The sequence below is a fragment of the Rhipicephalus microplus genome, chromosome 7, assembly GCF_043290135.1.
Source record: "Rhipicephalus microplus isolate Deutch F79 chromosome 7, USDA_Rmic, whole genome shotgun sequence".
In the NCBI taxonomy this organism is placed as follows: Eukaryota; Metazoa; Arthropoda; class Arachnida; order Ixodida; family Ixodidae; genus Rhipicephalus; species Rhipicephalus microplus.
The window spans coordinates 159,646,087-159,718,175 of record NC_134706.1 but is presented as its reverse complement, the minus strand read 5'-3'; positions in this window follow the sequence as shown (position 1 = coordinate 159,718,175).

Genomic DNA, 72,089 nt, shown 5'->3' with positions numbered 1-72,089 from the left:
TCTCCGCAGCTGTATGTTTTAATACAACATGAAACATTTTTCAAGTGAGGTGAGTTGCAACACAAAAAACAGCTGCAACGCAACTTAGCCAAAGAGACTAAACTGCAGAGAATCAATCCCGTCTTACATGTAAATGAGGCTGCCGCGCTCTAAACTCATGCAGAGCGTCATTCAGTCAAGCCCTGGCGATACTTGAGGTGCCAGTTTTCGATACCTGCGGCAGTGCGCCCCGCTATATTTTCGATTTTATTTCGTTGGTAAAGGAAAAGTCAGTGAGAGAGGCCCCAATGGAAAAGTTTCGTGCGCGCACGTTGGGGGAATTGAAGTTAAGTGCCTGACCAGATACTTTTCTGTTCCAAAGTGGACATAGCTCTTATCTTCCGAATGACTATTTTATTGCTGCGCGGTGACCGTACTTGCGGACACAACGGAGCTTGAACGCGGACAAGCAACCGAGCTACCTTTCTAGGATGCGTGTACGGCATGTTACTCGCAATAGCGGAAGCTCTGCACGTCACTGTGCGCAATCACCTTCAAAAATAACATTTCTGCGTCGTCTACCTACATGGTGTAATCTTGTCACAAAAAATCCCTTCCTAATAGTTATGTTCTGTCACACTAGTTACCCCACCAGCAGTGGCGGACTCTCTATTCGACTGCAGGGAATCACTGGGGCTCTTCGATTTACCATCTCAGACTCACCGCGGATAGTCCATGGGTGATCCGAGGCTTCCCCGAAGTCATAAGAAAATTTGAATGCGGCACAGCTTCTCACCGCGCGTTCGAGACAGTAAATCGAAGAGCACCTTTGTCTTGTAGAGGCCCGACGTAGCGAAATGACCTAGCCGCAAAGCTGGCAAACCTATAAGAACACGGCCTGTCCGCGTAACACAGAAAAAATGATTAGTCCTGCATTGCTCTCGTGCAGCCTGCGCACCGCGGAGATATACATGCATCCTAGACTGTGCCCATAAAGCCTGTGCACGCCATACCCTGTTTTGCGTTTCGCTGAAAAATGATCGCTGAAAAATCGTAATTCATGCCACATACCTTGCTTCCATCGCTGTCTGTGAATCCGCGCTGCTTGCACAGCGGCACACAGCAGTGTACTGGAAATTCACCAGCAAAAAAATCCCACTGCGACAGTAGAAGCGTTGAAACGCGTACGTTCGCATGTGGGTCGCCCGCGCGTAGTGTTCAAGCCTCGCCAGCATCAAAATGGTGGATATGGTACCTGCTGCGTTCACTACATGGCGCTGGTAATTTCGCATATTACCTATTCCCCTCATCCCCTAATTGGTCAAAGGCTACGCATATCAAAGAGTATCTCGCGACACAGCGTGCACCCTTTACACGATGGCAATGCCAGTCGCCATCTTCGAGGAGACCCGCAGCCATTGGGCCACGTTTTGAGCTGACGGCCCGGCAACGCTCCCCGAGCCCTCGTCAAGAAAACTGAAGGCAGAGCCTTCGGGGGCAAGGTCACTGGGACTCAAAGTGCGGAAGACCTCCTATCGACGCTTGCACGCAACGCCGAAGGCATTTTGTCAGAGATTGATCGCAGTACCGAGGAAACGCCGACATCCACATCTGAACACAGTGACCGCGTGTCACTCGACATGCCTGTGCTGATTGATGGTTTTGAGGTCGATGCCTTGGTAGATACTGGTGCAGACTATTCGATTATCAGTAGCAGGCTAGCAAAATATCTCAGGAAAGCGATTACGCCGTGCAATGGAACGCGAATTCGAACAGCTGGAGGACACGTTGTAACACCGCTCGGTCGCTGTACCCTAAGAGTTAAAATTTGTGCGTCAATGTTTGTACTCAGCTCCCTCCTTCTTCGTGACTGTTCACGTCAGTTGATTACCGGCATGGACTTCCTTCTGTCATACGGTGCCATCATAAATCACCGTGAACGTATCGTGTCCTTCTCTACTCAAGGTGCAACAGATCGAGACGCTCATAACTGCTGCAGACCTGCACTGCGTATTGCTGACGACATTGTGTCGCTGTCACCTCGAGTGACTGTTCAAATCAAAGACACTTTTGAAGAGCTCCGAGACGTTGACGTAGTTGCTGAAAGCAACCTATCACTTCTACCGCTCCAAGGTGTATGTGCTGCCCAAAGTGTTGTGCGTGTTCATGACGAACAGTCACAGATACTAGTTACGAACTTCAACTACGAGCACCGGCATCTTTCCGTGGAACCACCATAGCCTATGGAGACCCAGTTGCCGACGTCACTGAGTGCTTCGCGTCCCAGGAATGCGTGAGGATGAGAAATTTCTAGACAACGCTGATATTAGTTCGACGCTGTCGGATGAGAGAAAGGCTGCATTTCATAACCTTTCAAGGGAGATTCAATCTTGCTTCGCTTCTTCTTTTAAAGTCTGTCAAACACACCTCACGAAGCATTGAGCTATTACCGAGATGACGTCCGCCCCATTTGGCAGCAGCCTTATCGCGTTTCTGCGAAAAAACGCGAGGCTATTCAGACACAACTAAAAGAGATGCTCGATGACGTGATTATTCAACCATCCAACAGCCCTTGGTCATCGCCAGTCGTTCTAATGAAAAAAAGACGGAACGCTGCGATTCTGTATTGACTACAGGAAGCTTAATAGCATCACGAGAAAAGACGTCTACCTGCTTCCGCGGGTCGATGACTCTCTCGACAGGTTGCGACGCGCGAAGTATTTTTCGTCCAACAATCTAAAGAGTGGCTAATGGCAAATTGAAGTGGCTTAACGAGACCGAGGAAAAACCACGTTTGTGACTCCAGACTGACTTTACGAATTCCGAGTTCTTTCCTTCGGCCTCTGTTCTGCCCCAGCCACCTTTCAGAGGATGATGGACACTGTTTTCGCGGGCTTGAAGTGGCAAAGCTGCCTTGTCTACCTCGATGATGTGGTCATCTTTTCCGAGAGCTTCGAAGAACAACTGAAGCGCCTGAGAAAGATTCTGGAAGCCATTCGCACAGCTTGACTCACGCTGAAGCCCCAAAAATGCCATTTCGGCTATGAAGAGCTGAAATTTCTGGGACATGAAATTATTGTGAATGGAGTGCGACCTGATCCAGACAAAACTGCTGCTGTCGCCACCTTACCTGTTCCATCAGATAAAAGAGCAGTACGCCGTTTCCTAGGGTTGTGGGCGTATTATCGCCGATTTATCACCAACTTCTTGAAGATAGCTGAACCTCTTACGCGACTCACCCGAGATGACGTACCCTTTACTTGGAGCGCAGGACAACATACAACATTCACAGAGCTACTAAAGAGAATGCAAACAGCCCCTGTTCTTGCCCGTTTTGATGAGAATGCTTCTACAGAAATCCATACAGATGTCAGCAACGTCGGACTTGCCACTGTCCTTTTAAAAGACATGGCGGCGTTGAGCATGTAATAGCTTACGCCAGTCGTACTCTTCTTTGAGTCGAGACCAACTATTCTACATGAGAAAAGAATGCCTCGCAGTCGTGTGGGCGACGACTAAATTTCGTCCTTACCTCTACGGTCGTCCCTTCAAAGTGGTGACTGACCACCACTCGTTCTGCTGGCTGGCCAACATCAGAGATCCATCCGGCTGTCTCGCTCGGTGGAGTTTGCGTTTGCAGGAGTTCAATATCACAATTGTGTACAGGTCAAGGCGCAAACACGAAGATGCCGACGCGCTTTCTCGAGCGCCTGTGAGACATGCTGTCAGGGGCCCCGAGGATGAAGATGGCTTTCTCGGAAACGTTAGTGATTGGGAATTCATGTCAAAACAGCGGGAAGACGAAGAATTACGCTCAACTAATAATACCCTGGAAGGCCGGAACTCTCAGGTCCCTCAACACATTGCTCGCGAGCTGTCCTCTTTTTGTCTAAGAAGAGGCATTCTTTACAAGAAAAACGCCCGTGATAGCGACAAAGCCTTCCTACTCGTTGTTCCTACCGACATGCGTGCTGAGATCTTCCTTGCGTGCCACGACGAGTCCACGTCAGGACATTTAGAATATTCGCGAGCTCTCGCCAGAGTACGCTAACAGTATTACTGGCCGTGAATATCAACTAGTGTACACCGCTATGTGAAAAGCTACCGCGAGCGCCAGCGCCGCAAGACTCTGCCTGTGAGACCCGCGGGCCTGCTCCAGCCGATCGCACCACCACGGACGCCGTTTGACCTCGTGGGAATGGACCTTCTCGGACCCTTTTCTTTATCGTCCTCTGGGAACAAGTTGATTATAGTTGTGACAGATTACCTTACTCGTTATGCTGAAACAAAAGCGTTACCCCGAGGCACGGCCTCTGAAGTTGTGCAGTTCTTCGTGCTTCAAATCGTCCTACGGCATGGTGCCCCGTCATGCATGATTACGGACAGAGGGACGTCGTTTACAGCACGAATGATGGAGCAGATTTTTAAATTGAGCTGCACAAGTCATCGAAAAACGACGGTTTACCACCCGCAATCCAATGGATTGACAGAGATGCTTAACAAGACCATAGCAGACATACTGTCAATGTACGTGGACGTACAACACAAAACCTGCGACGAGACTCTTTCATACATCACGTTTGCATACAATATGGCAACGCAAGAAACAACGCGATTTCCACCTTTCCGACTTGTTTACGGACGCAACGTGTGAACCATGCTCGATGCTATGCTTCCGTGCGACCAAAGCAATGAACTTGCTCTGGACGCTCAGCAATACACTCAATACGCCGGAGAAGCTCGTCAGCTAGCTTGCATAAACACCAGTCACCAACAAGATGCGGACGCACGGCGTTACAACCTCCGCAATCGAAACGTCACCTACCACCCTGGTGACCGAGTGTGGTTATGGATCCCTGTCCGGTGACCATGCCTATCCTAAAAACTCCTAAGCCGTTATTTTGGATCGTCCAAGGTTCTTGGACGTGTCACAGATCTTACCTACGAGGTATATCTGGATGGCGCAGCGTCTTCTCGTCGACAGCTTCGGCCCGAAACCGCGCACGTGGTTTGGCTGAAGCCCTACTTCGCCTGAAGCCCTACTATGTGTTACGACAGGCCGTGCCATTTTCTTGCTGCTGCTGTTTATGTTCTGTGTTTCTAAGCCTTTTATTTTTGCGCTGTGTTTGCGAAACATTCTTATTTGCACTGCGAGTACTGGCACTCATTCTCTTTGGGTTCTGTAGATCAGCCTGTGTATGCCTTCACTTTTTTTTCTTTCTTTACGAGCATCGAGTCGATGCTTTCAAGGGGGGGGGGAATGAACTAGTGCCACATGGTCTGCTTAGGTGATATCCATGAGTGAAAGAGAACAAAGACGATTTATCTAAGCTGCTCCTTGGCTTGTCGACTCAACGAGCCCATTATATCAAGTTTGTCGTGTGAAATGTGACAATATACTCGCAGGCGCGCTGCGTTACTTTGACGCATGCGCGTTTCAGCGTGGCCGACGTCCCACCGTCACGAAAAGAGGGAGACGCAGTGTTGCCTGGGGAATGAATCGGCACGCAACCCCAGGTCACATTTCGCGCTGGTTGTCGTCGGGCCGCACCAACGGACGCTGGTCACGCAGGTCGCGCCTGGCGTCACACTCTAGAGTGCTAACTTAGCGTCGCTGCGCCCAGCGTGGCCGTGCGTCAACGCTAGATTGGAGTATATTGGGCCCTTCATGATACGCTCGTGGCAGTTTTGCTAGCTCCACATATACCGAACTTGGTGTTACGTGACGTCAATGAATGACGAAATACATGACTGGTGCAAACTTGATAATCCTGACAGGCATGTCATGTAAAAACATGACAACATACTACACTCATAGCGTGCTCGGTGGCATTTCGCTACCTCCACATATACTAAATTTGGTATCACGTGGCGTAGATGTATGACAAAGGTAAACGACACACCTAAACATGATAATCATGACATGGAAGTCACAGTACGGCATCAATTATGTCCACCTCGTAACGCCGTGCTTATTAGGAAGTTACATATCAACCTTTCTCATTCGTGTTTCTTACATCATTGATTCCCGCAGTATGTGGGATCTGCCCATTTTTATTGAAATAAAAAATAAACGAACGAGTTTTTGTCACCGTTACTTGGCGATGGCTACTCTTTTCCACTTGATTGCTACAAATAATGAAAAAGAAGAAAATAGCATAAATACATATATACAGTCCTACATACGTGAGAGCAAAAGTTCTGCTATGGCCAGAACAAACACTTAGTCGCCGCGCTCACTTTAACTTTTGTCTGCTCAGTAATGGTCACAAATCTTCGTTTCTTCAGTGTTGCAGCACCTTCATTGCTTTGCCATTTATCTTAGATGGCCATGGACCTGGAAACGAGGAGGTGAGATAGCATTTTGTATTAAAATGACTTGCATTTCGAAACTGTGACAGAGTTTTCAGTGGTAAACCCACACTACGAATGCCTCATGATGAAGTGCCACCACACTGTAATTGTGCTAGTTTACAGACCACCCTCTGGTGCAATAGATGCCTTTTTTAACTTTTGAGAACGTATGCTGGGTTTTCGTTCGGGCCTTGGTCTGGCTATTGTTATTACGGGCGATTTCAACATAAATATGCTGTCTCTAGAACGCAACAAACAAGTTCTTCTTGATCTATGTCTCTCTCATGGCCTTGACAATGTAATTGATTTACCGACAAGAGTAGCAGGTGTCTCCAAAACTCTTATTGACTTATGCTTTATCCCACGAACAAATGTCATAGAAGCTGGTGTTTTGCTATCTGATGTAAGCGATCACATGCCAATTTTTGTCTTTTTCAACCCTCATTCAAAAACACATAGATTGCATGCCAACAAAGCTTTTAAACTTAGAAAGATTAACAAAAGCAATATTGCTGCTGTTCAAACGTATGTTAGTAAAACCTCGTGGTCCCATCTGTATCAATTAACGGATCCTGTCATTGCTTACAATAATTTTATAAATCACGCTAAGAAACTATACGATGAATCATTTCCTGTAACAACCTTGACGCAAAACAAGAAATGTAAGAAACCTTGGATTACTACGCTGCTTCTAAAAAATGAAGGAACGGGACAAACTTTTTAGTCAATTCATTAAAACTAGACAACCTCATCTACTAACTGGTTATAAAAAAATTAGAAAAAAAACTAGGCCGTGAGATCAAAAAAGCAAGAAACTGTTATTACGAAAGAAAGTTTGAAAACATTCTCAAAGACCCCAAACGTGTGTGGAAAACATTAAAAAGCCTACTGCCACAAAAAGAACAAATCAGCGTCTCTGAAATTGTACAAAGCGATACAAGTTATACCGGTATATCTTTAGCTAATAGGTTTAATGAACACTTTCTAAAATGTGGAGCATTGATACGTGATAATTGAGACAGGCATAACTACAGGTCATGCATTGCGCATAATTCTTTAACGTCTTTTTTATGGAGCTAACCACAGAATATGAAATTAGTCCCAAATATTAAAGTTAAAGAATGCATCTGCATGTGGTGAAGACGAGATAAAAGCCGAGCCAATAACAGCAGTCGTCGGCAGTATCAGCAATCCTCTATCACACATGTGCAACCTCATTTTGGCTACAGACATGTTTCCTGATAAACTAAAATTCGCTAGAGTAACAGTTATCTATAAGGGAAGCGACAGAAATGACATGAACAACTACAGGCCAATCTCGGTATTACCATTATTTTCAAAAGTTTTTGAACAAATGAATAATGTAAGAAGTATAAATTTCTGCACTAAAAATGACGTACTCAAAGGCAATCAGTACGGCTTTCAGAAAAAGAACTCAAGCGCAATGGCTCTTTTAAGTATTAAAAAAATACTTCAAAATTTCGAAGACAAAAAGTATACTCTAGAGATATTTCTTGATTTTAAAAAGGCATTTGACTCTATTATTCATAGTATCTTAATAAAAAAGTTAAGCGATTATGGCGTTAGGGGACCTACTCTCAACCTTATGCGTAGTTATTTGACAAACCGCTACCAGTACAGACACTAATCATTCAAAATCAGTTCTGGGGAAAAATAAATACGGGGTTTCTCAGTGTTCAATCCTTGGACCACTTCTTTTCTTATTATATATAAATGATATAGTGAATATTGCGTTGACGCCAGACATCATTCTTTACGCCGATGACACAAATGTATTTTTTTCAGGAGAGCATCTCCATATGCTTCAATTGCAGGCTAGTAAATGGCTCAACAATTTGGCTGAGTAGCTAAATGTAAATAAACTTGAACTAAATACCAAAAAAACTAAATATATAATTTTTCGCTTCTTTCGCTCCATAATTACGACTATCGGGAATGACGTACGCTTGAAATTTTGTGGCGAGAACATCGAGCGTGTAAGAATACATAAATTTCTCGGTGTTCTTTTCAAAGAAAACCTCAGCTGGTCTCCTCATGTCGATAACCTCACAAGACTCATCTCACGTTCAATAGGTATTATAAGTAGAGCAAACCAACTTTTGCCCCGGTGGTTAAAAATTCAGCTATATTACGCACTAATTGATTCTGAAATACATTACTGCCTTCTTGTGTGCGGAACAACAACAAAAAGTAATATTGTCACGGGCTAAGTAGATGCCTGAGGATGACGACGACGAAGTGCTGAACGGGAACGTGCTCGGACTGCAGCATCGTCGTACGCATTAGCTCGCCAGTATATTTGCCAGTACGCATTTGCTCATCAGTGTATACTTTATTCCCCGTAACATCATTGGTAGAAGGTGCGGGGTACCACTCGCTACACAGCCCAACGAGCTGGATCTTCGCAGCGGACGGCGCATTGCAGCTACCACGATGACTGACCAGGCTACTCAATGTCAACAAGATCCGTCAGCCCCGCAGCCGATAGTTGTGGTGCAACCTCGTGACCCAGGTCCATTCAACGGCACAAGTGGCATAGACGTCGCTGACTGGCTGGTTCAATATGAGCGCGTCAGCAGCAGCAACCATTGGGGTCCGATGCTTATGTTGGCGAACATCATCTTCTACTTGCATGGCACGGCAAAACTCTGGTACGAGACACACCAAGAATAGTTGACTAGCTGGGACGTCTGTAAGCAGAAATTGCGCTATCTATTTGGGAAACCCATCGGACGTCAAGCGGCCGCAAAGAAAGAGCTTGCGACTCGTGCCCAGACATCCACAGAGCCGTACATCGCGTACATCCAGGACGTGTTGGCTTTGTGCCGCAAGGTCGACAAGGACATGCTTGACGAGGACAAAGTCAGACACATCCTGAAAGGAATCGCGGATGACGCCTTCAATTTTCTCCTGTGCAAGGACTGCTCGACGGTGGAGTCGGTCATCGAAGCATGTCGTCGCTTCGAACAGGCAAAAAGTAGGCGCATAGTTCACCGATTTGACCACCTTCCCAGCACGGCGGCTACGTCCTCTTGCGAAGATTTGCCCACACTACATCAACCACCAGCGCCAGAAAACGTCACCAGAATAGTCCGTCGGGAACTCGAGGCTATGGCTACCGCTATGTCTAGCGTCAGCGCCCCAGGACACAACCTCGATGCTGTTTCAATGATACAGGCAATGGTTCGCCAAGAGATCGCGAATTTGGGCATTTAGCCACCTCGTCAAAATGCCCCTGCTACTTCCAGCTCGGCTCCAGTCGTTGCGGCTGCCACTCCGAACCGCACGTTCGCACCACGACGAAACCCAGCTGAATGGCGCACTCATGATGATCGGCCCATATGTTTCACGTGCCATCGGATAGGACACATCGCTCGCCATTGCCGCAGCCGTTGGACCTCATCACCTCGACCGAGCTTCTATGATTGGCGGCCTCGCTCTGAACGTGCACCTTATGCCCCGTCCTACCGTGCTGAGACAGGTGCAGAGCATAATCCTGAACGTCGGACCAGCCGCTCGCCATCGCCCGTGCGTCGTGAGTCCCGCTCGCCCCAACCCCGCCGTTCTCGATCTCCCTACGATCATCGCTTGGAAAACTAGCCGGTGCAGCCCCCGGAGGTAACGCTGCCTGACTCGGACTGAAAATCCTCTGATTACTCCCGACCAGCGGTGAAACCTTCTTAGAATTCTCGTTGATAGTTTACCTGTAACTGCTCTTATTGATACCGGTGCACAAATATCTGTGATGAGCTCAGACCTCCGCCGCCGCCTCCAAAAAGTTCTGACGCCTGCGATTGCACCTACCGTTTGTACAGCGGATGGGAGTACTCCTGCTGTGCTTGGAATGTGCACTGCGCGATTAACAATTTCTGAGCATCAAACTTCAGTTCTGTTCGCTGTACTGGAAAATTGCCCTCATGACCTCATCCTTGGACTCGACTTTCTGACTTCACACGCTGCGCTCATTGACTATTCTAAAGGTCTTCTTCGGCTCGAACTACCATCCTTTTCGGAGACCGTCTCTACCAGCCCACCTCGTCTACGCTCTGTCGATTTCCTCAGACTTCCGCTGCAAGCCACAGTCCAAGTCCAACTCTCGCCATATCCTGCAGTACCCGATGGTGATTATGTTGCTGGCCCAATTTCTGACGTCGCCATGACACGCAATGTTGCACTCCCCAACACGGTGGTTACCATTAAGGACAACCGAACTTCGTTTCTCGTCCTCAATTTCGGCCTCTCAGCGCAAGTTATTCCTCGCGGCATGTCACTTGCGCATCTTACACCACTGGTTCACCACACGGTTTCCGCTCCAACCACTGATTCGCCACCCGATTTTTCATCAACGTCGTTCTCATCATGTTCCTGTTCCGGCCTTTTCAAGCCAATGCTATCTGACAAGCTCAACTCTGAACAAGTCTCTGCTTTCTGCCGTGTGCTTGCTTCTTATCAGGACATCTTTGACTTCGGCGACCGCAATTTGGGCCAGACATCTGTGGTAACCCATCGCATCGACACCGGTGACGCTCGACCCGTTCGCCGACGACCCTACCGTGTGTCAGCCCCGGAGCGTGCTATTATACAGCGAGAAGTCGATAAAATGCTTGATGAGGGCACAATCGAACCCTCATCTAGTCCCTGGTCATCACCCGTTGTACTTGTTAAAAAGAAGGACAATAGCTGGAGATTCTGTGTTGATTACCGCCATCTCAACCATATTACCAAGAAAGATGTCTATCCCCTACCGCGCATAGATGATGCACTCGATTGCTTGCATGGTGCCAAATATTTCTCTTCAATAGACCTTCGCTCAGGCTACTGGCAAATCGCTATGGACGACAAAGACAGAGAGAAGACGGCCTTCGTGACTCCTGATGGACTTTATCAGTTCAAGATGATGCCTTTTGGATTATGCAATGCCCCCGCGACATTTGAGCGCATGATGGACTCTCTCCTTCGAGGCATGAAGTGGACCATCTGCCTCTGCTATCTTGACGATGTTATTGTTTTTTCGACTACTTTCGACGACCATCTTACCCGTCTGTCCGCAGTGCTTGAAGTTTTTCGACGTGCCACCTTGAAACTTAACTCGTCCAAATGCCGTTTTGGGCAACGCCAAATCTCCGTACTCGGCCATCTTGTTAACGCTGCGGGCGTTCAACCAGACCCTGCGAAAGTCCGAGCAGTTCGCGACTTCCCCACACTCCGCTCAGCCAAGGACATCCGAAGTTTTCTGGGACTGTGCTCCTATTTCCGTCGTTTTGTCGAGAAGTTTGCTGAAGTAGCCCGTCCTCTAACCTGCCTCCTCAAAACGGATGTCGCATTCACCTGGGGCCAACAGCAAGCAAACGCCTTCTCCTCGCTCGTTGATATTTTCACCAATCCACCAGTCCTAGCACACTTCGACCCATCTGCCGCCACGGAGCTTCGTACTGACGCCAGTGGCCACGGCATAGGCGCAGTGCTCGCACAGCGGCAAGAAGGCATGCACCGCGTCGTCACCTATGCAAACCGACTGTTGTCACGCTCGGAACAAAATAATTCCATCACAGAACGCGAGTGCTCAGCTCTCGTCTGGGCTATTGCGAAATTCCGACCGTACCTGTATGGCCGACCATTCTCAGTTGTTACCGACCACCATGCGCTTTGCTTGCTCTCCTCACTCAAGGACCCTACGGAATGCCTTGGTCGCTGGGCGCTGCGCTTACAAAAGTACACCTTTTCCGTATCCTATAAACCTGGACAACTTCACAAGGATGCCGACTGCTTGTCCCGTTACCCAGTCGATCCCCCTGACACGAGGGAAGATGAGCAAGAGGCCCTCGTTCTTTCAATTACCGACTTCACCTACATAGCTGCTGAACAACGCCGCGACCCCTCTTTGCGTGCTATTATCTCTTCATAACGACATCTTGCACCGCTACAACACCTGCCCTGATGGTGCTGAGCTTTTACTCGTTGTTCCTGTGCATCTTCGCTCAGACGTTTTGGCCCAGCTGCATGATGCCCCCTCCGCTGGACACCTAGGGGTGTCACGCACGTATGACCGCATTCGCCGCCGATTATTTTGGCCTAGCCTCTAACGTTCTGTGCGACAGTACGTTGCGGCATGCGACCTCTGCCAGCGCCACAAGACACCTGCTCTGAGACCTGCTGGTACCCTCCAGCCCATTGAAGTACCAGATGAGCCATTTTTCCGAGTCGGCCTCGATCTTCTAGGACCCTTTCCCGTGTCCGCCACCGGTAATAAGTGGATTGCTATTGCTACCGACTACGCAACGCGGTATGCCGTTACACGCGCCCTCCCCACCAGCTGCGCTACTGGTGTAGCCGGTTTCCTTCTTCATGACATCATTCTGCGTCATGGTGCTCCTCGTCAGTTGATCACCGACCGCGGCAGCTGTTTTCTATCTAAAGTAGTCGACGAGCTCCTGCGATCCTGCTCTACCCACCACAAGTTCACTACAGCGTACTATCCGCAAACCAACGGTCTCACAGAACGCCTCAACCGTACCTTGACGAATATGTTAGCGATGTACGTCTCCAAGGATCACAAAGATTGGGACATCTACTTACTTTTCGTTACCTTCGCATACAACAGTTCACGTCGTGATACAGCTGGATTTTCCCCTTTTTACCTACTGTTCGGTTATGACCCGCTTTTGCCCATGGACACCATGCTCCAATCTGACGCCCCCTCATCGACTGCTTATGCTCGTGATGCCCTGGCCCGAGCTGACATCGCCCGCCAAGTCGCCCGGGATCGTTTATGTGCCTCGCAGCTTGACCAAAAGAGTGCTTACGATCGCCGGCACCGTGGCGTACAGTGCTCTCCGGGGTCACTCGTCTTGCTGTGGTTACCATCACGTCGTGTTGGTCTCAGCGAAAAACTAATGTCACGTTACGTTGGCCCCTACCGCGTCATACGCAAGTTCACCAGCGTGCACTATGAGATAGCTCCTCTCCATACAACGTCAGTACAAGCTTCAGTCCCGACCGATATAGTGCACGTCTCACGGCTTAAACCATACTTCTCACGCCTCGAGAATTGATCGCACCGGGACGGTGCTTCTGCCGCCGGCGGGTAATGTCACGGGCTAAGTAGATGCCTGAGGATGACGACGACGAAGTGCTGAACGGGAACGTGCTCGGACTGCAGCAGCATCGTACGCATTAGCTCGCCAGTATATTCGCCAGTACGCATTTGCTCACCAGTGTATTATTTATTCCCCGTAACAATATTAAAAAGCTGCAGATTCTACAAAAACGTACTTTGCGAGTTATTGAAAATGTGCCATAGATAACTCACTTCTCTCTACTTTTTAAAGCAAAGACCATATTAACAATGAAACACATACTGGAAAAGAAGCTAGGCATTACAATATTTCAGAAAACAAAGTCATGTCAGGACAGCTTATATCGACATATCCTGGGAAAGGGACAGGCTTACAAAACTAGAAAAATTATATATGATAAAGGTTTCATGCGAACAAACTATGGCATGCAAAAATAATCTTATGCTATTGCAGATTTCTTGAATCATCATCCTGCCATCATAAACTTAGTACAAGAAACAATGCACATGAAATGCTTCAAAAAAGGTTAACCTCATACTTCAGTTCAATACAAGAATAATTCTGTTTTTTCACCTCGCTGCAGTCTATACTGTACATACACTTAGAAAATTTATCCGTTTTATGAGCATATGGAACAATGTATATAGTTATAGAATCCTCCATATGTTTTGCCTAACGATGTGTAGTATATGTAATCTTTTGTATGTGTTTTTGATTATCTAACTGTCACGGATGTTTGAGTTATGTGTCTCTAGGAAGGGATGTGACACTCAGTCAGGCACTTGTGCCTTTTCGTCACACCTCCCAGACAAGACAAATGGACACATTATTTGTCTTTGTCGTTGTCTGAAATAAAACCTTTCAACCTTTCAAACCTTTCAACCTAGTATTTTATTCAACGAAACTGGCCGCTCGGGATCTAACTTATGGAGTTTCAGTTCTAGTCACCTTCGGTGTATGTCGTGTTTCTAACAGTCGAGCAAGAGGTTACAGATATCCTCGTTGTCAAGGCCACATTAACATGCTGATAATGTTGCAAACTGAATACGAAGTAGGAAGTGCTTTGTATAAGCAGTTCCGAGTCTAAGGCGACGTGTGAGAGTGTCGATACGTCTTGTGAGGTCACGGTTTAATCGGTATTAAAGATTAGGATCAACAGCTTATAGAAGCGATTCTTTTGTTTTAGCTGTGAATCAGGTAGAAAGGCATAATTGACGTTTTTTTGTTATAAAAATTCTATTTACATGATATTTGGATACTAGCATGAGGCATGTTTGCGTATAATGATGAGTGGTTTTCGCCAACTCATCTGCCACTTCATTTTCCTTGCTTCCGCAGTGACTGGGAACCCACTGAAATGCCACTCGATGATTCGGCTTCGTAGCTTCTGAAAGATCTTTTAGTATAGCGTATACTATACGCACATCAATGTCTCTTCAAGTGGCATTTTCCACACACGCGAGTGCTGCCAGAGTCTGTACTCACCCATTTTCTTGATGTCGTTGACAATTCATTAAAGATTATGGCCACCAAAATTGCTACGAACTTCGACGTTATTAAACAGGAGAGATCACCCTACCGGCATGCATGTCCTTCGTGCAATTCTGGAATTATAAATGATGTTGCTCTCTCTTTGGCCACGGAGCCGTCAGTGCACACTTGAGTGTATCCTTGGCCTGTCAAACAGATGATGTGATGCCAACTGCTGTGCGGCAACAATTGGCACATGTTTGCTGCAAAGTCCTTCTATTGACATTTCAATAGCTGGTAGCTCAAGCAGCTCTGGTGGGTAGTTTTGCTCTAGTGGCGAACGTGTCGACACAGGAAACCGGGAATGGTACTCTTGGTACACCTTGTGTATTTGTGCTCTAGCACAGTACACGATGTTGGATATGCGCGAATGTGAAGGGTGTTGGGTAACTAGTCAAAAGAGGTGGTGTCAAGTCTCAAAATTTCTAAATACTGTATAGTTGGGTTCTCTTGCCTCTGCCAGTGTCAGAGAACTTGATGTTGCCTGTGGAACCCCAAGACAATGCTTCGTGCTTGTAACAGCTGAAGTCGGTGTAGAGACGTCTTAGAGGTGCGGAGAACTGGCGCTGAGTAGGAAATTTTCTGTCGAATTAGGGCACACTGTACGTGAAGTAGTGACGCCGATGTACCGCCCCAGTTTGTTTTCGCGATGCGGCGCATAACACTGATGGTGCAGTCCACTTGATTTTCTAGATGCACAATATGCTGACTCCATAAGAGCTGGTTGTCTAAGGCAACACCAAGGAAGCGATGCTTTTGTGCGATTTCGATTATCTGGCGATCCACAAAAAGTTTCATGTTTTCCGCTATTTTTCTCATGAATGGCAGAACTACCATTTGGCGTGAGAAATCCACATGCCTCGCTCTTTGGGGTAATTACTTATTGCGTTTAGTCCTTGCTGAAGCCGATGTTCGATAACTTCCAGTGATTTGTGGGCCGTCCATACGTATATTTTTGTCACATTTTTGCTAGGACCAAGAAGTTTCCAAATTCGCCATTATCATTATGCATAATCGAGTGGAATTCTCTTCCACCCAACATCACAGAAACAACAAATCCTTCCATATGTACCTCCATGCTTCAGGGCTATTTGCATAGTGAAAAACATGGCTGACCTCTGTCTGATTGCCCTTGTTTCGTCTGCTGTTTTTGCTCCCGATACTTATTCAGTGTTATTCCATGTAATTTTCGTAGGTGTTTTCATTATTATTGTACTAATGAATATGTATTCGATTAATGTTGGTGAACGTATTTGACTTGATGCTGTGATTCGGTTTACTCGCTGTTTCCTTTTATTGTTTACTTTTTGGTATTCTGTTTTCTGTTCATATTGCTTGAAATGTATGTATTTACTTAAATCCCATATTTATGCCCAATTGGGCCTTCAGGGTATTGAAAAAAATAAATATGTCTTCTGCATACATGGATATGTTCAAGGCTTCAAATAGCACTTCTGGAAGAACTGCCATTGCAGCATTGAAAAGAAGCGTACTTAGAACGCTTCCTTGGGGTACACCTCTGCTCATGAAGCAATCGCTGTCTCTGTTATTGTTTGAAATGTATATTTGTCTGCTACGCAAAAAGTTGGCGATGTATTGAAGGATACGACTATGAACCCCTATTGAGGAAAGCCCATACAGCACAAAAAGGGGGCTCACAGAGTCGAACATCTCTTTAATATATATGAATGCTGCAACAGCCATGTTTCCAAATTTCGTGTCATGTTCTAAAAATGTAACGAGGTCTAGGATGCAGTCCATGGAGCATTGCCGTAATCTGAAGCCAGCCATAAGTTCTGGAAAAGAGTTGTTAGCTTCAATGCACCAGTGCAATTTTCTGTCAACAATTTTTGCATGACTTTAAATACACAGCTGGTGAGGCTGAATTGTCAAAATTAGTCAAGCGAAAGCGCGGAGATTTACCGGGGCTTACGCCGTGGGACGATTCTCGTGACCTTCCAACACATTCGAACGTACTCCTTCGTCCATATATTGTCACGATGAGTCACAAGTACTGGGAGATATATTGAACAACCGGGTAGCTAGCTCTAGGACGATGCGTCAGTCGTGGCTGGCTCTCGAGCCGAGAAGAGACACGCAAGTCTTCTTCCTTTCCTCCAGATGGTAGAGCCGCTCTTGCAGTCGACGCACTACGTGTGGGTGGCATTATCCCCCCTTTCTAAAAGAAAAAAAAAGTCCCAAAAGGGGGAAAGAAAAGTACATAGCACCACCACGATGTTACGACATAGGCACGTGGAAAAAAAGAAATTGGAAATTCGGATAAAGTAAAAATAGAAATGAACGAGCGTGCCAATATAGGAAAAATCAGTGAACGAAGAAGCAAGTTCACAAAAATAAATAAATAACACAAAGAACGCTGTACGGCAAGAAAAAAGTTATGAACAACGCGCCATAAATGGTTTCATGCGCAACACATGAACGACATCCGACCTCGGTCGTGTCCTACTCCGTGCCTGCGATGTTGAGTCCGGAACCACTTCATAGTTCACGTCACTGACGCGACGTAACACTTTATAAGGGCCAAAGTACCGGCTCAGTAACTTTTCACTAAGGCCACGGCGGCGGACGGGCGTCCACACCCAAACTTGGTCTCCGGGGTTGTAAAATACTTCACTGTGGCGGATGTTATAGCGCCGTGCGTCTGCCTGCTGTTGCTGGCCGATGTGTAGTCGCGCGAGCTGCCGGGCTTCCTCAGCACGCTCTGCGAATTCATCGGCGTCAGTTGTCAACTCTTCTTCGTCTTGACACGGTAGCATAGAGTCCAGCATGGTCTGCACTTCGCGGCCGTAGAGAAGCCGAAATGGCGTGAATCGCGTGGTCTCTTGCACGGCGGTATTATACGCGAAGGTCACGTAAGGTAAGATCCGGTCCCATGTTTTGTGCTGTACGTCGATGTACATTGAGATCATGTCTGCAATGGTCTTATTCAGTCGCTCGGTAAGTCCGTTGGTTTGCGGGTGGTACGCAGTTGTCTTCCGGTGTCTGGTGTTGCTCAGTTTGAAAACCTCGTCCATAAGCTGCGCCGTGAATGCCGTCCCTCTGTCCGTTATTATAGTGGAAGGAGCACCGTGTCGTAACACGATGTGGCGCATGAAAAATTGTGCTACCTCAGAAGCCGTGGCTCGTGGGATCGCCTGCGTCTCAGCGTAGCGTGTCAGATAGTCGGTCGCGACGATCACCCATTTGTTGCTGTCCGCAGATAGGGGGAATGGCCCGAGAATGTCCATGCCGACTTGGTCGAACGGCGTGCAGGGTGCTTCAATGGGCTGAAGCAAACCAGCTGGCTTAACAGATGGTTGCTTTCGACGCTGACATTCCCGACAGCTCTTGACGTACTTCTTGACGCTTGCCGAAAGTCCTGGCCAATAGTACCTCTCACTCACTCTGGCAAGTGTCCGTGAGTAGCCCAGATGACCGGATGTGGGTTCGTCATGGCAAGCGAAAAGGACGTCGTCTCGCATGTCTCGAGGAACCACCAGGAGGTAGGTACGGTTGTTCGAACGAGCGTTCTTCTTGTACAGCACACCCTCTCGAAGGCAGAATGACGCAACGAGCGGGATAAATGACGTGGTATGATTGTGTCCTGGCCCTCTAAATGATCGATGATCGGACGAATCTCTGCGTCATCTCGCTGCAGTTTACTCAAGTCTGATGAGCTAATGGCGCCCAGGAAGCCTTCGTCTTCCTCTGCTTCCTGACTGACGACATGAAGGGGTGCGCGTGACAGTGTGTCAGCGTCTTCATGCTTACGGCCGGACTTATGGACGATGGTGACGTCAAATTCCTGCAGCCGCAAGCTCCACCGTGCTAGCCGTCCTGAAGGGTCGCGCAGGCTTGCCAACCAGCAGAGGGCATGGTGGTCCGTCACTACCTTGAAGGGACGACCATAAAGGTACGGGCGAAACTTGGTGATTGCCCACACGACTGCGAGGCACTCTTTCTCCGTAGTGGAATAATTCGCCTCGGCACGGGATAGAGAGCGGCTGGCGTAGGCTATCACCCTTTCGATGTCGTCTTGACGCTGAACGAGCACTGCACCAAGCCCAACGTTACTAGCGTAAGTATGGAACTCCGTGTCAGCATCATCGTCAAAATGAGCGAGAACGGGTGCTGATTGCATGCGTTGTCGCAGTTCATCAAAAGCTGCTTGTTGCTCGTTTTCCCAGACAAACGGCGTGTCGTCCCTTGTGAGACGAGTCAGAGGTTCTGCTATCTGTGAAAAGCCATGAATGAACCGGCGATAGTAGGCGCACAAACCAAGGAAGCGCTGGACGGCTTTCTTATCGACAGGAGCTGGTAATTCGGCAACAGCGGCAAGCTTGTCTGGATCGGGCCGGACTCCTTCAGCGCTAACTACATGTCCAAGAAATTTCAGTTCTTCATAGCCGAAGTGGCACTTCTGTGGCTATAGAGTGAGGTCCGCCGATCGGATAGCCTCCAGCACGCTGCGCAGGCGCTGTAGGTGCTGCTCGAACGTGGCAGAGAAGACCACCACATCATCAAGGTAGACAAGACAAGTCTGCCACTTGAGCCCTGTGAGGACAGTGTCCATCATTCGCTGGAAAGTTGCCGGCGCTGAACACAAGCCGAAATGGAGTACTCGAAATTGGTATAGGCCGTCTGGAGTCACGAAGGCTGTCTTTTCGCGGTCTCGCTGATCTACCTCGATTTGCCAGTACCCGCTTTTGAGGTCGAGAGAAGTGAAATAATGGGCACGACGAAGTCTATCCAGCGAATCGTCGATACGCGGTAGCGGGTACACATCCTTTTTGGTCACGTTGTTGAGCTTTCGGTAATCGACGCAGAAGCGTAGTGATCCGTCTTTCTTTTTAACAAGCACGACTGGAGATGACCACGGGCTGTTGGATGGTTCGATAACGCCATCGTCAAGCATCTCGCGAACTTGCGTACGTATCGCTTCACGTTCTTTAGCCGACACGCGGTAGGGGTGCTGGTGTATTGGGCGTGCGTCCTCGTACGTGATGATCCTGTGCTGAGTGATGGACGTCTGGCGGATCTTTGAGCAACTTGCGAAGCAAGACCTGTACTCGAACAAGAGCGCTCGCAGCACAGTCTGGTTATCGGTGGACAGATCAGGATTGATGTCAATGTTGCTCATTGATGTGTCTGCGTTATCCACTATTTCTGACGTGAGACAGTTGGTTACGTTCGCTACTTCGTGGGCAAACGCTATAGAAGTGCCACGGAAAAGGTGTCGATGCTCGTTGCTAAAGTTGGTAACGAGCAATTCAGATCGGCCGTCACGAACGTGTATTACACTTCTCGCTACACATATGCCTTGCTGCAGGAGGTGTTCTAAATTTGTCTCGCCACGACATCGCCATCGCTCAAACCACAGCATGTTACGTCGACTAGAACACTGGCTCGGGGAGGAAGCGTCACGCTCTGTTCAGAAATACGGAGTACGTCGACACGCATTCCGTCATCCTGCACGTTGATTGCTCGCTGGGCTGAAAACGTGACGCGGCGCTCTTGCAGATCAATGATAGCTCCATTTTCCTGTAGAAAATCAACTCCCAGAATGACGTCACGGGAGCATTCACGTAGAACAAGGCAGCTTGCTACGAATGTGTACCCTTGACTCTGTACTCTAGTTGTGCAGGCGCCCAGTGGAGTAACGACATGGCCACCAGCTGTCCGAATCTGCGAGTTATGCCACGGCGTGATTACTTTCTTCAGCTGCGTTGTCAGTTTCCCGCTCAGTATGGAATAGTCTGCGCCGGTGTCCACTAACGCATTAACTACACAACCATCAATTGTTACTGCTATGTCGAGTGAAAGCCGGCTATCCTTTGCAGCAGCAGGTGATGTCGGACCAGTTTCTGTACGGTTCTGCGTCAATAGGAGGTCTTCAGCGCTTCGACGTTCAGCGACCCCGCCCCCAGAGGTCGCTTCGGCTAGCTTTCCCGGCGGGGGCTGGGAGATCGTGCGGTAGAATACCGCTGGGGCATTGATGAAAATCGCCTCGGTGATGGCGAGCGCGACTGGCGCCCGACAGACGGTGGTTCATGCTGCTGGGAGAGGTAGTTTTGGATGTCGCGTGGTCTCTGACCGTAACGGGGGGGCGGCGAGTACGCAGAGAAGCCGCGAAGCCCAAGACGGCGATAAGGACACTGGCGGTACAAGTGATCAGCTTCTCCGCAATGAAAGCATAGAGGCCGGTGATCGGGTGTGCGCCAGACATCAGACTTCCGAGGATACGAGTGCCGATCGTCGATGTACTGGACCGGTTGTACCGAACGATGGGCAACAGAAGCACCACGGCCAAAGGGCAGGGGCGGTGGCGTGTACGTGCCTTCGTAGTATGGCATGTGCTGCGCTGACTCGAGTGAAACTGCAGGGACAGGATGAACGAACAAGGGCGGCGATGCAGCAGGGCGTTTCAGGGCTTCCGCGTAGGTTGTCTTACGGTGGTATTCAGCAGGAGCTGGCGCAGCTGTGTCAGGAGGCAAGGTGTCCCGGAGGGCCTGGTGCAGCTCATCTTTGATGACGGTTGCAATAGAGCTAACCGTAGGATTAGGTGTTACACCAGCCTTTTGCAACTCCTCACGTACGATATTACGGATGAGTTCACGTAAGGAGTCATTGCTGGTCCCAGCGGCGGCGAAAATGTCAGCAGAGGACATGCCTCTGACTTGCCTGTCGTATTGGTTTGATCGCTGCTGTTGCATTTTTTCCATTGTCACGGCTTCAGACAAGAACTCCGCGACCGTCTTCGGAGCGCTTCGCACGAGGCCGGCGAAAAGCTGGTCCTTGACACCACGCATCAAGTGACGCAACTTCTTGTCCTCCGTCATTCTTGAATCTGCCCGTCGGAAGAGACGCGTCATGTCTTCGACGTACGCGGTCACAGTTTCGTTTGGCGACTGGACGCGGGCGAGAATAGCTCGTTCAGCTCTTTCTTGGCGGTCAGCACTGGCATATGTCTGCAGAAGTCTACGAGAGAATTCTGGCCACGTCGTCAGCTGCTCCTCTCGATTTTGATACCACGCGCGAGCCCCGTCTTCGAGATAGAAGTAGACACGACCCAGTTTCGCCGCGTTGTCCCACTGATTCAAGTTGGCTACGCGCTCGAAGTCCGCCAACCAGTCCTCAACGTCTTCGCTCTCCGTACCATGGAACGTCGTCGGTGCCCGTGGGCTTTCCAACGTATATCGCTTCGACGACGTGCTTCCCGTGCCGGTTGGCAAGGTTTGTACAGAAGTGCTGGTCATGTTTGTTGACGTGGTGGTAGCAGTATCGTTGACTTCCGGAGGCAATCCCCTGATTCGGCGGCTCGTCCGATGCACGGGAGTATTGACTGGCACTGGACTCGTATTACGGCTTCCTGGGGGGATCTGCAGCATCCGTGAGACTACCCAGCACCTTCCACCAGTTTGTCACGATGAGTCACAAGTACTGGGAGATATATTGAACAACCGGGTAGCTAGCTCTAGGACGATGCGTCAGTCGTGGCTGGCTCTCGAGCCGAGAAGAGACACGCAAATCTTCTTCCTTTCCTCCAGATGGTAGAGCCGCTCTTGCAGCCGACCCACTACGTGTGGGTGACAATATAGTTATATATCTGTAGAATAACTGGCATGCCGTTGGGTCCTATATTTTTCTAGAACACTGTATAATACCTTGTCGGGATCGGTTGCTGTTCTAACGCTTTTTTCCTTACACTTTTTTTCTTCAATCATAACGAGGGTCTCGTTCTGCCGCACTTGAAGCGTTCGGGTAGTATACGAGCGAATATTGGTAAGCTGCCAGCTCGTGATATGTACGCTTGCTACGTGACAGCAACAGGCAAATAAAAGTGTTCTACATTCAGCGTAATGGCTAGTGCCCGTGCTGACCGACGCTCTTAAGTTTAATTGCGCATATATACCAAGCCATTGCACAATAGTATGACCACCACCTCTGTGCTCTCTGCTAGAACATCGGACGAGTTATTCGAAGGCCGCGTGTTGGAATCCTGTCGGTTACAAGTTATCTTTTCGTTTACTTGTATTAGATGCAAAGCAGCTCTTTGACTAGCCCGTGTAACTCCGTCCCTCCATATGAGTGACGTCACGCTCCCCTCTCACTGCGTGCTGACGTCACTCTCTTCTCATCTGCCGCGCACTCGCTCCGCCACCGCGACTACCACTCGCTACCTCGCCGACCATGAATTTGTTGTTGAAGCATGCCTATACGTGTCCTCTCTCTCTCGCTTCATGCTCTCCACCGTTCGCTACGCTTGACTGTTGAGTGGTTTTCAAGACGAGGAAAAAGGCACCTAAATTCTCTCTGTTTCTTAGGTGACACGGCGCAAGGTCGTATAGTCGAGGGGGAAGAAGGGGTAAAAAAAGTTGGGGGAAGGTATAAAAAAGGAATAGGACAGGCAAGCAACCGAAAAGCTAGGCGGTAGGAAAGTTGGGATCCAGTCGAAAAAGTCGGAGGACGATACACCAGTCGGCGAAAGTTGCACGGCGTCAGGAGGTCATGGAGGGCGAACCAGATAGCGCGAGCTACGCGGGCGTCTGATGTCGCGGGAGGCACAACCGTTGAGCTTGCAATCCTCCGAGCTGCCCCCTCGAATGCACATTGAGCGGTAAGACACTTTCGGCTAATTTACCTTGGACGAAGAGGACACCGGGAATGGCGCTCCTTCACACGCTGAAACTTCTGCTGACGCGGTTACGCCTAACATGGCCTAACATTCACAGATGGAGACGTTGTTAACTAGAGTAAACGCCACAACGTGTTTCACTTCAAACCGTTCTTCCAGCCACCACGACGAATCCCGTTTCAACTGGGTCAACGCCCTGCGCACTGCTGCCGCGTAACATCCCACCCGCGTCCCTTCGGGGATATGGTCGAAGTTTTTTAAAGACAATAGTCTTTCTTGGAGATCTTCGACGCAAAAATTTCGGTCTGTCTGTCTGTCAGTCTGTCTGTCTGTCTCAACATTTGTCTGTTTGTCCACTCTTCATGGCACCGGTACATAAAACAGCTGACCCCATCCGCAGCGCCCACCAATGTTGCTCAAGGTTTAGCATGCATACTTGTGAAATTGTCAATTAAAAAGCAATTATTGCGCATGTCTGGGGCATCATAACAACACGTATATAATCTGCATAAGCGTCGTTTACTAGAAAAGGCATACTTAAGTAATTTCAAGGACCATAGCGCTTATCACGCTTGGCTGACTATGCAACGCTGGCACGAAAAGGCGAGTGTTTCCAACGTTTTGCTAAGACGAGATGATGGTGGCACCTACCCGTCGCCTTGCGTTCTACACCTTATCACCTCTGAGGCGGGCGCGCACACCCGTCTCCGAGCCACGCGCTTTGTTTTCCAAGAAAACTGCCAAATGGCGCTCATGCCTCACGTGGGGCGTGACTTGATGCGCTCGTTCGCCTCCACTGCACGCTCGAGGCATGCACTCTAACGCAGCGTCTCCAGAATAATATTCACCAATTTTCTTGCGCAGAACATCAAATAAATGTTTTGTTTATTCTGTATACAAGAAATACTATCGTTTTTTAAGGAAATTTGTAGTATAACATGCAGATACGGGGCCAATTTTTTCTTCACATTTACACTACAAGTACTTCTAGTAACATCCCATATACTTTATTTGGCATCATTGCCTCAGTTCTTATTAAGAAGCCACAGCTTTGCCACCAAGGCAAAGCAAAGAACACAATAACAACAAATTAAAAGGTGATGCAAAAGATGGCAAAGTGACCGATACATGCGCCGTGATTCTCACGCACAAATGACGCACGAAATGCTATCACAGGTAGAGATGAACACGAATAAGCGCCTCAGTTTTTACTGTGTTGTGTCTGAAAAAAGTGCCTTTTTCGCAAACAGAGACTGTGCAACGAGGGCAGTGTCCATTGCGCACCAGTAACTAAGTCAGAATTGTTCCGGTGAAAGCCCAAGGCGTACGATTGTCCCCACCATGAGATAAAGTGAGTGAACGCACGCGGAGTGTCCTCTCTCACCGGGGGAGAGTAAGCGTGGGAGATGAAAGCGCGCGTCACTGCGTCGTGAGAATCTGGAGGCGCCAAGGAGCCTCCATGACAGCCTGTTTTAGGTGGTGCCAGCCTTTTACCCACTAAATGCTGCCAATGCTCCTCTGCCCGCCATAACGCATTGTTGTCAGACAACAATGTCATGCTATCGCTCCACAATCTAACCCACAATGCGTTTATACCTGCCTCCACTTCATCATCAAGAATACGGCCTGGGGTCGGCGTCAACACGAAGCAGTGGATACATCAGGTGTGAAATGTGTCTGTTGGTGTCGTTGAGCGTTGGAGTCAACATGAAACAGTAGATGCGTAAGCGTGAATTGTAACCGTCAGTGTCGTACAGCATCGAAATCAACAGAAAACAGTAGAAGCTTCAGACATAAAATGTATCTTTCGGTGGCGTCCAGCGTTGGCGTCCACAGCAGATGCGTCAAGCGTGAAATGTAACTGTCGGTGGCGTCCAGCGTCAGCGTCAACACGAATCATTAGATACATCAAAGTCCCAGGTAGCACGAAAAATCACACTATATCCCCAAGGTGAAAGTTGAGTGGGGCAAATCGGACAGACGGATGGATGGGCGCACGGAAGAAACGCACGTACGAATTGACGAACGAACGCACGGGTGCATGGCCAGACGCATGGGAAGTCTGACGGACGCACGGACGGTTGGTTACCTTTCAAGCTTGATGCATGTAACGTGTTGATGCCGACGCTGGATGACGCCACCGAGGGTTATGTTTTGGGCTTTGTATGTAACGCGTTGACATCAATGCTTGACGACATTGACGGTTACATTTGGCAATTGATACACCTCAGTGTTACTGTTGACGCTGACGCAAGACGATGGTTTTGTTTCACGCGTAATGCACGTAACGTGTTGACGCTGACGCTGGACGATGCTACCGACTGTTACGTTTGAAGCTTGATGCATGTAACGTGTTGACTCCGACGCTGGACGACGCCACCGACTGTTACGTTTCGAGCTTGATACATGTAACGTGTTGACGCCGATGCTGGACACCGCTTACGGTAGCGTTTCGAGCTTGATGTATGTAATGGGAGGCATTTGTAACGTTTTGACACCAACGCTGGACGCCACCGGTCTTGCACGCCTGATATGTATCAAAGGCTTCTGCCTTAATAAAATTTCGGCCTGAAAAAGGGCCCTAAAAACACCCTGGAAGTCACTAATAATCTTGCAGATCAAGAGTAGCTAGAGGGGAAAGGGGGGTACCGCTGGCCCCGGAATGGCGGTGCACAAAACATCATGCTAAATTTCGCGGAAACTGGAAACATCATGCCTCTTTGGCCGCTGATTTTGACTGAGATTTTAGGGCACTTTTTAGGTGTTTCCACCCAAAAATGGTCATGTAGGCTTCCTAGAGAGGCCAAGGTCCCTAGATCAAACAGGTTTCAAAGGTAGCTTCACTAATTGTTCTCGAGCCATCCTCCTTACTCTCTCAATTACCCCTCTTTTTCTCTGCCGTCCGCATCTGTAATTGGTGCATTTTTTGCACGTGACCTCGCACATGGCTGGTGGTGTTATTTATAATTTGAAAAAGGTTCCAAACGACTACGCATGCGCATATGGCTCCAGCCGGATTCTCGCAGTGACCAAATACGAAATCGTAGCCAGGACATAAACTGAAGAGGAGGAGCGTCTCAGTGAGCACCAAGTCAACCAAGATTGTTTCGTGGAGCTTGTTCAATGCAATCTCCGTGTTTTTTAACAATGCTGTGTTGCGGTAAAACAACCAAAAATATTTACTTACCTCATGCTCTCCGAGATGAAGCACACCATGAAGTGTAGCCATGAAACATTTCACGCCAATGCTTTCATGCAACTCCGTCGACGTACGTCGAAGCAGATCTGCGATTAGTTTATTTGTCAGTTTTTATTGAAACGCCAAATAACGTCTAATGCGCGTCTAAACGCCTAACGTCTAATGCGCGTCTAGTGCTTGCCAATGAGTATAAAATTACTTGTGCGTATGCACGTACAGAGAGCAACTGGAGGTTGTAATCAACGCATCTTTAGAAACTGTTCACGGTTGACCAGTTCAAGCTTGAGCCGAAACGCGCTGCTTCGAGACACCTCACCAGTAGAACTCTCACTTTTCAAGAAGTTCCGAGCACCGCATGAGAATCACCTGGTATCACGATTGTCCAAATGGAAACATTTGAAAAAAATCGGCAGAGTCCGCATACTGTGGGAATCGATGATATGCGTAGCACGAATGAGAATTGTCAATCTGACACTTTAAAATCAACACGACGTTACGTAGTGGAGGCAAATGATGCCATACACGCCATCATAATTATCATGTTTGGATGTTTTGTATACCTTCGTCATCTATTTTACCTGCACGTCACGTGGTACCAAATTTAGTATATGTGGAGCTAGTGAAACGGCCACGAGCCCACTATGAGCGTGGTATGTTGTCATGTTCTTACATGAGACGCGTGTCATTATTATCATGTTTGCACCAGTCATATATTTCGTCACTCATTGACGCCACGTAACACCAAATTTGGCCTATCTGTCAAATTTGGCATATTTGGCAAAACCACACGCCCCCGCGGTCACTCAGGAGTTCACGTGGTGCACCGTGACGTAAAATGATCTGATGCAATATGAAATGACCGACGTCACTCGCTGACGCAGAATAGAGTGGTGACGTTTCTGCGTAGCGCGTCAGGTGATCGATAGCGACGATTGCCCAGCAATTTCCAGCCGGTGCAATCGGAAGAGGACCATACAGATCGATACCAACACGGTCAAACGGTCGGGCAGGACAAGGTATGGGTTGTAGTGGAGCTGGAGAACACTGAGTGGGATTCTTCCGGCGCTAGCAAGCGAGACAGAAACGTACGTAGCGACGACCGTTTTTAAGACTCTCAAAAAAAGCAGAAAAAACTTCTGCTGCGCTACATTCAAGACCCATAATCGAGTTCAAATAGAAACACCAGCGTTACCTCCTGAATTCCCTGTTTTGACCTCATTTATTTCATAAACAAACCTCGTTAAACCTTCTGCCAACACAAATCGGCCGTGTATCTCAAAAACTAAGCTATTTTGTCGGTGATACACAGTTAGCGAAGCCTCATTACTCGATTCTAAATCAAATACGAGCAATGTCTCTCAATGAATGAGTTTCATAAAACAGGCTGACCACTAGAAAGATTTGAAGTGGACGGCTTTCGTTTTAACAGGCGTCGCCATCTTGTTCAACCTATGCCCTTAGCACGTTGGTGTCCAAACGATGAAAACAAAACTCCCCAGAGACCCTACAAAAACACAGCAGGCAAGGGTGTTAGTGAAAACCTCATTTTAAAGGGCGCTCCACTTATTACCTTAGGGATACACGGTGGAACACGAGTCAAAAACACCCTAATAAGCTAAAACGTGTTTACAGTGTAGCATGCACAGTACTTTCACAAGCAGCAGATGGCCGTCCTGAGGCAGTCTGGAAGCAAACTTTATGGATACCTGGCCACTGTGGAGAGATAGGCAGCGAGACGCCTGCGCCTGGGCTCTTTTACCCCGGGACTCTAATTTCAGTGCCAGATGAGCCAGATCAATTTTTTTCTATAGTTTTTTTCTAACTTTTAGAAGTCTGTGGCATTTCCTCGTCAAAGACGTGGGCACACAATGCTGAACCAATGAGCCCGTGATTCAGACTGACATCAAGAGCCAAACGAGTCAGATTATTGCAAGTGTCAAATACTGAAGCAAAAGAACTCCAGAATCTGGCTGCATGCTTCCCAGTGTGACAAGATCAGCTGGCAGTGGCCAACATTAAATAGCTTATCCTTAGCTCAAAATTCTGGTGCTCTTCACATTCTTGTTCGTCAGGTTAATAGTCACTTCTACTGATGTTTTTTTTCTGTAGTTGTATGTGTTCTCATTGGTCAGCACACATTTAGTTTATGAAGCAAATTTTCCACCATGGCAGCTTGCACATTGATTGGACATTCAGATTTCGACATAAAGAGCCTGGGTGTGAGGAACCTGATTATTAAAATGAGTGAAATGTGTCCATATACTATATTCTAACATAGGCTACATAAGTGTACTTCAGGACTCAAAATTTGTATTACACATGATGTATGCTAATAATCTATTGATAGTTGCCACTGCTTTTTAGGTCTTTATTCAGGCTACACGTTATTGCTCTTGCCTATCCGACTTGACAATAAGCATCGACTACATTACTATTGAAAATTTTCAATTGTAGACACCTGCAAAACACAATAGCCATACTACTGTAACATTTATGAAAATAACAATTAAGGTACATGCATATCTTGCCATCTTTGTGTGTTGCCACTGTAAGGCACCGTGGGCAGCCATGCAAGCCATTGAATTGCACTATATTTAGAATGGCAGCAAGTGCCGGTGCATCCACAGCACAGCACAGCACAAATACTCGTGAATTATGCACCTTCGATTGTGTCTTCCAAATAATTGGTTCCATATTACCCAACTGGACAAAAGACCTTCTCAGGAAGGGCTGCATATTTGGGTGAGAATTCCTAAACCAAAGTCCTATTAAAATGGGAGTTCGCATCCGTGTGGCAGGTGGCTCTTCATTGACTAACACTTGGAGAGGCCACACAGTAGTCTTGGATGATTCGAATACTGAACTGCCATCCGTATCTATTGTCAAAGTCAAGTCGTCATCTCTCACGTTTTCGTCTAAACTGAGTGATTCAAAACAGGCAGCACTTGTAATATCTGTCACTGCATTTTGGTGTCGCTCACATCTTTTCGACAACCCTTCTTTCAGGCTTTCTCTTGTCTGGTCAATGAGATGTTTAAGCTGGCTTTTTATATTGAGCGTGACAAAGAATGAGCCTTTTTCGTGTACTTTGGAGACACTTTCTTTAGTGCGGCAGATAGTACACATAGCATCACCACCGTCAACAGTCAACAAAGCCTGACACTTATGACAACTGTAGCAGTATGTAACTAATTCATTTTTCTCTGTTTCCCACAATTTCCTAAGAGTATACTTGCTTTTTGGCAATATGTTAAAACCACCTATGTTATTTACAAGCTTAGCAAGGTCGCCCAATGCTGTCCATGTCAAGCCTTGCAAGATTGCAAACGACATGGCCATGGCAGCAGCCCCTGCTTTTGATGTGCCGAAGTTAGGGTGCTTTTTGAGCATGATTTCCCAAATGCTGTGGCCAGTATTTCGTCTTCGCTGTAGTGTGGTGGCGATCTGCCTTCGTCAGATGCTGTGGAGTCAGGATCTTCTGCTGCATTCGAGAACTGTGCTTCCTCGAGGGTAGGTGACGGTTCACGTGTCACATCGTCGCTTGAGCACTGGCTAGTGCTGGAGCACGGTGCATCATCCGCGCACGTAGGCGACTCTGCTTCAACAAGAGCAGGCGATGGTTCACGCGGCACATGTGCGCTAGAGCGCTGGCCTGCGCAGAAGGATGGCGTGTTATCCGCGCAGATGGATGACGCTGCTTCGTCACAGCTCTCTTGCAGACCTTGCGCATTTCTTCTTTGGTGTCTGTAAAACGTCGTTTTTGGCACACCGAATTCTCGGCTGTGGTGCAAGTACTCCTTCCGCAATTTTTTCGTTAGGCGTCGCCATGACGAGGCTAGGCTAACGGACACGTTTAGTGCACAGAGCGGCTACAAAAACCGCTAAGCCTAAGCTTTGCCGATCGGGACTAAACGCACGTCGCCATCAGCGGGGCTTGGCTAACAAAAACGTAAAGTGTGCTGCTACAGAAAACTCCAGGTCTTCGCCAAGATCTAAAAGCACTAAGCAACTAAATCAACCCTTTACGCCGAGCTAACGACATGCATCACTGCGAAGTCACTGCACGAACTACACACCCTGGAGCGCTTACGAAAATATGATTAAAATTTTTTACTTACGTGCTCACAAAATGTTGATCATTTATTTTAAGAGACAAATTAAATATTATAACATGACTGAATGGCTGAATCGCGCTCGTGTCGAAGAAAAATGGGTCGCAGCTCGATCACAGAAAGAACCAGAGATTGCGCAAAAATCGTTTGGCAATTGCTCTGGGCAACTGGAGCAATGTCGAGGCTTTAAGTTTCACTTGTACAAAGAACGGCACACATTTTATCTTTCTGAAATACAATAAACAAGGGGAAATGATCGACTGTTGGAAACAAAATTCTGTAGATCTCATGCATGAAACTTGGGAATCGATGCTGTGCGAAGCATAGCTAGGGAAGAGGACTGTGTTGTAATTTTTTATAGAAGGAGATGTTACGCAATTACGCTAAAGATGTGCAAAAATGCTATACGCACAGACATATTGAACAGTCACATATGTTTGGTATAATCAGTTTACAGCTGCGTAATCATGCCAACATCAACGACGCCAATATATTAACAACAGAAGTGGTATGTTGATGTGTAGGGATACTGGAAGCGAGAATGGCAGACCTCGACAGTGAAAGTGGTATAGGTGTTTTCTGGTGCTACATCAGTCATCTTTGAGCGGACGGTGCCTAACTATACAATTCACGTTAACCCCTGGGCTGTATCTTAGAAGTATTTATGCTAATAAAATTAGACAGCACGTACTGCAACCACAATTGACGTTAAGCTGTCCCGAGAACTAGCGTGGCTCTGTGCTAGAATACCTGAATACCACGCAAATTGCTTAGGTTCCGTCGATATCTGCCGGGACCTTGACATTTATTGCTTGCATTTGTTGGGTCAACGCAACCAATTTATGCTTTTTCTTAACACTCTTGCGTTAAAATTACTGCTGTTATCTGCATATTCCTGGGTACATGGGTTCGGTTTTTAGCATATCCAGCTATATTATTTTTGGTGTTATCAAGTTTGGTATTTCGATAATTCGTCGTTTTCATTTTAGGCGTTTTGAATAACATCCAATAAAAATACGTCACACGCCATCTCCTAACAAAGTAAAATGGACGGTGTGTGTGAAGGACACTGCAATTCTCTCTCTGTCGAAATGCTTGATATATTTGGTAGAATAACAAGCTTTTCAAATCATCTGATAGAAATGAAGTGCATAATAGCAGCAGAAGCATCTACGAGCAGCAGAATCCAACTAGGTTTTTCGTCGCTTAAGGCTGCAGTATAATATTCGATCATATGTATGAACGATTGCGTTAATTTAGGCTTGCATTGGTGCACCTCGGGCGCATGAAGTTTATATACTAACTCTGGCGAACGCTGACGGTAATTCCAGCACACTTGTCCAGGCATGCATATAGTTGCTGCAAGGAACTGACGCCATGGCTACATGCAGTGTAATTTATACTAATTGGTAATTTTGTAAACGATCGACTGAAGGCGATAATAAAAAAACAGTTTGAACTTCATCATAGATTTTTGTTAATTTGTTGCTCAATTAGTATGTATTTCAATAAAAATGAATTGTGTGGCACTGCAGTGAAGATGCACTTGCTTTAGAGCTTAATATGCAACACTAATGAATTATATATTTAATTGGTGTAGCAATTGTAATACTGTGCATAGTGTACTGGTACGTATCAATTTTATTTCTAGTATGGTAATGTTTGATTCTGGCCAAGCAGCTGGTGAACCTATATACAAAAACATGCGAAACGAGAAGTGATGATCGATGTAGAGCTCTTAATTGAATACACGATCGACGACGTAAGTACTGAGTAATAATAATCAACTCTTGTTGAAGGTTGGCGCTTTAATGTCGTCCAAGTGCTTGCATTGCCATCATATCTTAAGTAAGCCATCAATGACCTTTATTGTCTGAGAAGTCACCATGCATCCAGCGACTCATGAAACATACTCATCCTGTACTTTGTTTAATTCCCATGGCTACTACTCTTAATTTGTGTCCCTCTTTTTTGCGCTCCGATGACGGGTCGGGAGATGCACAAACGTAACATAATTTACTTTCTGTTCAGCCTATGACACCCCTCGCGATTTTATATATATATTGCCGCGAACGTAATAACAGACAGCGACGAAACGACGTCTTGCTTGCCCTCAGACCAGGACGCAAAAGCCCTCTTCTTTCTTCACTTCAAAGGGATTCCGCCTACCGTTGATGGCTCATACCCATTACCTGTGACATTACTCCCTCTCCTCGAAAAGCATCGGCTCGATGCTGGTAATGAGCGATGAGAAAAAAAAAGAGAAAGAAAAGATGCTACCATGGAACCCAACGGCTCCGTCGTAAGGGAGAGAAAAAAAAAATGGGCTGGCGTCCTAGAAGTACTCAATAAAGAAAGGAGTAAGTACACAAGACGATAAAAAAAAAACCAAAGGGACAAAAAATAGTCATTGGATGGTAAGTTAGTCCACGTTCGATGGATGACGCGAGAAATATGGCTTGAGTCTTGACACGTGCACCACATCACTTTGTGGAAACCGACGGGAACGTCTTGAGGCGCCCTCAGGGAGAACTTCATACGTAACGTCACTGAGTCGGCGCAGAACTTTGTAAGGGCCGAAGTAGCGCCGAAGCAACTTTTCAGAGTGACCACGCTGTCGGATGGGAGTCCACACCCAAACTTCATCGCCTGGTTGGAAGGTAACCTCTCGGTGTGTAAGGTTGTATCGGTGTGCGTCGGCAGTTTGGCGAGCCTGAATACGGCATCGGGCGAGTTGACGGGCCTCCTCGGCGCGTTGAGCGAACAATGCAGCGTCCGTGTTGAACATGCTCAAGTTGTTGGGAAGGAGCATTGCGTCGAGCATTGTGGTGACCTCTCGACCATGAACTAAGCGAAATGGGGTGAAACCTGTACTCTCTTGGACTGCTGTATTGTAAGCAAAAGTTACGTAAGGGAGTATATCATCCCAGTTCTTGTGATCAACGGCCACATACATTGACAGCATATCTGCAATGGTCTTGTTCAACCGTTCAGTGAGCCCATTTGTTTGGGGGTGATAACCCGTGGTTTTCCGATGTTCTGTACCACTTAGTCTCAGCACTTCTTGAAGCATCTCTGCGGTGAAAGCTGTACCACGATCAGTAATTATCACAGCTGGCGCTCCGTGACGAAGTACGATGCTGGTGACAAAAAACTGTGCAATTTCGGCTGCGGTAGCTTTGGGCAGGGCCTTTGTTTCGCTGTAACGCGTTAAATAATCGGTGGCAACCACAATCCATCGGTTTCCAGATGAAGAGGTGGGAAATGAGCCGAGCAAGTCAATGCCAATTTGATGGAATGGTGTCTTCGGCGTGGCGATAGGCTGTAATAGTCCTGCTGGTCGGACAGGCGGAGTCTTACGGCGTTGGCAGTCGCGGCATGTGCGGACGTACTGCTTGACTGTCTTCGCGAGGCGGGGCCAGTAGTATGAGCGGCGAATTCTTTCCAATGTGCGCGTGTAGCCAAGGTGTCCGGATGATGGTTCGTCGTGACAAGCATGTAAAATATCGTCCCGAAGCGAGGTCGGCGCAACCAGTAGGTAAGTAGCCTGGGTATGGTCGAAATTTTTCTTATAGAGGACTCCATCCCTGATGCAGAACGAGGCCAGCGAACGTGCAAAGTTTCGAGGAAGGCTGCGTTTTCGGCCTTCGAGGTAGTCAATCAGCGGGCTTAGCTCCATGTCGTCGCGTTGTTGTTGAGCCAAGTCGGTTTCTGACACAGAGGAAAGGAATGTATCGTCCTCTTCAACGTCCGCGTTCGTACTTCGAATTGGTGCACGCGAGAGACAGTCAGCATCAGTGTGTTTGCGTCCTGACTTGTGAATGACTGTAACGTCAAATTCTTGCAGCCGAAGGCTCCAGCGTGCTAGACGACCGGAAGGGTCTTTGAGGTTGGCGAGCCAGCATAAAGAATGGTGGTCGCTAACTACCCTGAATGGTCGACCGTATAAATAAGGGCGAAACTTTGTTATAGCCCAAACAACGGCTAAGCATTCTTTTTCTGTTGCAGAGTAGTTTTTCTCTGCAGATTATAGTGTTCGACTTGCATAGGCAATCACGCGCTCTACGCCATTTTGCCATTGAACCAGTACAGCTCCAAGTCCGACGTTGCTGGCATCCGTGTGTAGCTCTGTGGCAGCGTTATCGTCAAAGTGACCGAGTACAGGTGGGGCTTGGAGATGGTTTCGTAGCGTGTCAAAGGCGTGATGCTGATCATGACCCCAAACAAACGGTACGCCGTCTTTCGCAAGTTCATTTAGCGGTTCAGCGATTTTAGAAAAGCCTTTGACGAAGCGTCTGTAATATGCGCAGAGTCCCAGAAATCGGCGGAGGTCGCGCTTGTTCGTTGGGACAGGAAATGCGGCAACAGCTTTCGTTTTCTCAGGGTCTGGGTGTATACCGGCGTGGCTGACGACGTGACCAAGAAATTTTAGTTCCTCGAATGCAAAGTGGCATTTCTCAGGTTTGAGAGAAAGTCCAGCTGTTCGAATCGCCTGAAGAACTGCCTGTAAGCGCTGGACGTGCTGCTCAAACGTGTCCGAGAAGACGACCACATCGTCAAGGTACACAAGACACGATTGCCATTTTAGCCCAGAAAGAACCGTGTCCATCATTCTTTGAAAAGTAGCTGGTGCCGAGCATAAGCCGAAGGGAAGGACCTTGAACTCGTAGAGTCCGTCAGGAGTAATGAAGGCGGTCTTTTCGCGGTCGCGCTCATCAACAGATATTTGCCAATAGCCGCTGCGTAGATCCATGGAAGAAAAGTAGCGAGCATTGCGAATGCGGTCCAGCGAGTCGTCTATTCGTGGTAAAGGATACACGTCTTTCTTCGTGATCTTATTCAACTTTCGGTAGTCGACGCAAAATCGCAGAGTACCATCTTTTTTCTTGACTAACACAACAGGGGACGCCCAGGGACTGGTCGATGGCTGGATGACATCGTCCTTGAGCATCTGCTGAACCTGTTGGCGTATAACGTCTTGTTCTTTTTGCGAGACCCTGTAGGCATGCTGTCGAATGGGTCTCTCGGTAGGCTCGGTGATGATACGATGCTTGGCAAGCGGTGTTTGGTTAACTTTCGAAGTCGTAGCGAAGCAGTCCCGAAATGAGCCGAGTAGCTTCAAAAGACGTTCCCGTTGTGCAGACGGTAGACCCTGGTTTACGTCCAGAGTGCTTGCAAATGTCATGGCGGAATCGTCGCACGACGAAAGAGCAGATAATGTTGAGGGACCAGGGACGTCGGCAATATCCTCAAGGTATGCGATCGCAGTGTGTTTGGTAAGATGGCGATACTCCTCGCTGAAATTCGTGACGAATAGGCAAGCCTGCTTTCTGCTGGGCTGAACAATACCTCGGGCAACGCAGATTTGTTGTGCAAAAAGTAGGGACAAATTTCCTTCTGCAATTACAGCATCGGAGACGTCTTGGTCACATTCAACGTTGATAAAAAGGCTGCTGCGGGGAGGCAGAGTAACAGATTCGGAGAATACACGTAGGGCAGCCTTCGATGAGCGGGCGTTTTCCGGTTCAGGATGAAACGGGTCCTCGAACGACACCTGCAAGTCTCGTAGGTCAATAATTGCGCCGTGTTCGCGAAGAAAGTCCAGCCCCAGAATGAGTGGACGGGAGCACACAGGTAATACGAGGAAAGACCCTGTGAACGTCGAAGCATGGACTCGAACACGGGCTGTGCACATTCCAGTAGGCGTGACGAGGTGGCCCCCTGCCGTGCGCAACGGTGGTCCTTGCCAAGGGGTAGTTACCTTCCTCAGTTGGGATGCTAGGGTGCTGCTCATAACTGAATAATCGGCGCCGGTGTCGACGAGGGCAGTGACGACGTGATTATCGACGTGTACGGTGATGTCGGCGGAAACAGTCTTATGACTTTCGGAAACGACTGGAAAGTCAGAACGGTCTTCATCGGATCTTTGCGTTGAAGGAGGCTCTTTGACAGTTCGTTTGGACGCGGCTTCACCCCCAGGAGCCGCGGTTTCTAGTTTCCCCTGTGGGGACTCGGTGACCGGCCTCTGAAAGGAGCAAAAGATGACGAGGGAATGCTAGGTGACGTGGGGCGGCGAGGTGATGGTGATCTTGAAATTGGGCGTTGACCAAGGCGAGGAGCTTGCTGGCCCGTGAGGTACGCTTCAATGTCGCGGGGACGCTCACCGTAACGCGGGCACCGAGCATCAGGGTGAAAGCCACGGAGACCAAGTTGGCGGTACTGGCAGTTACGGTAGACGTGACCCGCTTCGCCACAGTGGTAGCAGAGTGGTCGGTTATCGGACGTACGCCACACGCTGGCCTTTGTGGCGTTCTGCCGCGATCCAGACGAACGATAAGTTGGTGCACTCGGAAACCTTGAGGCGGGTGGTGGAGTCGAAGAGGTGCCCTGGAATCGATGGCTAGCCTGATCCATTCTCCCCATGGTGGGATCAAGGCCATGTGGTGCAGGAGATCGCAGAGCCGCCGCATAAGTCAGTACAGGGGCCTCAGGCCTTGTTGGCGCGAGTGGGTGACCACCTGTCGGATCTCATTTCGGATTAAGTCTGTGAAAGCACTTACGGGTGGTTGGGGTCCCGCTGCTTGGAGTTGGCGCAGCTCGTCCCGCACGACGCTTCTTATGAACTCAGCGAGGGCATGCCTCTCGCTGTCAGCCCCGATAAAGCATGCAGCAGGGGTCACGTCGCGGCGTTCATACTGTGACGACCTATACTGGAGAGTACGCTCCATTGTGGTTGCCTCATTTATGAACTCTGCCACAGTCGTCGGTGGATTGCGCACGAGTCCGGCGAAGAGCTGCTCTTTTACCCCACGCATTAAATGCCGCACCTTCTTTTCCTCGGACATTGCAGGGTCAGCACGCTTGAAGAGTCGCAGCATGTCCTCGACAAACATCGAAACTCTCTCGTTGGGTCGTTGGTTCCGAGACGAGATAGCCTGCTCTGCTCTTTCTTTCCTTTCAGTGCTGCGGTACGCATCACGAAACTGTCGGCTGAACTCATGCCAAGTCGCAAAGGAACCCTCGTGATTCTCGTACCACGTTTTGGCAGAGTCTTCTAATGCAAAGTAAACTCTCCGCAGCTTGCGAGCTTCATCCCATTCGTTGATGTTGGCAACTCGATTGAAGTGGTCAAGCCAGTCGTCAACATCTTCATAAATATCTCCATGAAATGAGCGTGGTGTTTGCGGCGCATGAAAAACATGCGGGAGAAAAGAATAGGCGTCGTTGGTTTGACTCGCCTGGTTGTTAGTAGAAGTTGCCATCTCGTCTTGAGAGAGGGGACCGTACTCGGGAGATAGTCCTCGCAGGCGGCGACTGCTTCTTGCCGTGGGAGCTGTAGCTGTCTCCAAGTAGCTTGGTGTGTCAGCTGAAAATCTGCGGCCAAGGCGCATTTACCCAGCACCTCCACCAGTGCCGCGAACGTAATAACAGACAGCGACGAAACGACGTCTTGCTTGCCCTCAGACCAGGACGCAAAAGCCCTCTTCTTTCTTCACTTCAAAGGGATTCCGCCTACCGTTGATGGCTCATACCCATTACCTGTGACAATATATATATATATATACATATATATATATATATATATATATATATATATATATATATATATATATATATATATATATATATATATATATATATATAAATATATATATATATATATATATATATATATATATATAAATATATATATATATATATATATATATATATAGATATATATATATATATATATATATATATATATATATATATATATATATATATATATATATATATATATATATATATATATGAGTTCACCTGATACGTGACGCCAAACATGCGCATAAAAGAGTGTTTCACACGCGTCGCTTGGCTTATAGATGGCGCTGACTGACACTCCTACTTCTAAATTCACATATAAACCCAAAAAAGTGGATGGAGGGAAGGCCGCTGTGGTAGCTCAGTGGTTATAGCATCGAACGCGTTATTTGAAGGTCGTAGGTTTGATTCCTGCTCACGGCTGGTTATTTTTTCACCCACTTTTCTTTTTTCTTATTTACAATTCATTGGTTCTAATAAATTCCCCTGTACATTTCTTGGCATTACTGTCTGTTAGATCTCATTACTATTGTGTCAAAACACGGAAAAACGAGCCCTTAGGTATACGCTCCTTTCTCTTATTTCTATAAACGAGGGTCTCGTACTGGCAGACTTGGTGTCATTAGGTTGTATACGAGGGAATATTAATCAGCTGCCCGCTCCTGATAAGTTCACGTGCTACGTGACGCCAAACATGCGCATAAAAGAGTGTTTCACACTCGTCGCTTGGCTTATAGATGGCGCTGACTGACACTCCTACTTCTAAATTCACATATAAACCCGAAAAAGTGAATGGAGGGAACGCCGCTGTGGTAGCTCAGTGGTTAGAGCATTGAACGCGTTATTTGAAGGTCGTAGGTTCGATTTCTGCTCACGGCTGTTTACTTTTTCACCCACTTTTCTTTCTTCTTATTTACATTTCATTGGTTCCAATAGAAAGAGAGAGAGATAAATATCCAAAGAAAGGCAGGGAGGTTAACCAGACGCACATCCTGTTTGCTACCCTGCACTGGGGAAAGGATGACGGGGAAAAAAGAGGTTGCAGAGAGATGAGAAGGTACACACAATCACGAGCACGCTCGGGGAGCACACACAGTCTACAGGCGGTCGCTCAGGTCTGTTTACTTTAAGGAAAGTAGCAGTGCTTTAGTCGCTTTCTGTGCAACTGAGGCAGATGCCCAAGGTCCTAGTATCTTCTGCACACAAAATGGTCCGGGGTCAAGTTGATTCAAAATCATGCGGAGCTTGCATCGCTGTGTGTCGTAGCAAGCGCAGCTGCACAGGACGTGTTCGATGGTCTCTTCAGCTCCGCAGTAGTCGCATGTAGGAGTGCCTGCCGAACAAATGCGAAAGGAGTACACCTTTGTAAAAGCAACGCCCAATCAAAGGCGGCATAAAAGTGTCGTATCGGAGCGGGAAAGTTGTGATGGTAGCTTTAGCTTGAGCGAAGGATCCAGTTCATAAAATTGACACCTTTGGAAGCTGGTAGACGACCAGAACGTGCGTGTGAGATCTCGAACCAGCAGGTAAAGTTGTCTTGCTGCATGACTTCTTGATAGAGAATTCGGGACTACACGGGTTCCTTCATGTGCTGAGCGGGCTGCATCATCGGCTAATTGATTTTCTGTAATACCGATATGTCCAGGCAGCCATTGATATATAATATCATGCCCTCGTGCTAGAGCTTCACGATGGCAATGTCTTAATTCTTGTACCGATTGTTCATGACCCCTCCTACGCATGGCAGACCGTAAACTCTGAAGCGCTGCCTTCGAATCACAGAATATGACCCATTTTCTTGGACGTTCTTGAACGAGATATTGTAAAGCAGCCCTTATAGCAGCAAGCTCTGATGCCGTAGATGTAGTCATATGCGACAACTTAAACTTTATTGCCATTGCTGCAGCTGGAGTTACAGAGGCACCTGATGAGCTTCTGGTTGAGACGGACCCATCAGTGTATATCTGCGTTTGGTCTAAGTACAAGTCATGTAATAATAGCAGTGTTGCTTGCTTCAATGCTACTCTGGAGTGATTGCTTTTCTTTTTGATTCCTGGTATCGCTAGACGTACTTGCGGCTGGTCGAGCCACCACAAAGGATTCTAATAACTTCCCCTGTACATTCCTTGGCATTACTGTCTGTTAGATCTCATTAATATTGTGTCAAAACACAGAAAAACGAGCCCTTAGGTATACACTTCTTTCCCTTATTTCATTGAACGAGGGCCTCGTACTGGCAGACTTGGTGTCATTAGGTTGTATACGAGTGACTATTATTCAGCTGCCCGCTCGTAATAAGTTCACGTGCTACGTGACGTCAAACATGCGCATAAAAGAGTGTTTCTCACTCGTCGCTTGGCTTATAGATGGCGCTGACTGACACTCCTACTTCTAAATTCACATATAAACCCAAAACAAAAAGTGGATGGAGCGAAGGCCACTGTGGTAGCTCAGTGGTTAGAGCATCGAACGCGTTATTTGAAAGTCGTAGGTTCGATTCCTGCTCACGGCTGGTTATTTTTTCACCCACTTTTCTTTCTTCTTATTTACATTTCATTGGTTCTAATAACTTCCCCTGTACATTCCTTGGCATTACTGTCTGTTAGATCTCATTAATATTGTGTTAAAACACGGAAAAACGAGCCCTTAGGTATACACTTCTTTCCCTCATTTTATACATATATATATATATATATATATATATATATATATATATATATTCGAATAAAAGGTATTACATTACATGGGTGACCCGGCACCATAGTCAATTAAGTTCACCCGTTGTCCTGTCCTCCAAGCTGTCAAACGGGTGCCACGCAGTGTCATTTCGACAGTAATCTCATTCTGTGTGATTGAAGAGAAGAATGGGAACTTTCAAGGCTCGTTTTTCTACGATCAGGTTTAGTGATGGTGAATGGCCCATTGGCACTAAATGCAGATGATACAGTCGAGAAATGCCACGATCATTAAGAATTGATCGCAAAAAATTTTTCTTTTCGTAATGCTGCAGTTCAAATCACCACTCATATGTTGGTCGCCCTTACATGTGCGGAACAAATGCGCTGATGAAAATGGAGAAAGAAAATTGTGATGGCTGTGTTCTTGATTTTATGTGAATAAAACCGAAACTATGATGCAACTAGTCTACAAAGTTACGATGTAACAAGAACACATAGTTCATCCAACTAGCTACGAAATATCAATTGCACTGCAAAATATTTTTTAATTAAAAGGTAACACAAACACACACATGACAACAAAAAGAAAAAAGAAAGTGTTGTTTTTAGCGCCATCTATATTTACAGTGCAGTCCCGGGTTTTCGTGTGTAGTGTTCGCATTACCGAAGTTATGGCTCCACGTGTGTAGTACTTTTACTCAAATATTCGTCGCGTTGTGAGTTATACAGTTGTTCTGTGTATAGACTGCAGATTGTAAGCATGTTGGCGTGTGTGCAATATACGGAAGACAAGGAGCGGGCTGTGCTCCCTGTGTTGTTGATGAAAGATTTTAGTTCGCGCAAGGTGCAAGATTTCAACAAGGAAACAGTAGGGCTGGCCTACTGGGCGTCACAAGGACGGCCATGGTGAGAACTTTTAGCCGGCCACGGTCACTGCTCTAGCAGGTAAGCCTATGTAAATTTTACTTGCCCGAAGGGAGCAATTTCCACATTTCACGAAAGCTCTGAGTCGAGTGGCAGGTTCAAGCAAGCCATAGACTATCATGTTTTTGCATTTCATCTGTATTATTAATACGATGTGTCTAAAGGTAGTACGTTGGACGTACGTTAATACTAAAAGCTAAAGGTACGTTGGACGTACGCGAAACAGAGAGCTTAAAGATACGTCGGACGCGTATACCCATACCCAGGTGTCTAATCTAAAGATGCATGAACGTCGCGCTTTCCCGCGAGCTTGCACTGAAGTGACTCCAGAATAGACCAGCCTGTCGCGCCTGTCTGTCGTTTGTTCGCACGATTGATATCCTAAGCCCACGAAAGCGCGGATAAGGGAGTCTAAAGATACGTTGGTCGTTGCACTTTGTCACCTACTTAAGCTTGGTTGTACAACTTGATTGAACAAACAAACAAACAAAAAACAAAGCGGGCTCACGCGCGCTGGTCAGTTTTTAAAAGATGGTCGCAGTTGCGGTTGGCATCGAGTGAGGCGGCCCAGAATGGCTTCTGCAAACTAAACTTGCTGCATGGACACAGGAACCACATTTAAATGAGGCCCTAGGAGGTTAGTACTATCCCCTCTCGGAGGTTGCAACTATAAACGTAACCCCTCCCTCCCAAAAAAAGCACCGCAGAGGCAAACTTTATTTATTTATTGAGTACCTGCATCGCCTTTGCAGGCATTACAGCAGAGGGGGTGGGGGGTATATACTTCACTAGATCAAATTATCATTCATTTCTACACACAAAGCAAAGTAAAAATCATCATTACATGGAATTTTCACAATAATTCACCAAAGAGCATTCCACGCACTCGCAGTCCCACAAGAAAATGAATAACGAAAAGTATGACCTTTAAAAGAAAATTCAAGGCAGACGGGGCAGAAATAGCAATAAGGGGCAGACTCGCACTTCTGTGCGAGTCTAGCCGTTCTTCCCATTCAAAAGATCAGCTACGAGAAAACGCTCGCGAGGATCGTGGCAGCTAGCACAACTTGTGACGCAGATGGCAATTCGTCTTTTCACGAGAACTGAAGGCGCATTTCGAGTGCGGTGGGCAGGCAACTAGAGACATACTTTAAAATCATTGATATTAAATCCTAGACAAATCTACCTGACATGTTATCACATTTTCAGTTTTGTCACTAGTCCTTTTAGAAGGCATTCACACCGGTGACTGACAGAAGTCTGCGACTGGCACCACCAACTGCAACGATGTTCGTCAACCATGCGATGCTCAAAGTTTTCTGTTGTCATCGGCAGCGCTGATTCAGCTCGTTTCTTGTTGGTATTACGCAAACTGGTACGCAGTAGCCACGACCCACCCTGCGACTGTTGGGTCACACTACATCGCGACAACCGATGTATCTTCAAGGCTCGCGGTGACGGGTGCGTCTGATGCAGAGTACCTTCAACTTTTCGGATTCACGCACACCCGACGTATCTTTAGACTCGCGGTTTTGCGTACGTCTGATGTACCTTAAGCTTTTAGTATTTCAGTACGTCCGATGTACCTCTACACCCAACGTTATTAATATCTTCACCTGTTATTAAACCTTGGAGAGGTCCACCATATTCCACACACTACGGGAATTTACGGTATGTAATGGGAGGTAGCCGGCGAAAAGCTGCGTACATTGCCTTGCTTGTCTTTGAGGTCATTGAAGTCATTCACGTCATGACATCCAATTCACTATATATGGCACATTTTCAGTGCAAATATGCACATGTTCAATCTGGTATATGCTCATGTACAAGCTACAAATGTATGGCTGTTTTACACATGAAAACGGGACAAGTGGTGAAAGGTAGCGCAAATTTTCGATTGTTTATTCAATAAATACTGCAATGAAATTTATAAGCATATACATGCGCAGCATGCAAGACACACGAGTGCAAGACACACTTGTGATCCAAGAACCTTCTCTGTGCCTGTGAAAGAAACAATGATACATAAGAAGCCTCATGCTGTTATTTGAAATTCTTCCAACAGTTCTCTAGCCATGGTGTCGCTGGTTCTACTGAGAATCTTAATCTTATTCAGGCACAACTCACACTTATGTGAATTGCAGTGTGTCGGCAAATGTGCCGCATCTCAACCTTTTAGTGGAAGCTAGTGTTCACGTGCTGACTAGTTCACGTACCTTCCCATCTGGCTGGCATAATTCTTGTCGCACGATAGTGGAAATACATAACGACACTGGTGGCACATCTTGTCCAAGACTTGTTGTGCCAACGCTCAGCACTGAATAGTGGTCACAAGCAGGTACACGAGCAGATGTCTTGCCGGAAGATGTTTGTGTAACGATTGTGGCGTAATAGTTTGACTCGAAGTGGGCAGTAGCATACTAGTAAATTATATAAAAAGGCACAGTAAATATGCCCCTAAAATAAGTCTGTGATAACACAAGGTCATGTGTTTTTCTTGAAACCAATTACATTAACCTACAAAATGTTAAAAAACCTTGGCAGGGCTTCATTTTTTACAGCAATGATACAGCTGAGCTGGCAGTTTTCTTAAAGCAACTAAGAGGAGAAGGGGGTGCAAGCGTAGGTTAGTAGACGCTCCCTGCGTCGGCGTTGCGAGGCGAGAGGGGAAAGCGTAGGAGAGTAAAAAAGTTATGCATTCATATTGTGAGTGCAGACACCGACGTCGTGAAACGTAGACCAGAGCAAGAGATGCTTTGTGTCTTAACAGCTGAAGTTGCTCAATTGTTTGTTCAAAAAATTTGTCAGATAGGGGTGCCATAACTGTGTGTGTAATTAGGAAACTTTATTTGCAACTTGAATAGGATAATGAGTTATGCGTAGTGGTGCACAAGCAGGTGGAAGATGCCTGTAAGGTCTCTTCTGCCATGGTGTGGTGAAGAGCTTTTTCATATGCATTTACTGTTATACAAGACGTTGGAAAAATGCAAGTGTTTTAGTGCATAACTAGACACTATGATTGAAGCATTCATGTGAAAACATTTTTATATGTTGTGTTCCTTCATGAGACTTTTTATTAATCTTTTTCAGACTCTCTTGACACCCTTGTTGTGAAGCTGAAAGCATCCCGAAGCACACTTCCTCGAGTAATTATAGGAAAGCTTGGTAAAGACATCGTGGTAAGGTTTCTTTCAAATATCTTTTTTGAGCTTGATAGCTTAAACAGGCCCTCCAAGATTATTGAACTCCCCATTTTTCATTTGTGGGTTGTGTAGACTGAAGTACAAGCAGAATAATGTAGGAAAAATGGCAGTAGAAACAGCACACAGTCTGATGTTATTTCGCTTAGAAAATTCAAAATGCAAGAAAAAAAACTGACTCTCAATTCACTTTCTGCGGGGTCACCTGACCACATTTCACTCGCCAGTGACATTGGAGGGCTGCCCCACTAAAATGAGCTCAAAGCGCCAACTTAACGGAAGCTCGCACATCAGTGCGAGCTTCCGTTAAGTTGTTTTTTGCAAAGTAATATTGGCCTTGTTGCCAGAGTAACAAATATGGTGCCCGAGACCTGGCTCGCCAGAACACGAGCAGGAGGTACCATGTTGAGGCGACGTATTTTCTGCTGTTTTTACAACATTCCGTGTCACTTCCTTCTTTTTTGCTGAAAAAGGAATTTGTGGGAGGATGAGGGTGTGAAGTATATGTTGTTAACTCGTCGCGAGTCTTTTTTTTTTTGAGCTGCCTGAGGAACTGAAAGGGTGCATTGCACCCCATCAACAATAATGAAGAGCGTACATCACGAAAGAGGCAGCCCGCAAACGTACGACCTGCGCAGTAAAAAAAATCCAGAAGCGAAATAATAGCCAGCGTGTCTGTCGTGCTTTGTAGACACAGTGATCTTTTTTGTTGCTGCCGCATCTGTTCAAGGTAGAAAGAAAAAAGACAGAAAAAAAATGAAACACCATAGTAACCTCAATTTTGGTTACATCCTACGATTGCTTCTAACATTACCATTCTCCAATCACAGGCCTCAGACCATAGTAATATTTCTGTGCCCGCAATGAATCCAAAATTTCATGCATACTCTCTAGGCTGTAAGTCGAGTTCTTGCTGGTACTGATAACATAATTAGACGCCAATGAGTTTGTAAATGTTGTTTAGGAAGTGTAAAACATTTGTCTCATTTGTATATATTTTAATGGTTAACGCACCTGAAAGTATGTCACATCGGGAGCAGCGAAAGAGAAAAAGAAAAGCTAATAGGATGGAACTCGACCGTATTCTGAAAGCTTTTAAGGACTCCCAGGACCGTGAACATGTAAGCAATATTTATGCATGCACTGTGTTGTTAAAGGCAATACTGAGACATGATGGCAAACTTTCAGTCAATAAGTATTTTGGTTGAAACTTGATCGAATAAAGTAACCTGCTGTATCATTATTTTATGTGTCATTTTGTGATAGGTGCAGTTATAATGCGCAAAACCTGTTGGTTGGTAAGCTCTGCTTTTCGGGCATTTTTATTAAATAAGTCTTATAGTTTGATGTAGGTTCCATTGATTGCTTCCAAATGTGTTGCACTATTTATTTACTAAGCTTTCTTGTTTTGGATTGTGTTTTTTGCACTGTTTCTTTCCAATTTTTGATACCTACATAGGCTACGTCAGTGAGTTATGGCCTTATTTTTGTCATGCTGAGAAATTTGTTAGGTGCACATTGATTTTTCGTGGCACACTTGTGCCATAGCAAAGAATGCCGTGATTTCATCTTCAACAGTGATGAGCAATATTATGTTGACCTGCCGCTCAACTTGTACTTGGTGGTTTCGCAGCATTCGAGTAAGCCAGCTTCAGGCCTGTTTTCTAGCGCCCATATGATTGTACCCATATGATTGTACTTTGACAAATGTGCCTATATGTTTTCTTTTTTGTTGTTTTCTTAACTTTTTTCTTTATATTTTTTTTCTTTCTATTGACTGTACTTAATCATTGCCTTAGATTGTCCAGCTGTTGTAATCCCTCGGGGATTGACATTATGTATAAATAATAAATAATAAAAATATTATCACTTTTAAAAACGAGAAAAAGAAATTATCCACCATTTTCAATGGTAGGTTTTATCTATCCAAAGCGGAGGAAAATCGAGAAGGTGTAATAAAAAATTGACGGGAATTCAGTTTTATTGTAACACTGCATACACACTTCAAAAGCGTGTTAAAAGATTTTTCTTCGATATTACATAGACTTGGGTAAGATTTGGGTGGCTTCGTATTGAACTATTTGCAATAGGTGATGTGGGAGGAAACGTTTTTTGCAGAGAGAAAAGGGGATGTATGTGTGCCGCTGTCGCACAAAAAGCTGAAGATGTGCTGAGACAAAAACTTTTGCCTGGTGCTTTTTTTGTGCAATACGTTGCTGGGAGCCTATTATAATGCAGCCCATTGCTTGCTTGCTACAGTGCATGACACATAATTAGTTGAAGTCTTTCTATTACCAACGAGCCTCAATTTGATATTGGGAGAGTTCCAAGAATGGCAAGCTACTGAGTGCAGCCAACGCCATCTAGCTTGTGACACAGAACTGATACTCTCTCTCATGCTGCCTGCATCATCTGATTGCATTCTTTTGTTGCTGCATGCGTGGTGCGGTCTCGTTATGACCGTCGTCGTTATTTTCGTCATCGTATGGTGGCAAAAACTTTCTCGACATTTTCCGCTAGCTTGTGTATTGAGCAAGAATGGAATAGTAGCCTGTTGGCAAAAGAGCGGCAGAAGTGCAGCGGTAACTGGGTTGTTATAATTTAGTTGGGCATCTTAAATCTTGGTCTCAGGTATGATGTAGTGGATGTTAGGGGTTACCTTCAGGTCACTTTGTATGATGTCAGTGTTGCAATGTACAGTGAATAGTGTTGGATCATGCATGAAAGTTTTCAAATTGATACAGGATTTCTTCCAAGCTATATTTAGTGTTGATATTTGGTAGATGACCAATGCATGTTCACAGAAATCAATCTACAGGCGGTCCCAGGCATGAAATTACATGTCTGTACCTTTATGTGTTAGCGGGTTAGTTTTGCCTACATGTCCCAACCACTGCTTGGGGTTTGGTATAATTAATAATGAATCTCCTAATGTTACACCCATTATCTTTTTCTTTTATTGTATGCTGCATAGTCCTTACTTTCTTGAGAATTTCTTTTTTGGACTATCATTTTTGCCACATATTTTAGTACTGACAGGATATGATTTCAAAATGTCTGCCATCAATTTTTGGGGCATTTTTATTAGGTTTTTTTGTGTGTAATTCACTCTCTACTGCACTGATTCTAGGAACTTCTTTTCAATATTTACTTTTGTTCGTTTTGAAGGGGCTTAAAGTGCTCTCTGCAATATAATATGTAACTATCACTGCTTAGCTGTAAAGTGTTGCCTGGTCTTGATAGGACGCAAAATATTTATAACAGCCACTAAGATTTGTTAGTGTGAAAAAGGTAAATGCAGTTTTTTTTTTTTTCATTGGTGATGATGCGTAAGCCTTAAAACTTCGAGTTTTCTTTGAGAAGTGCACTTCTATTTAACACTGCCAATTACATATAACCTTGAGTTATGTGTTTGTCAATATCTTTTTTTTCAATAACGTCGCATGCTAGTATGTAATAATGCCAGCTGAGTTGCTCGCTCCTAAATGCCAATTATTCATAGGTTGTTCTTCACCTATTACCAAGGCATTTTAATTGTGTCCTGTGTCATTTCAGTTTGACGACAGCGACTCGGAGAGTCAGCAAGAAACAGTTGCTGGGGTTCCTCCAAATGAGGAAAAGCTTAGGGTATATGAGGACAAATATAAGGATTTGGAAAATGAAATCGAGAATCTGAAGAAGGAGGTAGAAAAAATGAATGAAAAGAACTGTGAGCTTGCTGTGCTCTTAGAGCAAGAGAGGGAGCGATCAAGAAGACTCACACATGCCCTGCTGAACAAGTTTGGTAAGTTGCAAACTCGCATCAATGCCTCTTGACTTTTAAGTCGCAATCATGAAGCTTTCCTTGCCTTCATTTCTGTGGTGCAGTATCAGCAGCGGTGCAACAGCTGTGCCAATTGCACCAATTTGATAAAATTTCCAATTGTTGTGCCGAGCTGCGCCAAAACTAGGAAATTTGCTAAAATTGCACCACGCTGCGCCAAAATTCCCAGCCAGCCTCAAAATTTCCACAGATGCGCTAATTTTGGCGAGAAATGCAAGCCACGTCGGCCACGCCATCAGTCAAAGCGCGGAGACCCTAACCAGCCCTACGCCCGTGGGACACTATTGACCGGATAAAGTAACAACGCTTCGCGCCAATTGGTCCGCTGACTGCAGCAGATACCTATCAGCGGGACGACGGAACTTTCAAGGCAAAGCTGCGTTGCTGTAGCCGCCAATTCTTCGCAAGATATGTAAATTTCCTAGCCTGAAAACGCTGCTGTGGCTTGTTAGAGACTAAAGCTGGAAGCGTATGCCGCGTTTTCCTCATGCGAACAAGCTCGACGGGCTTTGAACGCTAGCGTTGCCAGCGACCACGCTGATTCTCTCAGCAAAGGCACTTAAACTTTTTTTTCTGTCTTGAAGTTGCGTTGTCTCGGCCACAGTCCTGGCCACAAATATCCGGTACCATCGCCGAGCCAGCGGGTGCCTTCCATTGTTTCTTTACCTGGTCGAACGCTCGTTGTAAGGGAGCCGAAGTGGTACCTGATTCACGGTGAAAGAAAATATGTAACGAGTTTTGGGGAGGTGGGGGGGGGGAGGTGTTGTGTTTAGAAAATTTTTGAGCTTAAGATTCTGACTTGTGCAGAGAATGCTGCTTAAACCACCTTTGCCGCAGTACGGCAATAGCCCACGAAAAAGCCTCTTGAGATTTTGAAGGGGCTGGCAACACTAGTCACGGGACACTGCACATTTTGTTCATTTATTTATGTGTTTGTACTCTGCATATTTATGAGTACCAGAATAATAACTGATGTGTAAATAAGCTATTGGCAATCATTTGGAGCAATCTATGACATTTCTGTTTCCCTAAAACAATAATTGTGGACCAGTTTTCTTTTCTCCACCCCTATCTCTTAGCTTTACGAATCTCCCAAAGTGCAAGGTCGCAAGCTTGGAAGACTCATATTCAAAACTGCAGAGTCTCTCCAGTGATTTTACAGACACAGCAAATGTTATTATAGTCTTTATCATTGTTAGCTCTGTGGGGTGGTTCAAAACACCGCTTTCATTGAAATAGCCATGCTTATGCTCACACTGCAAGATTTACGCCAGGCCATGTTAAATGCTTTATACATTTTTTTAAGTATAGGTTTTTTATACTGCTCAAAACTTTGTATTTTACGATAAAATGCATGTTTTTTTCCTGTAACCTGCTTCAAATTTAGCTTTAGGGCTCCAAACGTTACATTTTGCTGCTCCAGAAATTTCTCCTAATTGCATTTTGAATGTTGCATTCTTGACTGCACCCTATGTAGTGGTTCTTACAAAAATGAAATGCAGTGATGTAAATGGTGACCACTACCTCTAATACACTTATGACTTACATGTGTTAGCTTCCTGTCAAAAACTACAAATTTCTATATGAAGTGCTGACATAAGTAGTATTCCTAATGATTTATACATATAATAATTCTTGCACTAGACTGTACTTTCAAATTAACTTAGTGGCAAAAATGTCATGTCAATAACATTTTTAATGCTTTACAGAGTCTTGAGGCACCAGTGTCTCTCCAATACTACTCTGTGACAGCCTTTTTACATGAAAGCACACGTGTCTATGCTTAGACTTTTTATGCTGTCAAGTTTAGTGTGCAGTAAACACCCAGCTGTAACCACACTCTTTGCTTCATCTGGGTATATGTCAGTGTGGTAGCTATTCGCGGCGAGATCAGGCTATAGGTTGCAGCACCATCCCCGCGTAACTATGAATGGGCGGTCGGCGGGGCGTATACAAATACACGCAGCGGTGCTTCATTGCGTGTGGTCTGAGCCGATTGTTGGCAGACAAAAAGCGTTGACTACAGCTTACTCTGAATATCTACGCTCTTCACTACTGAATAAGTGCACAATGCCTATGCAACACTAACATTACCCTCGAGTAAAAAGCATTCTGCCTTTCATAGGGATGCTCGCGATGGGTGACCCTCTTCACACTTTTGCACTAAACCACGCCTTTGCTGCGTTGTTTGTACGTGGTTAGCTTGTGTTGCGCCTGCTACGCACTGCTGTAGCGTGACTGAACTATTTATTTACATCTTTGTCATCTGCATACTACAATAAAGCGAAAAATATCGTACAAAGCCCGCATTATAGTGCGATTAGTTCAGTATGATCGCTCGCTTTTTATTCTGTTCACCATAGAATGTGGGACAGTCAGTAAGTCTAGTCAAAAAAGCTTAATGGCTGACGCCCCTTTGAGCTACACTGTGTTTACCACGTGTTTTTGCACCAGTAAAACTACAAAAAATCTTATAGATGAGTGTTGCAGAAATCTTTCATTGATAGATTACGTGCATGACAATGCTACAATAAAGGCCTGGTTAATGGGACAAGACTGTTTTCTTTTTCAGCCAGAAAAATAGCTACAGCCTTCCATCGGTCACTAACGATGCCACACAAACGCTGAAAACAGTGTAAAGAAGGCCAAGTTTTTATTGAAATTATACAAATTTTTATATACAAATTTTTATAATTTTTATGACTGGGCACGGCTTCACCAGCGAATGCGGTTCGCTAACCCATTTGTCTTCATTCTGCAGTTCTGCCTCATCCAGCTGTACCCCGCCAGCAATGGCGACACTGGATGGCCGAGCATAAACGGAACGGCGCTAATCTTGAACAAGAGGGTCCTACACGTGCTGGGCCTGCTGAATGGAATCAGTCTACGCAAGACGACATCGGCGCATCTTGGTGCGCAGAACCAACTGGCAGCGCCCCCCTCCAGACCACCTATAAAGGCCAGCCTCCCTGAGGCGACAGTCACTGGGCACGGCTTCACCAGCGGAATGCGGTTCGCTAACCCATTTGTCTTCATTCTGCAGGTGAGCAGAAAGTACGGTAAATGCTTTCGCTCAAGTGACCGCTTCTTGTTGGCGTCGCCGTGCCCACGGCTGTTTAGCATGGCGTTAGCCAGCACGAAGTATCTTAAAAAACTGTTGTTGTTGGGAGGAGACATTAAAGCTAACCCAGGCCCCACCCTTGAAGAAGTTTTTAACCAAGTAAAGGACATTGCAAGCGACATTAAGGAAATAAAAGAAAAGCGGCTAGTAGACATTGATAACAAACTTGACGCTCTGTCAGTCCTTGAGGTAGAGCTTTGGCACTGTAAAATATAACTTAATTCAATGACTAGGGTAATACAAACATTAGAAAAAAAGAATAGACGATCTTGAAAATAGGAGCAGAAGATCCAATCTAATCATATACGGATTGCCGGAAGCACAATCTGAGACAAGTGAAACCTTCGAACAAGCAGTAAACAAGGGCGTCATACAGGATAAACTCAAACTACAACCGATTGCGATCGAGCGCACCCACCGGCTAGGTAAACCAGCTCCCAATAAAACCAGACCAGTTATCTTTAAACTTCTGGATTCGCGTCAGAAGGAAGCCATACTAAAGAATGGAAAGCACCTTAAGGGAACTGATTACGCTATTGGCGAAGATTTCTGTCGCAAAACTCGCGAAATTAGAAAAAAACTTTGGGACAGTGCAAAATTGAACCGAGCTAAAAAGGAAAAAGTGGCACTGGCTTTCGAGAGGCTGTACATAAATAACTGCGCGTTCGTTTGGGATGAGGAAAAAGAAGAAAGGGTGCCACTGAACAAACCAAAAAACTACGAAATACCAACTCGGCCGAACACGCGGAGTACCACACAAAAGAAAAATTAACATTGCTAAACGTGAACGCCAGAAGCGTCGTGAATAAAGTGCAGCCTCTTGAGAACTTGTCGCTACTTCATGAACCAGATATTGTAGCAATCACAGAAACCTGGCTCTCATCAGATATACTCGACCATGAATTCACTCCCCCTAGCTATTCTGTCATCCGAAAAGACAGACTATCTCGAGGTGGAGGCGTCGCGTTGTTCATTCGACGTTCCATTTCATACACACTACTGCCAGACGTTCCGGACACAGAAGCGGTTTTCTGCGAAATTTTTCGCAATAGCACAAGCATAGTGGCGGGTTGCGTTTATCGTAGCCCATCCTCTGGTTCGGAATGCATAGTTTCCATCCACAATTTTCTTCAGCAGCATGTCCGTAGCTCTGCAGTCGTGATAATGGGTGATTTTAACTTTGCTGACACAAACTGGAGTACCATGCACCACACCTCACAGGGATCAGAGGATTTATTTGATTTAATGTTAAATTTCAACCTCCATCAAATTGTTTCATGCCCAACTCGTGTTCAAGGAACAGCCACAAGTGTACTAGATTTAATACTTATTAGTAGTCACCTTACCCATGTGGACACTCAAGTTGATGCTGTAGAGGGCATTTCAGACCACAGAGTGCCTGTTTACTGGTTAACACTTGATCACAGATTACACCTACAATCAACAGTAAACCATGTCCCAGACTTCAGTAAAGCAGACGACGCCAGCGTACTAACTTATTTAGCCCATGAGTTTTACGAGTTTGTAGAATTGAACCGTGATCCCGCCACAACTGTAAATGACCTTTGGCTAAGGTTCAAGCACGTTGTTCTGCACTGCATGAATGAATTTATACCACTGCGGCGTACACGGCCGCAAAAACATAACCCCTGGATCACAAGAGAAATTCTACACGCAAAGCGGAAAGTCCAACGACTTCGGAAAGCGGTAAAAAAAACAGTGCTGCTGTGCGAATACATCAAAACTAAAAACAGCTATTTCACACTTTAAGGTCAAAACAAAGCAAGCAAAACAACATTACTTTGAAGTAATGCTACCGTCATTCATTACTGGTAACCCACAAAGTTTCTGGAAGCATTTCAGCCCTAGAAAAAACAGCAGTCCTGAACTTTCATTGCAACAGAAAACGGCGAAATCTAATATGTACAACAACTATTTCCACTCTGTTTTTACAAAAGATGATGGGGAAATTCCACAGCTTGCACACATTAATAATATTGGAATCAGCCATATAGATGTAGTTGATGAAGGGATATTTTCTCTTTTGCTCGACCTAGACCCCGAAAAACCTTCGGGACCAGATGACATCCCCAATCCCTTTCTTAAGCGATATGCCGAATGGTGCAGCAAATACCTTGGTATGGTTTTCCGCAAATCTTTCGCCGTAGCAAAACTTCCAGACAACTGGAAAAAAGCTAAAATAGCACCGATTCCCAAAGCAGGAAATAGCGATAATCCTTCAAACTTTAGGCCAATATCTTTAACCAGCACATCATGCAAAATATTAAAACATATAATTTTGAAACACCTAACCGTTTTTTTAGAAGGTAAAGGTGTTTTGTCATCTTGCCAGCACGGGCTTCGCGGCGGATTATCGACTGCTACGCAACTAACACAAGTTGTTCATAATTTAGCATTATCTATTAACAACTGCACGCAAACGGATATCATACTATTAGACTTTGCTAAAGCGTTTGATTCCGTATGTCACAACAAATTAATTGCAAAACTTCGAAGTATTATTGGAGATGGAATATTAACAAATTGGGTTAAGGACTTCTAAACTAATCGTTCACAATATGTCCTGTATGACCAAGTACCATCAGAAAACTTGCCTGTTACGTCCGGAGTACCACAAGGCTCCGTTTTGGGGCCTTTCTTATTTCTTGTTTTTATTAACGATATCACAGACAGTATCTCTTGCACCATTAGGCTTTTCGCTGACGACTGCATTATTTACGAAGAAATTAACCGTCATTCAGATCACCTTGCACTAAGCGATTCTTTACACCATCTTCCTAACTGGTGCGACATGTGGCAAATGTCGATTAACCACAAAAAAAAAACAGTGTGCATGACGATAACCTGAAAAAAAGAAGCTATCCAGTATGACTACAGCATTAAAGGCACCAGGCTTGAAAAAGTGAATGCGCACAAATATTTAGGCGTCACGATAACGTCAAGCCTCAGATGGGATGCGCACATTTCTAACATTACTTCGGTTGCTCTGCGCAAGCTCTTTTATCTTCGCAGATGCCTTCGGTTGGCCCCTCACTCAACCAAGCTTTTAGCCTATACTACTTACGTCAGACCAGTATTAGAATATGCTAACACAGTATGGTTTCCTTATACAGTCACTAACAATCAAAAGCTAGAAAATGTACAGAGAAAGGCAGCAAATTCATCTGCAACAAATATAAGCGCACTGATTCTCCTACAAATATGTTAGCAAGCTCTCGCCTCCAAACACTTGCGATTCGAGCAAAACAAGCGCGCCTTACATTTCTTTTTCAGCTACTTCACAACCATTAAAAATTGACCCATCATTGTACATCCGTCCGTCAGACTCCCGCGTTGTTAGGCACTAACATCCACACACACTGAAAGAGTACTCTTACCGCAATGACACATTCAAGCACTCCTTTTTTTCACTTGCCATAAGGGAATAGAACTGTTTGGATTCCTCCATAACTAGTGCGAAATCGGTATCCGACTTTGCACTAAAATTAGATAATATGTTCTCTTAATTGCGGCAATACTCACATTACCAGAAGCATTGTGCCACCAGTGAAAGCGTATTAGTGGAGTGTACAAGTGTTACCTAGAGTGTTTTGAAGTTCGCTATTTGTTCGCCTGTGTACCACTGCACTTCATGCAAAATTTCTCTTCTTTTTGGCGATGGTTTCTTTGTCTTTGCAGATGTAGAGAATTTGTATATTTTTCGCTCTTATACTTTGTGATGACTGTCATTTCACTACAATCCTGTTTCTGTTTTCTGCGCTGTTAATGTACCACCTGCATGTACAATCTGTACGCCCACCTGCTATGGTCTCGGAATGAGACTGGCAGTATTGAAAATAAATAAATAAATAATAAATATACTAGGCATACCGTGTGAATTAATTTTCAACGCCAGGGGCTCTATTTAAAGCGTTCTTAAATCTAAGTACACGGTTGTGCATGGTTACTCTGTTTTAAGTACAGTGTACCAAAGTCTCACAGTTTATGTGATACTACTACATATTTGTAGGTAGTGGTACCCGCATGATCGATAAACTACAGCGCCGTAGCTGTACACTCCCCAACAGCGTGCAAGTACATGGCTGAGAGCCTTCTTTTTTACAACTGAGTCATTCTAAAATGCTGAATTCACATAGCATTTAATAATTCTCATGTTTGGGAGGATTCCAAGAGCATTTTGCGATGTGCTTGAAGCAGAAAGCGGCACCCACGCTGAAATTATTCTGGTGAATGGAGTGTATGACAACAATAAACAGCACTCTGGAAAGTTGCGCTTGCCGGTCTTATTACAATGCATTAGCGACCGAGCTAGACCAAATGCTTTCATAGCTCATTTCAGGCATACGTAGAAACAGTTGCCCTGGTGCTGACATGACCGCACAAACCACACTTTGAGAGCGCGCATGACATACGCACACATAGAAACACGACGTGGCTAGCAGACAACGCACGGAGCAATCTACACTTGGACTCTTTGGCCAGTTCCCACCAGCCAGCGACTCTGCTTGGTCTCGCACTCAATATTGACTCTGCTAATCATGCAGTGATCAAGTGATCCTATAGTTGCTGAATTCGGGCCAACGAATTACTCAGCTGTGTAGCAAGGCACATGGTCCCTACAAATTGCATACAGCTCTAAAGGTTGTGAACTCCTCCAATTCAATTTGTCACTCATTTCGTGCCAGAGAAGCCCCGCCGCGATGGTCTGGTGTCTAAGGTACTCGGATGCTGACCCGAAGGTCACGAGATCGAATCCCGGCTTCATTGGTTGGATTTTTGAAGGAGGCGAAAATGCTGTAGGTCTGTGTGCTCAGATTTAGGTGCGCGTTAAAGAAACCCAGGTGGTCTAAATTTTCTGAGCCCTTCACTATGGCATCTCTCATAATCATATGGTGATATTGGGACGTTAAACCATCATATGGTGAAATTGGGATGTTAAACACCACATATCTATCTTGAGTGGCAGAGGAGCTATATACTAAACAGCATAGCGACAGCTATGTTCTTAGGCTTGAAAAATTTATTTGCTTCACAAGCTTGAAGGAAAACAAGTGAGACAGGAAAGTGCGCTCTTTCCTGTCTCACTTGTTTTCCTTCAAACTTGTGCAGCAAATCATTTTTTCAAGTATGAACCAACTAGTCTGCAAAAAAGCATTGCTTCAACATATTTATAGTTCTGCGGACTCTCCTACGTTAACTGAAGAAGCCACAAGTTGCTTGCGTGAACCTTATCACACAGTCCATCTGCATGTTTTGATATCTGTTCTGCACTCTTTCCTGTCTCACTTGTTTTCCTTCAAGCTTCTGCAGCAAATCATTTCTTCAAGTATGAACCAACTAGTCTGCAAAAAAGTATTGCTTTAACATATTTCTACTTCTGCGGACTCTTTCCTGCGTTACCTGAAGAAGCCACCAGCTGCTATGGCTTGTGTGAACCTTGTTGCACAGTCCATCTGCATGTCTCAATATCTGTCTGCGCTCTTTCCTGTCTCACTTGTTTTCCTTCAAGCTTGTGCAGCAGATCATTTTTTCAAGTATGAACCAACTAGCCTGCAAAAAAGTATTGCTTTAACATATTCCTAGTTCAGCGGACGCTTCCTACGTTACTTGAAGAAGCCACAAGTTGCTATGGCTTGCGTGAACCTTGTTGCACAGTCCATCTGCATGTCTCGATATCTGTCTGCGCCCTTTCCTGTCTCACTTGTTTTACTTCAAGGTTGTAAAGCAAATAATTTTTTCAAGTATGAACCAAGTAGTCTGCAAACAAATATTGCTTCAACATATTTCTAGTCCTGTGGACCTTTTCCTACGTTACCTGAAGAAGTCACAAGCTGCTATGGCTCGCGTGAACATTGTTGCACAGTCCATCTGCATGTCTCAATATCTGTCTGCGCTCTTTCCTGTCTAACTTGTTTTCCTTCAAGCTTGTGCAGCAAATCATTTTTTCAAGTATGAACCAACTAGTCTGCAGAAAATTATGTTCTTAGACACATTAAGTTGAATACTGTTATACTACAGTGCATTGAGTGTGCTATTGGCAGTCCGTAATGCAAGGATGTCTACTTTTTTATTATGAATGCTGCATTATGTTGTATGTTATACTCTGCGTACAATGTTTTTGATATAGAAATGGCATGCACCACAGGAAGAGCATGTGAAGCCCCCCAAAAAGTTGCAGATCTGCTCGTTTCAGTAGAGGCTTCAGGTATGAGTTTGCATAGGTTTCTTGTTTGTGAAGTATTGCTTGTTAAAGGGGCCCTACGACAGTGTTGTTGTTCTCTGTGGTTTGCCACATAAACCCTCATTTCTGCTCAATGAACCCGGATGGAAGTTAACGCTGGTCCTAGTTCGTCTCTGTGTACTTGTCTTCAGTTTGCGCTATAGCACTCGTCATGGAACTTGAGGTGTCGCAAGCAGCTTTTGTACAAACAGTTTTTCTACACAGTTTGGACTTTGTCATGCAAATAGAAATCATGAAGGATCAAGGCACAACTGAGTGTTTTTCATAGTGCAATACTGTTTTCTTGTGTTGCAGGTCTACTGCAGCCGTGTGAGCTCCTAGCACAGAGTTTTGAGCAAGGCAGGTTTACCCATTTTATTGACCACATATGTGATTGTTTGCTGCCATTTAATTGGCACAGGTACGAAGGGGGAGTGCCAGGCCACACTTCTATAGGAATATATGGGATAGTGGCCTGAGGACTTTTGACCCCCCCCCCCCCCCCTGGGCACCAAAGATGTTTCATGTGTGGCAGTGTGCAAAGTGCATAATGACAAGTACGTCAAGCTGTAGTGTGCTACATTCTTAAAGTAGTTCTGACAACCAAATTGCACTTCTTAAATATGTTGTTGGAGTTTCCTGTATAGGCAATTGTGACCAATTATTAGAGGCAAATGTTTCCTTTGATATATTTTAACTTGCTTCACTTATGAGAGCTTTTGTGGTGTTGAACTATTAAAATTTTCAGGGGACTATATTTGCAGCCATGATCTTTCAGATCCTTTAACTCACAATGCAGGCCAAGTTGGTAGAGGCATGTGGTTCAACTTTCTCAAGGTGAAGGGTTATGGAAAAAAAACTACCTTGTTTTAGCTATACAATCGCTATTCCTGATTTTGTGCAACTTCAGTTCTTCTCTAAGTATACTGTAAGCATATTGATAGCTACTATGGCTGAAGTTTGGGTCAGGTAAAACAATCATGTTACTGCAATAGCCATTGTAGGGAGTGCCCTATTAGAAAATTTTCCAGTGATGTTCATGCAGTGGTCTGTGCAAAGTTTGTAAGGGATAAGGTCTTATGTTATATTGGTGAGAAAAGTTCTTCTAGTGTTGTGAGCTAGCCGGCTAGGTAGAAAATGTTTATACAAAACGGCATTTACAAAGTGTGGCTGTTTGCTGGTGCACTGCCTTTGTGCGAGTGCTCGCGCTCTGAAAAGTGTCTCTAAACCAAGCTTTTTGGTAGCAAGATAAGCTTGGAGTGTTCGCCACTTGTCATGCTGATAAATGGCTTGTCTGTGAGAGAAACCGCTCACACTTGGCCTCGAAGGGAGCAAACGAAGCGAAACTTACCGGAATTTGTTCCGCTTTGCTGCCCAAGTGGACAGAAAACCACGCCATGAAGAAAATCGGCCTGAGACCTATTTTACTGCCACGTGACACCATCGCATTTCCCTTCAACTTTGGCTCTACTAGTTCAAACTAAGTTGCGAATACAAAATGGTGGCTAAGGCATGAATGGTGGCTCACATTGATGCGATTGCAAACTACCCATGCAGTATGACAAAGCTTATGACTTTGACAAGGATGCATTCATCGAGAGCCTGGTTTGGATAGCGGACACTGAGAAGTAAAATAAGGTGCAGCAGTAGAGAGTCAGCTTGACCTGATGTGTCTCGTTTTTACATAGCATGCTCAAACCGCTGTTTCAAGTGTTCTCTGTGTCTTTTATGTGCTCCTATCTCTCAAAGCAATCTGTGAAAAGAAGCAAACTTTATTGTCCTTGATTTGCCAGTATAAAAAGAACGTGCTATGACTTTTAATGCTCGGGAAATGAATAAAATGGAATGAATTCTTAAAGTGGCAAAGATGGTGGCATGTATGAGGGGCCGAATGAAAATGAACGTTTTCTGTGTGTGCTTACGTGGTTTTTGGGTTGCGCTGGCATTTTTTTTGCTATGCTTTCCAAGAAAAGAGAAAGTTAAGGTATTTGGTTATTCTTGCTTGAGATGTAAAAACAGTGCAGAAAAGTTTCCCCAACTTTGAATGCTCCAGGACCGATTTTTTTGTGTCAACTTCGTAACGTGCTTTCTCGGCCACTTAGGTGTAGCAAAGTGAGAAAATTTGGGGTGGGTTTTAGTGTTTTCATTCATTTTAAAGTCAAAAGTGAATAAGTCTTCAGCACAAGCAGCACGAGGGAAGAAATTGTGGCACGGTTTTATCCCTTTCAGCAGCTTTCTTCACGGACAGTGAAGGCAGGAAAGTTGAAAAGGACACCAAGTTCCCGGTCTTCTTCATGATCAGCTTGTAACTTGTTATGAGTAATAAGAATTTGGGATGATACGAATATTTTGTGTGCTCCCTGGTAATTCATATGAACAAGATTCTACTGTATAGGAGATTAATACCTTGTTTGTAAGGGATAAAACGCAATAGATTCTATCATTCGCTGGATTCTCGTGGTTCTCTGTACGATTTTCGTACTTACGCTAGAAGTACTCCGAAGACTCGAACGATCTATGGACGACAGCACTCATCTTTTCAGATACCCACGTTTTTAATCAAAATTGACAGCCTCCCAGATTTAAATTTCTAACAGTTTCTAAGCATACGATCAGGATGGTATTGATTGAAAACAACATTCAATTTTCTTGACTATCGTTTTGTGTGTCCTCTTTGCCTAAGTAGTATCTGATGCTTTTTATGTGTGTGTTCTTTTTTCTATGCTTCCCTATGTATATTGTTATTTTTGTATATATCTTGCAATAGTAATGAGAAATCACAACTTATATCTATTGGTATTTAAAACACTACGACGGTTATGTATATATTTGTTTACTAGAAATAATATTTTATTACTGTTGTACGTGTTACAGTATTTGCACATGTACCTTTGGTATTTTTGTATATTTTTCTATTTTTTAAGTATTCTGCGAAATTCCTATGACAGCCTGTCTGCCTCACTGTATTTGGAGCAAAGGCCCTTAGTCAGGCTTTCAGCCTTTTGCCTTCGCTCCGTTTTCTGTACTGGCACAGAAAGAAACAAATAAAGAAAGTGTAGTGAAGAAGATGAGTGCTACTCAGAAAGGCAGGGGGTACGACTCAGTTGGTGAAGAAGACGACGTTTGGTTGGCTGGGTACTCAGACTGGTTTCGCCATTACCACTTGACGTGTCGTGACCACTCTCGTGTTTTATAAAAGAGTGCCACTCTAAAACGCCTCATTTTAATTGGTGAGAGTGCTGGGTAACGCCTAATCCTGGAATTGCGAAACCATACGTTGCCTCCAGTTGCTACAATGTACACGGACGACGATCAGTAGGCGGCCGCCTCGGCTCCAACTACTGCAGCTCCTGTCTGTCTCGGCTCCTTTCGTCAACGCGATCCGCCTACTTTCAGTGGAACCGATGACAAAGACCTGGAAGACTGGCTCGAAGAATACGACCGGGTGAGCAAGGTCAAGTGGGAAGATGCGCACAAGCTTACTGTCGTCCAATTTTATTTGACTGACGTCGCCAGTTTGTGGTACCGTAATCACGAGAGAGATCTCCCCACCTGGTCGGCCTTCCGAACGGCGTTCGCGGACTTGTTTGGCCGTCCAGCGCTTCGCAAACTACGGGCCGAACACCACTTGCGTACTAGGGCTCAGCAGAATAATGAGAATTACACCAGTTATATCGAAGATGTGGCCGACCTTTGCCGGCGTGTCAACTCGGCCATGACAGAAGCCGAGAAGATCAAACACATCTTGAAAGGCGTGACTGACAACGCATTTCAGATGCTTGTCGCCAAAAGCCCGCAAACGGTAGCGGGAGTGATCCAACTTTGTCAGAGCTAGGAGCTCTGGAAACAGCGTGACACCACTCGTCGTGCCAGCGCCTCATGTGCAACAATCTCCGCTTTAACATCGGCTGGCACTGCTATAGACCACACCACTTTGCTTCTCGAGATCAAGCTATTTGTACGAGAGGCGGTCGCACGCCAGTTGTCCCTCGTGACTTATACCTCCGAAGGTGCCCCATCTACTTTAGCGCCATTAGTACAGCGAGTAGTCCAGGAGAAAGTGTCCCAGGCGCTACCAACAGCTCACGCACCACCTGTGGCTTCTCCATTGACCTATGCCGAAGCACTGAACGGAACCCGACGTCCGCCTGTCTGGAACGGCCACGTTTTTTTGTTGCGAACGCATACGTCCACGCGCCCCCTTGTCGTACCGACTGAGCCTATGAACCAGGCTGCCCGTCTTTTCTCCCGACCACCACCTCCGCGCTTTCAGAACCTTTGGCGCACTTAAGACAACCGCCCCACATGCTTCACCTGTGGAATTGCGGTTCACGTGGCACGATTTTGTCGACGATGTGACTTTTTCCTGCGTGACGACGTCAGGTCCAACAATTATGATTTCTCACAATGACCAGAGCCTGCTGTATCTGGTGATACTGCGACCATGAACACATTTTCACATCACCGGAACTTCAACAGACACCAGTCGCCTTCACCTCAACGCCGTTCCCTTTCCCCTATGCTACGTCAACCTCGCCCTGTACCTGAGGAAAACTAGGAGCCACAGTTACGGGGGCAAGAACTGCGGATCTTTCGAACTCCACAAGACCTTGTTTTTCGCCGTCCAACGTCGTTGCTGTCTCCGTTGAAGGTATACCTGTTTTTTCATTGGTCGATACTGGGATACTGGCGCCGCAGTCTCTGTAATGACTGAAAAACTTTGCCATCGACTAAAAAAAGTCACAATGCCTCTTCACGACTTCGTTTTAGGCACTGCGAGTGAGCAACGAATTCGCCCTTTTGTGCATGCACAGCACGTGTCGCTATTGCTGACGATACTTATGTCGTCGAGTTTGTAGTGCTCCCGCAGTGTTCCCATGACATTATATTAGGCTGCGACTTTCTCTGCACTCAGCATGCCGTCATCGACTGTGCTCGCACCGAAGTGGAGTTCGCGCCGTTATGCCACGCTGCTTCACTCGACTCATCCCTTTCACCTGCAAAAGTTTTCGTTGCCGCTGACACTTCAATACCCCCGTTCGCATCCGCCCTAGTTCCGCTTTTTTGTGACGTCTCTAGTGGCTCAACTGTTTTTTTATGCCTTCTGAAACCGCTGTTCGCCGCAAGTGCTTCCTGATTCCTTTCGCCGTTCTGAATGTTCACGATGCATTAAGTGCAATTTATGTTTCAAATTCGTTTCCCTCGCCTTCCAAGTTATTGTGCAGAGAGTGCTTGAACTTTGCCGATGACATTGATCCCTCGAGTGCACGTGTAGTTCCTGACCACTCGACTACGCTACCTATTGACGCTGTTGATTGCTGCGTGTCATCTTCTTCCCCATCATTCACCAACGCAGTTTCGCGCTGCATCGACACCAACCTTACGGCCCAGCAGCGCACCTACATCATCACCCTCCTCGAGCGCTTCCGCGCCAGCTTCAACCACCAGCAACTGACTTTGGGCCGTGCTTCCACGGTATCTCACGAAATCGACACTGGCCTTCACGCTCCTTTACGTCAGCGTCCGTATCGGGTATCGGCATCTGAGCGTCGCATAATCGCGGAACAAGTTGATGACATGTTGAAGCAAGGTGTTATTGAGCCCTCTAACAGCCCGTGGGCATCCGCAGTTGTTCCAATCAAGAAAAAAGATGGCTCAATAAGATTCTGCGTCGACTACCGCCGGTTGAATAAGATCACGCGCAAAGATGTTTACCCGCTACCTCGCATAGACGATGCCCTTGACTGCTGGCAGGGCACGGAGTTCTTCTCGTCTTTAAAAAATTATGTTCTTGAAAGTAAAGACTCAGTCTTGTGACTTTGAGACCTGCTTCTGTATTTGTATTCAACACATGCAATTTATAACTTGCATTTATATTTCAAATAAATTTCAAAGGCAAGCTTGCACAGGAATCACCTACTTGAGCCATCTAGGCTGGTTCAAGTCTCTCTTGCCAGCTAATTACCACTCTAAAAACAACTATGCCTTCTTAGTACATGTGGACAATGAGTGCACAGTGTTTATGATGAGCAATACCTCACATATAAGTCTTTCTTTAAAGTCTCTCTTGGACACCTTCCATGTGAAAATTTTGGTCTGCCTGCCTGTCTGTCTGTATATTTCTCTGTTTGTCCACCCTTAACGGAATTATATACTCTAAACGGCATTAGCCAATATTTCAAATGGTTGACCCCATTCGCAGCGCCACCAATGTTGCTCAAGATTCAGCATTCACACTTGTGTGATTGTCAATTAAAAAGCAATTATTGCGCACATTTGAGGCACCATAACAACACGTAAATAATCTGTATGTGCTTCTTTTCCTAGAAAAGGCATACATAAGTAATTTTAAGGACCGTAGCGCTTATCACACTGGAATGACCATGCAACGCTTGCACGAAAAGGCGAGTGTTTTCAACGCTTTGCTAAGACGACATGGTGGTGGCACCTACCTGACGCTTTGCGTTCTACACCTTATCACCTCCAAGACGGGCGCGCCCACTTTATTTTTTAAGATAACTGCCATATGGCACACATGTCTCACGTGTGATGTGACTTGATCCGTTCGTTTGTCTCCGCTGCATGCTCGAAGCACCCTAATGCAGCGCCTACAGAATACCAATTACCGATTTTCTTGTGCAGAACATCAAATAAATGTTTTGTTCACTCGCTCCACACGCAAGACTATCGTCTTTTGACGACGCTTGTAGATTAACATGCAGATACGGGGCATTTTTTAATGTCTATCCTACGGATAATATCTTATTTTTGGAATTTTATTTTTGTTTTCTTTAGTAGTAATGCAAATTTAGTTACACGCACATGTGCCGATGTGTGTTTTCCTAAACATTTTAGTATGATGTTGGTGCTTTTTTCTGTCTCCTCACTTATTATTTAGCATATGTTTTCCTGCTGAAATTACTTGTGCAGTGATGTACCAACTCGCCCACATCCTCATGTTTCTGATAATCTGGAAAGCTTACTTTTGGCTGATTGCATGTGTATGGAAGATTGACAAAGAAGTTTCAAGGCACCTTTCATACACATAACTTATATAGGAAAACCTTTTGTTGTGTACTTCATATGTGCTGCTATAGTGCTTGTTTTTTTCTTGTGGGATTTTCAATGAAATCGTCACTTCTTCAGATAGGAGTAACCCGACCAGCAGCACGCCCGCTCCCAAAGAACCCAACCTATTCGAAGTGGTCAACGGCAATGCAAGTTTCATTTGAATATTTAAGGGTATAACTGCTGTGCTCAATAAATAAGCCTTTTTGTGTTACATGCTTACAGGTGCACATTGGACAAGGAATGTCCATTTCGGAAAGCAAGTTTAAATTAATATAAAATCTGGCCACAAAATGAAACTGGCCAGAGACATGGCCAGATTCTTCAAGAGCACGTCAGAACTTAAAGAAAGGTGCTTAACTGGACAGCCCAATAGGAGGGCACCTGACAGTCTGCAAAAAAAGAGAGCAACACCAGTAAAAGTTGCGGCTATAATGAGTAAGTCAATGTGCACATTTATATATGTTGCTTGCATATATTTTTGTGAGTTAAGGTGCTTCACCGCAGCAGCTTACATTTTTCAGACACTGTGGAAGAAGTCATCGCAGAGAGTGCAAGTGACGTGGCTGAGACCAAGAGGCGGGGCAACGCGAGGAAAGCACTGCTGGACATATTCGCCGAAATGGCCAGACTGGGCCAGTGGTCGAAGTGTTCTTGACGTTGAAGCGGGCGGACCTAGTTTCCTTAAATAAATGTATTTGTTCTGTATCGATTCTTCTCATTTTTCACGTTAAAAAAAGTGGTTGCCAGCCATGTACCGTACGTCAGTTGCAATATTTCTATAGAATAGCAACGCACCATATGCGTGGGTTGCACTGGATATCATATCTTGCTGTGTAATATTTTCTTTTTCAGATAACATGGAAAGCATTACGACAATTTTAAAAAGTACCCAAGCTCCTGAAGGTAAACTGTTGAATACACAAGAAAATCACTCGGACATTTCTCCGCAGGTCGAGACACTGAAAGCGGGATAACTCCAAATGCTTTCTGCGAGACCATCAAGTCTGCAATATTTGATTAAATGTTTCTGGTCGGCAATTTTGTCATTTTTCTTGCGTAATAGCGGGTGCCAGCTGCCTTTTTTTGCTGAAAACTAGCCTCCCAATATGCCAGTGTCCCAGTATGCCAATGTCCTAGTATGCCAATATGCCAGCGTCCCAGTGTGCCAGTGTTACACTGGGCCCATAATCAGGCATGGCGCTGGACGCTGGTACCCAGTGGCGCTGGTTTTTGCAATAGGGTACTTTGTTATTTAATATGGTTTGCATGAATAATTCAAAGTTATTCAGAAATGTGAGGAGATCTACCAGAAGAAGTTTTTATTGAAAGAAGACAATGTTTTGCACAAGTTGCCCTTTATGAAAAGAAAGCAAAATTTTCAGATTTGACCGGTGGGCCACCCCTCATGTTGCACAAAAGCAGAGTTGTATTAAAATTCATACAATAAATGCTTGTTAATTCAAACTTACGTCGAATTATAGCTGATGCCCTAGTCCCGGCACAGCCCTGTGTATTATTCTATGGGGAAAGACTCCTGATAATTCGAACAACTCAGTGTGCACGATAATGATTTCAACTGGGAGCCCTCTGGGTTCATCGCTTTTTGCGGAAATCAATCTAGAGTGATTACTGCCATATGTTGCAAAACGAGACTATGTGTGAATTAACTAGAGATGCAAAACAACAGAACAGCAGATTTTCTCAGCAGATGAGATTTTTACTAGAACTAGTGGTCCGTCGCCATTATTTGACAGAGATGGCACTCTGCCTAACTCTTCTCATAGGAAGCAGCTGGCAACCCCATTTCAGTTTCATTTTCTTGTGCAGGCATTTCTCGGACCCTATTGGTAGAAAGATGCGCGCTAGATTTTATATTTCTTAGGGTTGAGAATGAAGATTTGCTTGCACCTCTTTCAACTAAGTAATGATGTCGTTAGCTCCGACTGGCAAGACTGGATTAATCTACCTTCGTTGCAGAGCCACAAGGTCATGCTTCTTGGCTTATTCAGGCAACCTGTGGCCTTTATCTTTTTTGGCAAGGCTCAGTGTCACCCACTGTAATCTTGGTTTTCCGGTTTTACGACATCCGGATTATACGACGGTTTTGAGTGATGCCATGAAAGTCTTATAATTGGGGTTCCACTGTATTGTCAGCACTAATTTTTTTTATTTATTGCCTGGATTACAATTCACGTAGTTCAGTACTGAGACAATGAATGGGAAAAGCTCCTGAGAACTTGCATGTCTAGTGAGTACTGGAATAATTTTCCAAATTGTTTTGTGAAAAGTGAAGTCATGTCTCTATTTAAAAAAATGGAGCCTTTTCGGCCGCATATTCATTCTTGGGCCTTGATTTTCTGAATACTCAGAAGCTGGGGTGTGTACAGCTTAACAGCACCAACTGGCAGGCGTTATGCTCTAAATGTTCGAAACATTGATTGTACAGTAAGACAAAGTTTGGCAGAATCTAGCTGCCTGTTTTTGATCGAACACATTGAGCAATTAGGCCGAGCGAAACTGGCTCGCCGGTGCCCGTTTCGGAAGTGTCTGACATTGAAGCAGAAAGTTCAACTGATGCGTCAGGTGAAAGAAAAAAGGCCGGCAAAGGTCTGAAATTGCAAGACAATTCAAAATAGCACCGCAACAACATCAACTGTTCTAAAGAATAAGGATCCTGTACTGGACAGCTCTGAGAATTTCTCAGGAAATGAATGCGCAACCATGATTCTATGTATTCTGAAGTGAAAATAGTGCTTCTCGAATAGTTGAAAAGCACTAGAAGTACAAACCTTCTTGTAACTGGTCTGTATAGACTGCAGAATCCAAAGCACTAGACACCCGAATGAGCAAGTAAGATTTAAAGTGCAGCAAGGGCTGACTTGAACATTTTGAAAGAGGGCACGATGTGTCTTAAAATCGATCATTGGTGAAGGAGCAGCCATAGACAACGATTTCGTGGACGGATGGCGCAAACGTCGGCTGAGCGCCCTACTTCAGCTGTACGCAGATAGAGACATTTACAACTTGAGTGAGGTCGCATTCTTTTACAAACTATTTCAAAAGCGCGCGCACACTACACAGGGCGAAACTTTATCAGGATGTAAACAAAGCGACAGTACTGTTGGGTGCTAACGGGATAGGGGAGGACAAACTTCCTTTGCTGATACTGGGAAAGGCAGCAAAGCCCCAGTCGACTAGCCGGCCGAAATAGTTAACTTGCTTGGAGGCCCTGATGAGGAAGATGAGCTGCTAGACTAACAGCTCCGCGAAATACCAACAATGGCACAAACGCAAAAGAAGTGTGCGTCTGTTGCAAATAGAGTTCGGGCGGCGACCATGACCTCATAATTTGCCTCAACAAACTCAAGCTAGCAATCCTCGCGGCCAGCCAAAGCACCCGACAAAGGTAGCTGAATGACTTTTATGTGCGTGAATAATGATATGTTTCACTTGATATCACTTCTGGGAAGTTGTCATGGCTAATTTGGCTGTACTTGCTTAGCTTTTATCGGGCAGTTGCGTATATCTCATCACTGCTTATGTCGAATTTTTTCGCCGTCCTGCTGACTTCGCTATTACGAGGAATTACTGTACTTATTGCTACAGAAAAAACAGAAATCGAATTTTTTTTGTTAGTACTTTTAGGAGTTACATATTTATGATCTCTAAAGGACAGTCTAGAAATTATGCTTAACATGGTCACCCTTCAGTGCTTCCCTTTTGTGGCATCCACGCAGAAGTCAATCAGCTTTTTGTTTTGAATTTTAATTTTGTTCACTCGTCCAGACATTTTAGGGATACCTGTCTTTTATTCTTCGAGGAGTTCGTTTGTACTGTGGATGCGTTAGAGCCGGTTTATGTGTCTCATTTGCTATTGCTAGGTAGATGCAACAGTATTTTATATTGGCAAAGTTTGCCTTCTTTCATTATATGACGTGTCCTAATATTTTCCGTTTGTTGTATTTCTTTTCAGGTAAACCATAAGACATGGTGCGATTGTCAAAATAAATTCCACCGGTATATGTTCAGAATGGCTCGATGTTCAGAGTCTATTTCGCAAGAAGTAGTATGTATGCACACTTCCTGTCAAGGCTGTGGACTGTCTCACTCTTTGTAGGAAGCATAGTAAATGCTATGACCTCTGCTGAGAAATATCAGGCGAAACACTGTTTTCTGAGAAACACTGTTATCTGGGGCAATGCATGCCGCTGAAAGATGTGCTTTTCACAGTGACACGCTACAAAATTTGACAAGCTAGCAGAGTCGCAATGTTTACTGACAAGTACCAGCAGCTGCTTCCACTTTGCTGCTGAAGAAACGCAAGACAAAGTTTAAGCAAAGCATGCACGACCATAATTTTTTATTATTGCACGCCGTCAGTTGCATTACATTACAAGTTAAATTACAGCATAACGAATCGAAAAAACAGTTAAGTACTGGGTAAACAAAAACAGATGTGTATATTCGTTGTCCCAGCTTGAACATATATACAGGTGAGAAAAACATATTTACAAATTCACAAGTCGTAGCAGGCTTCTGGGCGTAGCGAATTTTAAGTTCGAAGTGAGTAGTAATTTAGCTGGAGTAATTTTAAATCAAATTTGAATAGTGTATTTCACATATTTAAAAAAATGGCCATGTTCATCATCATCCAGCCAACTTACACAATATTATTTTCAAGTGAAACAAGGTGCGTGCAAATGTCGGTCTTTTTGGTTCAAAGGAAGTGCCATTAACTTTGATTAGTGCTAGTGTAATTCGACTTTGGGCAGAATGCAAGTGATAACTAGTAAAATATGTTACATTTTAAAATTTGTTATACTTGGAGCATATAAGACAGCATAACAATCTTTTAAAGTTGAAAACAAAAATTGATTCGGGGGCAATATGTCAATTTAACCTATAAAAGTAAGGCTTTGCAGTAGTGCAAATTTTTTTTTTTTTTGCAAAGAGGTTTTCATGGCCTAGCACTTTCATACTGCAGTGAAAATACTTTTACAGAGAATCACATGCACCTATTTGTTGCACGTAATTTTGGGCACCTAGTTTTCAATAATTTATATTAGAACCGAAATATTTGAAATAAATTACTATTAATTTGAACATTTGACTTGCTCGAGTATTCGCATAAGCCTACGATATCACATGAACAGTGCAATATGTATATAAACCACATGTACCGAATCCACATATGGTGAGTGGTAAAATACCTGTGAATATATTATTAATGCATACGGTAATAATATATCAAAGTGCCCTATAAAGAATTTTTAGTTTACCTTCACCCGGGATGTACTGCACTATTGTCGATCTATATTCCAGGTGCAAAGCTCAGCCCTTTACCTTTTACGTGGTGCCTTTTGCAAGCACTGTGCATTATTTCACTTCATGCAAGTCTGAATAAATATTGTGGTCTGTCAGCCTGAGGGGGAGATCAGCAAGGGCTTCACCCTTGCTGATCTTCCCCTGGGAATTCACTTGGAACAGAAATGGAAAAGGGGGAGTTCTGATATTTACTTACTAAATTCGCAAGAACTCCATCACAGCATATAACCCACACATCCTGCCTCACAGCGTTTCCGCTAGCGAAAAGTTAGGGGGGGGCTCAGGCAACGGCTTCAAGGGGGCAATCGCCCTTACTGGTCCCGCTCTAGATCTATCACTGGTCAGTACATCCCACAAAATATAATATTGACCTGAAATGACATCGAATTAGTCAGCAACAACGTATGTTTTACATTTCTCGCTATCATTGCGACCTACGTATGCATTGTTCTTGGAGCGGAGGGTTGCGTTTACATGTAACGTAAGATGTTTGCAAGAGACTCCTTAATTAAAAAACAGCTGTATAACAGTCACTGCAAGGTGCTTCTTTAGAATGAAGTACTCTGCTGTGATCAGAGCTACGTAAGAAGTACGTATTAAGATTTTGTTTTAGGGCGATTGTTGTGTTCCAGTCACGGAAGAGTGTCTGCTATCAAAAAAGCTGGGACGGGGTGCTTTGTGGTGGCCGTGCTGATGTTAGCATTCCGTGGGAAGACTCCTTCTTACAGAAACCGATTTAATTGGTCTCACATAAGTGCTTAGCAACGCTATACCTTCAGCTTCCTCCGTGAAGGAGGGTTCTCATTTTTTACAGTGTTGAAGTTGCTTTCTCATGAAATAAAAATCAGCAAATGTTCGGAAGTTACCTTCAAATCGGGTCACGAAGTGAAACATGGTTTGTTCTTTCTTTTGAAACAAAACCAAACCACAGCAATAAACGAAACCACAAGTGCGTTCGTTGCCCGCCATCACAAAAACTAGGCAAATCCGCGTCATACTCATAATTCCCTTGGTTGCTGAACGACCGCGGCACCAGAGTCCCGTCTAGGCTATATAGCTGACAGTAATTTTGTGGTCAGTTCCCCATTCCGCTCAAACACTCGACGTTATGGTAACGCAACGCGCGTTGTTAGTGTTAGCCAAGGTCTTAGCCAAGCGTCTTTCAATCAAAGCAATCGTGACACCATGAGTGCAAGGAAGTCAAAAGCATGTTTGA